General features: G+C 36.0%; 3 protein-coding genes and 1 non-coding gene across 5 annotated transcripts; 1 reads left to right on the top strand and 3 right to left on the bottom strand.

Moving 5' to 3' along the window:
- The first annotated feature begins 24,564 nt into the window (after positions 1-24,564).
- On the top strand, positions 24,565-28,974 carry LOC120081602 (rhodanese-like domain-containing protein 7). Of its 2 annotated transcripts, XR_005482888.1 has the most exons (6): positions 24,565-24,948; positions 26,504-26,755; positions 26,913-27,011; positions 27,286-27,558; positions 27,858-28,683; positions 28,810-28,974. XR_005482888.1 is itself a non-coding variant. In XM_039036630.1 (5 exons), the coding sequence occupies exons 1-5, from the start codon at positions 24,604-24,606 to the stop codon at positions 28,218-28,220; spliced, it is 1,332 nt and encodes a 443-aa protein (XP_038892558.1). In that variant the 5' UTR covers positions 24,565-24,603; the 3' UTR covers positions 28,221-28,974. The 2 variants fall into 2 exon arrangements, 1 of the variants encoding a protein (XP_038892558.1); XM_039036630.1 differs by having other exon boundaries at positions 27,858-28,974.
- LOC120081603 lies at positions 28,459-29,659 on the bottom strand. Its single transcript, XM_039036631.1, has one exon. It carries the CDS (start codon positions 29,464-29,466, stop codon positions 29,032-29,034), a length of 435 nt encoding a protein of 144 aa, XP_038892559.1. The 5' UTR covers positions 29,467-29,659; the 3' UTR covers positions 28,459-29,031.
- A 4,028-nt stretch (positions 29,660-33,687) lies between these two features.
- Positions 33,688-40,765, bottom strand: LOC120081760 (uncharacterized aarF domain-containing protein kinase At5g05200, chloroplastic). Its single transcript, XM_039036915.1, has 10 exons — positions 40,397-40,765; positions 39,733-39,875; positions 38,353-38,466; positions 37,921-38,109; positions 37,682-37,837; positions 36,900-37,165; positions 36,711-36,808; positions 35,137-35,315; positions 34,327-34,443; positions 33,688-34,256 (listed from the first exon to the last, which is right to left on the bottom strand). Exons 1-10 carry the CDS (start codon positions 40,578-40,580, stop codon positions 34,077-34,079), a joined length of 1,626 nt encoding a protein of 541 aa, XP_038892843.1. The 5' UTR covers positions 40,581-40,765; the 3' UTR covers positions 33,688-34,076.
- An 11,194-nt stretch (positions 40,766-51,959) lies between these two features.
- LOC120082261 lies at positions 51,960-52,066 on the bottom strand. Its single transcript, XR_005483099.1, has one exon. It is a non-coding gene; the product is annotated as a small nucleolar RNA R71 (small nucleolar RNA).
- Between the last annotated feature and the right edge of the window lie 20,023 nt (positions 52,067-72,089).

The following is a 72,089-nucleotide window of genomic DNA, read 5'->3' as shown; positions in this document are numbered from 1 at the left end:
CAATTAATCTCAAATCGTTGGAGCTCATGTCTGTAAGTCCATTAGGTCCCTCTACTAGCTCGTAAAAGGATTAAACTTTAGAATACCGTGTTGAGAGAATTTGAAATGTTCAAACTCAGTTTAGGGTTTGGATTATTATATTTGATATAATTGATGTTTAATTATCGAATTAAATGTTATGGTTTTAGAGAATTGACAATACTTAAATATGATTTAAATATTTAATGAGGTTTTATATATTAATTTAATTAAATTAGTTTAATTAATTTTTCAATTTAGTAATAATTATTTAATTTTGAATTTATGTAATTCAAAATTTATAAAATTAGATTAATTGATTTTTGGATTTATGAAATTCATATTTATAAAATTTATTTAGTTTAAATTAAATTGAATTTGAAAATCATCTTTTAAATAAGTTTTATATATTTTAAAAAATTCAATTTATTAAATTGAAAATTTTTAAAATTAATGAAAGTGAAATAATCCCACTTATTCTGCTTTCAATAACACCTCAAACCACTAAGATTTAATGAAATATGAAGTGGCCTTATCATGTTCAATCTGATTTGCATGTTAAGCTTCTATATATTGAGGTTATTGTTCAGATTTGAAGGTTATGCAAGTTGAAATTTGAGAAAAGAAAAAACTGTTTTTTCCTACTTCTTTAACTCACACCAAATCCTTCTCAATTTGAGTTCTACCACTCAATCTAAGGCCTGAGATTAGTAGAGAAGACACTTGTGGTGGTCTACTATAAAGATTGGAAAGAATTTCGTGGTGAATTTAGTCAATTTAGGAGAATGATCAAAGGTATTCACTTGAAACCCTAATATACTAAAACTATGAACATGCATGCTAATTAACTAAAATCGATATGGTTAGAGTGCTTAGATCATTAACTGCTTCCGTTTGTTGAATGTCAACTCCATTAATTGGTATCAGAGCATGTTTTAAGTACTCAATTTGCGATAATTTTAGTATAGTGGGTGTTTTTCATGAGTTGCATGAAATGGTTGTTGAAATGGATGAATTTTGGCTTTGGCATCTAAATTTCCCTTCAATTTGCAAGTAATTATTATAATTGGCTCTTTGTTTATGGGCCTTAATGTATGATTAAGAGTCTATAAATTTATTAGAGTCAATAGAGTTGCAATTAGGTTGTAATTGAAGAAAATCTGAAGCATGCTCAGCTACAAATTGAAGCTTCTGTTAGATAGTGTTGCAACGCTACCCTCACAGAGTTACAAGTTGTTCTTCAGCCAGCCCAGAAATGAAAGTGTTAGCCCATGGCATTGCAATGCTGCTCATCCCAGCCCAGTTCGCACGTGTGCAAAACATTCAGTGGTTCAATTGAACCGGTTTGACCGGTTCAGGTCTTAGAGGTGGGATTCAAGTGGTTCGGGTCCAGTTTGGGACTGTTCAAGCGGTCTATAGGCTTTTGGATTTTTTTTTTCAATTATTAATGTAATAATTAGTTTGTTTGCATTTTTAGGATGCCAAAAACAGTCCATTTCAGTTTGTGTTTAATTATTTATGCATTATAATGTATGTTTAATTAAATTAAATATTGTATGTGCATAAAGTATGCCATGTAGATTTAAAATCCTACCATAGGAAGCATGTATTATGCATTGAAAGTATGTTATAGTATGTTATAATATATAGTATGTATGATTTAGGGTTTCATATATTTAATATAATTGTTATATTAAAATGTGGAATGCTTGATGTATGTTATAGCATGTCTATAATTTTATAAAGTGTTATAAAATGAGTTAAACATTTAAAGACTATAACAAAGATAAGAAGCATGCTCACTTAGGGTTAACAAATAACAACTTTTTTTAATAGTTAAAATAGGTCGTTATCTTGTAAATCTTAGGTTACAAACTTAGTCGTTCTATAATCCTGTCTAAGGTTGGAGGTACTTAAGTTGATGGTTTACGGAACACCTGCAACCTAGGGATTATAGTCGAATATTTGAGCGTTGTTAATCTGGTTTTATGAGCATGCGTGGGCGGTGAGAGGTAATAAAATGGTTTTATCACTTAGACATCGTAGGTTAAAATCCAAATATAATCGTTATACTTGGATAAACCATCTAAACTTAGGATATTTTTTAGCTGGCATATACCTAAGTAAATAAATATAACCTATCCATTAGAACACTTCAGTGGGAGATTAACATTATATATGATATATTATTTTTAGCTCTCACGTCCCTAAGAGTTCACACCGTGAAATCTATGCTCGGCTTCGTGTCACTTTTACCATGACTACTCCATTCGGAAAGTGTTTGCATGAGTCAATAACAAGGTGAATGAGGGAAGTTGTTCATAGTAAGTGGGTGAAGGAAATGTATCAACATATCCTATGATCTCTCCCATTAGTTTGAACTATGAGATTCTTATGTTGCATCTGCTGTCGTTTTTAGGCGGCATTAGCTAGTCATTTTTTTACGGCTATCCCCTCGAAGGGTTGTAACATAAGATTTGGAACAACTCAAATTTCAGAAATGAATAAAGTTTCCTTAGCTCTGTCTTCAACATTGTCTTTCACTTCAGGGGCATGTTAATACCGTTCTATGAAAACTAAAATGGAGGGTCACACTTATAAAAGTTACTAAGTGTTAATAAGTTTTTGACCAAAAACGGTAACTAAATAACTATAGGAATAAGAGTTATTCTGGAATTAGTGTTTAGTCAAGAAATGTCTTGCTTCAGTGAAGGACTATTTGACTACCCATCAGTAGCATCTATTCTGATTCGCTAAAATATCGTTACAAATAAATAATGAAATTTGGGTACATTATTACTTTTTCTAAAATTTGGATTTAGATACAATTTTCTAATATATTTATGTTTCAGCATGTCGAGCTCAATTATCCAACTATTAGCTTCCGATAAATTCAATGGTGAAGGTTACTCGAACTGGAAATCAAATATTAATACAATACTAGTTGTAGATGATCTGAGGTTCGTTTTAACGGAGGAATTTCCTCCTCTTCCAAGTTCAAATGCAAATCGAAGTGTTCGGGATGCCTACGACAGATGGGACAGGGATAATGAAAATGCTCGAGCCTACATATTAGCAAGCATATCTTATGTGCTTACTAAAAAGCATGAAACCATGGTCACTGCTAAGGAGATCATGTAGTCGCTACAGGCGATGTTTGGATAGTCGTCCTCATCAATACGACATGATGCTATTAAATATGTTTACAATTTCTGTATGAAGGAAGAGACCTCTATTAGAGAAACATCCTAGATATAATGGTCCACTTCAATATAGTGGAAGCAAACGGTGTTGTCATAGACGAAAAGAGTCAAGTCAGTATGATCTTATAATCTCTTCCGAAGAGTTTTTTTTTAAATTTCTGCAAAAATGTTGTGATGAATAAGATTGAATACAATTTGAAAACTCTTTTAAATGAACTCCAAACTTACCATCATTGATGAAAAATAAAAATCAAGAAGGGGAAGCAAATGTTGTTCCCCAAAAGAAATTTCAGAAGGGTTCGATATCTGGTATGAAACCTTCTGAAAAGATGTCTGGTTCTTCAAAGGATAAAACTATCCAAATGAAAAAGAAGGGAAAAGAGAAGAATAAAGCTCCTACTAAGAAGACCAAGACAAAAGTTGCAAAAGGAAAGTATTTCAACTCCAACGAGGATGGACATTGGAAAAAGAATTATCCTAAATATCTTGCAGAAAAGAAGGTTGAAAAGGCAAACCAAGGTAAATTTGATTTACTTGTAATTGAAGCATGTTTAGTGGAATGTTCTCATTTAGCCTGAATACTGGATTCAGGCGCCACTAATTATATTTGCACTTTCATTCAGGAAACTAGTTCTTGGAGGCAGTTAATGGAGAACGAGATGACTTTTAAAGTGGGAACATGTGAAGTCATTTCGGCTCAAGCAGTGGGAGATCTTAAGTTATTTTTTGGAGATACTTACATTTTATTGGAAAATGTATATTATGTACCTAATATGAAAAGGAACTTAATTTCTATCTTCTGTTTATTAGAACATATGTACAAAGTTTATTTTGATATAAATAAAGTGTTCATTAGTTCAAGAGGTTTTCAAATATGTTCTACTAAATTTGAAAATAACTTATATGTGTTAAAACTAACTAAGGCAAAAGCCATTTTAAATATAGAGATGTTTAGAACAACTGAAACGAAAAATAAGAAACGAAAAATTTCTTCTAACGTCTTTCTTTGGCATTTAAGACCTGGACACATAAATCTCAATAAGATTGAGATATTAGTAAAGAATGAACTTCTAAACCAGTGAGAAGACAATTCTTTACCTCTATGTGAGTCATGTCTCGAGGGAAAAATGATCAAAAGATCTTTTACAAGAAATGGTCCTAGAGCCAAAGAACCTCTAGAGCTTGTACATTCAAATCTTTGTAGTCTGATAAATGTTAGAGCTCGAGGTGGATTTGAGTATTTTATTAGTTTTATTGATGACTATTCAAGATATGGCTATGTTTATCTGATGCATCATAAGTTCTAAACTCTTGAAAAGTTAAAAGAGTATAAGGCAGAGGTTGAGAACTTATTAGGTAAAAAGATGAAAACACTTCGATCAGATCGAGGTGGTGAGTATATAGATTTACAATTCCAAAGTATCTAGTAGAACATGGAATCAATCCCTACTTGCTGCACCTAGTATACCACAACAAAATGGTGTAGCAGAAAGAAGAAAAAATATCCTGTTAGACATGGTTCGTTCAATGATGAGTTATACCGAGTTACCTCAGTCTTTTTGAGGGTATGCAGTACAGACTGTGGTATGTATTTTAAACATGGTTCCCTTGAAAAGTGTTTCAGAAACATCGTACGAGTTATGAAGAGGACGTAAAGGTAGTTTATGTCACTTCAGAATCTGGGGATACCCAACACACGTGTTGATGCAAAACCCTAAGAAATTGGAACAACATTCTAAAGTATGTCTGTTTGTAGGCTACTTCAAAGAAACAAAAGGTGGTCTATTTTATGATCCTCAAGAAGACAAAGTGTTTATATCGACAAACGTTACATTCGTAGAGGAATACCACATAAGAAATCATCAACTTCATAGTAAACTAGTATTAAATGAAATGTATAAAGAATCTACAGATATATCAACAAAAGTTGTTGATCAGGTTGGTCCTCGACAAGAGTTGTTGATGAAACTGGTCCATCACATCCTTCTCATGAATTGAGAATACCTCAACGTAGTGGGAGGGTTATTCAATAGCCTGACCGATACGCGAGTTTAACAGAAACTCAGGTCATCATACCTGATGATGGTTTAGAGGATCCATTGACCTTTAAATAGGCAATGGAAGATGTCTACCAATGGATAAAAGCCATGGACCTTAAAATGGAGTCTATGTACTTCAATTATTTCTAAGAACTTGTAGATCAACTAGATGGGGTAAGATCTATTAGTTGTAAGTGGATCTACAAGAGAAAACGAGACCGAACTGATAAGGTACAGACTTACAAAGCTAGACAACTGACAAATGGTTTTACTCAAAGAGAGGGGGTAGACTGTGAAGAAATATCTCCTATTTCCATGATTAAGTCTATCATAATACTTTTATCCATTGCTACCTTTTATGATTATGAAATATGGAAAATGGATGTCAATACAACCTTTTTGAATGGTTATCTTGAAGAAAGTATTTATATGTCTCAACCAATAGGGTTCATTAAACAGGGTCAAGAGCAAAAAGTTTACAAGCTTAAAAGATTTATTTATGGGTTAAAACAAGCATCTCGGTCCTGGAATATAAAGTTTGACACTGCGATCAAATATTATGGCTTTGAAAAGAACGTTGACAAAGCTTATGTTTACAAGAAAAAAAAATAGTCAACAAGACTATAGCTTTTGTGGTACTATATGTTGATGATATCCTGCTCATTGAGAATGAAGTAGGATTCCTTGTTGACATAAAGAGATGGCTGGCATCGCAATTTCAAATGAAAGATTTAGGAGATGCACATATGTTCTTGGAATCCAAATAGTTCGGAATTGTAAAAACAAAATGCTAGCACTATCTTAAGCATATTATATTGTCAAGATGTTGTCAAAATATAAAATAAAAATTTTCAAAAGAGGTTTATTGTTGAGTTTTATGTCCTAAAACTCGTGGTTTGTAAACGATAAACTTATTCTGTTAATCAATAAAGATGTTATTGAAGTTTGATTCAATAAAGTAGTTACTGAATATATGAATGCTCATTTCGTTTAAAAAATAAATCCAATAAACTTAAAACCCATGGCTATTACATGAGTACTTGAACTTTATGTGGAGACATAAGAGTGGATCGGGTTCGAGTAAATAACCAAAATGATCTATAGTATACGAATAAGGCTGGGTACCTTATCCTGGTAACACTATCGGATGCGGCCCACTTTGTAGTTGTTACAATCGTGATAAAGTGCTACAAACGAAGTGATCCTAATTCGTTCATGTGGAGACATGAGGAGTAGTGGCGTCCTATGCAATGAGTTTCCATAAAATCAGACCAAGAAATAAGCCACCCTTACTTTATAACATTTTTTACTATTTAAGGCTTACTATTTCAAAACGATGACCTAGGTAACTTAACCTTAACCCTGAACTAACTATAAACTACTTTTTATTCGGGATTATCCTTAGATTTGCATGGGTAAGGGTTGGCTCAACAATGCTGGCCCAATAAGCCTCCCATTTCAAGAGTAAGATCGGGCAGATAGCTGGAGACATATGGTGCAAGATGAAATCTACTCCTACTCACTTTTAGGGATAGTAGAAAGATTGTTTCCTTAAGTACTGACTCTGGGTCTTGAACAAGGGGCCCCACTCTTTCATTTGCCCGAGAGGGACACAGTTTGTTGATTGGATCTCAAACCAATTGTTCATTAGAGCATCAGTGGAACTTAAGAAACAAGAGGTAATCTCGGGGGTAAAACAACTATTGACTCAGTCGTTAATACGAACAACATGTGAAGGGTTAACTTACTAATTATGGTTATATCGAGTGGACACAGTATATCTACTGTAAGGAGAGTGCAACTACTAGGCTTTAGTGGAGTGACCCGGTAGATAACGAATGGTGGTTAATTAGGTTAAAGAGTTTAGCCGGTTAATCTTGGATCGTTGGAGCCTATGATTTATAGGTCTATTAGGTCCCCCTACTAGTTCACAAACAGAATAAACCTTAGAATAACGTGATGAGTGAATTTGAATTAAGAGAATTAGTAATTATATGCGATACAGTTACGCGTTTCATTCTCGAATTAAATGAAATTGGAGAATCAAATAATATTTAAATTTGATTTAAATATTAATTTCATGAATAATGATTCATGTTTGTGACATTGGTATTTAATTAATTTAATATTTGATATTAAATTAATTAAATTGTTTAATTAATTACTAATTTTATCAGAAAAATAATTATTGAATTAATTTTGTAAAATTAATAGAATTTCAGTTTAGTTAAAAGAAATTAAAATCGAAATTGTTTTAATTTTGGAACAAATTTCAAAATTAAAAGAAATTAAGTATTTTTGGAAAAAACCGACTAAATGTGGGATTTTCCCACTTTGCATAACACCTCCAATTTGATGAAGTAGAAGTTGTTAGCTTGTGCAATATAATTGCATGAGTCTTCAACTTAAAACACACATGATTGAGCTGGGAATTATCCATGCAAAAGCTGAATTTTCTGGTTTGAGAGCTTGAAGAAGGGTTCTTCAATGTTGTAGAAAAACCAGCTTTCTTCTCCTAAAAAATTCTCTTGATTTAACTTATTTTGAGTCCCACAACTCAATCTAAGGTTCCTAGAGAATAGTAAGGAAGATTTTGTGGTGGTTCACATCCAGTTGCTGAGGAGATTGGAGTAAATTTCGTGGATTGAAGAAAGCCTTTAAGGTATGTTGCTGAAACTCTCTTTTCATTTGATGAACATGCTTGGTTTAATGCTAAAATTAATGAATTAGAGTACTGAATGATCCTGAATTCTTCTGCTGCATGCTTGCCTAAACCAACATTTGTTACCTTTTAGGCATGTAATTCATTTGTCTAAGGAACATTGTCCTAAGACACCTCAAGAAGTTGAGGATATGAAAAGAATTTCTTATGCATCAGCAGTCGGAAGCTTGATGTGCACTATGTTGTGCACACGCCCAGACATATGCTTTGCAGTCAGAATAGTCAGCATGTTCCAGTCCAACCCTAGATATATTCATCGGATTGTCGTTAAGAACATCCTCAAGTATCTTCAGAGAATGAGGGACTATATGCTCATGTGTGGGGTTAACGATTTGATCTTTACTAGATACGCTGATTTTGATTTTCAGACTGATGTAGATTCTAGGAAATCTATTTCAGGGTCAGTATTTACTCTTAACGGAGGAGCTATAATAGAGTTGTATTGCTGACTCTACCATGGAAGGTTAATATGTAGTTACATGCGATGAAGCCAAAGAAGCAGTATGACTTAGAAAGATAACAGATTTGGAAGTAGTTCTAAATATGCATCTGCCAATCCTCTTATATTGTGATAACAGTGAAGCAATTGCCAACTCAAAAGAACCAAGAAGTCATAAATGAGGAAACCACATCAAACATAAGTACCATCTCATCAGGGAGATATTACATAGAGAGGATATGATCGTCACGCATATAGCCAAGGAGACAATTTAGTTGATCCATTTACTAAAGCCCACATAGCTAAAGTATTCAAGGGTCACCTAGTGGGACTAGGACTACGAGCTTCATAAATCTAGGGCAAGTGGGAGAATTAGTTATTCATGGGTATATAGATGCCCTAGTTTATTGTATTTATTCTCTCATACTCAACATTGTACAATTGTTTATATTTAAAATCCATTGGAGTCTTAGTCCATGAATGTCCTAAAACTCGCAGTATGTAAACTTTAAACATATACTATTCACAATAAAGATACTATTGAGATTTCTTTTAATAAAGATATTATTGAAGACGTCATTGAATTACATTCATTACTAAATCCAATAAACTAACCCATGACTATAACGTGAATACTTAAACTTTATGTAGAGACATAAAAGAGGATCAGGTTTTAGTATATAGCCAAAAGGTCTATAAGCATATGGATAAAACCATGTGTTTCGTGAATAGGTTAGATCCCGCAGTGGAAGCGTTTTGAATGTCTTGCATCTCGCAAATCAATTTTTACATAAACAAAAACAGTAAGCTAAAATAGAATATATGTAGAATAAACATGTAAAATAGCATGCTTTAAGGAAATGATAGAATATTCTCACCTTTATAGATTCCCATGCTCCTAGAATGATCCTCTCGATGTTCCAACGAACAACTCCTCCAATGATCTTGAACACGAACATTTCCTCGATCAATCTAGAACACAACCACGAGAGTAACCTTGTTATTCTCAAGGATTTCAATAGAAGGATAGGTGGTATCCAACTATTAGAAGAGAGTGATGAGGAAAAAACTTTGTGAGAGTAGAGAAGATTTCTTTTTGTGGTTCAGGGAAAAAACGCACAATGAATACTTGCAATTCTATTGTGTCCTCTGTGTGTGTCCCCAAAAGGGCCATATGGAAGACTTTATATAGAGAAGAGTCAACCCCTTTCTTCAAGTCTTTTTCTGTGAAACCCGGATTTCTATTTTCCTTACTTAAGTAAGTGATAAAAAGGAATTAACTAAGTGAAAGTTAAATCCTAAGTTAAGGGGAAGGAAATTTCTAAGTGTTAAGTAGATTTTCCTTGGGCTTTAATTGTTAAAATTGTAATGAAATTTGTATAATAAATTGGTTGTTGAAAATAGTTAGTGTGATTGGTGAAAGAAGGAATGGAGATTTGAAAGAAGAAAATAATATTGGAAAAGTTGGGGAAAAATATTAAGTGGGAATAAATATAGAAATTAAGTATGTGGAATTAATGTGGAATAATATGAAGATTGAGTTTGGAAAATTCGGGGAAGAATACGGCTAAGTATGAAAAATTAGGTGAAGTACGGAGTAAGGAATTAAGGAAAAATATAGAAAATATTATTTTGGAATTATCCTGGAAGATCCATGTAAAAGTATCACAAAGTGGTGAGCAAACGTGTATGGAGAACAATGTTCGCAGTAGCTAAGAGCGAGATCGTTGAGAGTGAGATCAGCAAGATCGTTGAAAGCGAGATCATTGAGATTGAGACCAGCGAGATTGGAGAGGAAATGAGAGAAAGCGAGATTGGATAGAAGATGGGAGAAAGCGAGACCAGCGAGAAAGCTGGAGAGAGCGAGACCAACGAGAAAGCTGGAGAGAGCGAGAGTGGAGAGAAAAGTTGGAGAGAATGCTGGAGAGAGCGAGAGAGAGAGCTGACCAGCGAGATTGCTGAAGAGAGCGAGACCAGCAAGAAAGTGGAGAGAGCGACACTGCCGAGAGTGGAGTGAGTGACACTGTCGAGAGCAGAAAGAGCGAGAGTGCCTATGCGTTAGCCTTGCTTTGTCCGATTCGAACGTCACGCCCACGCCTCGCCTATGCATTGAACGCCGAGCAAGCTTCTGGGCGATGTATTTGGACGTGTTGGGGTGGATTATGCATTTAAAAACCCTAATTTGAATACAAACAAAGCTTGAAGACGTAAGGGCAAACGTCAATTAAAATCTAGGTGTCCGATTAAGAGAAATTCTTAAACCCTAAGAAATTGTGTTGGATGCATTTGGAAAGAACACATTGAATCAAGGTGAAGTCAGCTTACGTTGATAAAGGGAGGATTAAACATTTGGTCATGCAGCCAAGTAGTTGCTGTCAATCCAACGAGCAATTTGAACGCCTATAAATAGGGAGTTGGGATTTCATTTTCAAATCACACAAAAATCATAAATTTCGTGGAGAAAGTAGAGGGCAGTGAGGGTTCAGAAGAATGTGTCAAATTTGGACGAGGAGATCTTCCAATCTACTCGTGCGTTTGGAGTGATTCCAAATCCATCTGAAATCTCTGGAAGTCTAGTTTTCAGAGTAGGGCTGCCAGAGGAAAAGGCTTAAAGGAACTGGGCTGGAGGTTGAGAAGAAGGTAGAAGGGTCAGGCTGTCGGATCAGTCTAGGCCAGTATTGAAGATTTTGAGATTCCAGCCAAACCACGAGGAATTCTGAGCTGAAAGTTTAGGGTAAGATTTCTAAGACATTTTAGAATAAGTTTGTAGAAGGAAGTATTTCCAAATAAGGTTCGGAACTATAAGTAATCTAAGTTGTAAGTTGAATCTAGATTCTAGGGGTGAAAAAGAGACCCGAGGTACTACTAGAGTGAAAAGCTCCTAAGAGTTCGAGGTGAGTGGCTAAAATTTTTTCGAACTAAAACGTTTTTAAACTGTTTTGTTTACAAATGTTTTACAGAAAGCATGTTTGCGAAAATAATTCTCATGCCTATTAGTTTTCTAAAGTGGTTTCCAAGCAAGTTTGAATTGTGATTTAAACGCATGCATATTGTTGAAATACTATTTACATATGTATATGTATTGATTTTATCCAGCATGCGTTACCATCTTTAAAGCCATGTTGTATATGTGTTATATTGTACATGCTTTAAAGAGAAAATTTGTTTATAAATAGTTTTGGTAAAATGTGATGCCGAAGTACAAGGGGAAGGCATCCACCCAACTAGATACTTAAGTACAAGGAGAAGGTATCTATTGGTACTGAAGTACGTTTGAGAAGGTACCAAGCTAAGGGGATACTGAAGTACGTTGGAGAAGGTATCCTAGTAGCTCGATACTGAAGTACAAGGAGAAGGTATCTGAGCAGTAGTACCTAAAAGGTATCTGAGCAGAAGTACCTAATGTGTCAAGGTACTTAGTGTGGCCATAGGTGAATAAAGTCAGAGATTGAGCAAAAAGGTTCTCTCTGGACTAGTAGTTGGTGTTGGGATTATTTTACCAGATATACAGTACTTTGACTTGAGAAATGATTTTACTGTTTTATGTTTAAAACAGTTTTATATACATTACGCTTGGAAAATATTTATGCTACAAAAGTTTATATTTCAGATAAAACTGTTTTCTGAAATTATGCATGAGAATTTACTATGTTTTCTCGGTCACTTACTGGGCGTAAGCTCACCCCATTTTCAAATGTTTTTGTTTTTTCCCCCCACGGGTAGCGGTCAAATCCTCTGAAGACAGCTAAGTATCTGCTTTGCCACTAAAGGACCAAAAGACTTGTAACCGTTTGCTAGGTGGTTACTGTTAATATTGTACATATGTTACTATTGTTCATATAGGGACTAGGGTTTGTGGGTTTTGGGACTTGTAAATCTAATGTTGTAAATACTCTAAACATATTAAGTTTCTAAGTTAATAAATTGTGGGCCTAAAGACGTCCCGTTGCATATGAATTATAATTGGTATCAGAGTTATTCCGCAAGAGTTTTTAGGTAGTAAGTGTCAGCCTAAGGGTTAATAACTGCTGCAGTCACGCCCTTCTCTAGGCTAAGAGGGTGATCTGGGGCGGGGTGTGACATTTTCCAATTTTCCCTTGAGCATAATTAATTAAATAACTATTTATACATTAAATCCAATTTAACGTATATATATTTAATTACCATTATATGTCTATATGCAGCACCTTTCAATTTATTGATTCTTTGTGAATCTAGTTCATTGGATTTAATTATTTGGATCTCATTCAAATTTTTATTTCTACCTTAACTTGAATTATAAATCATATCTATAATCAGTTACATATTAATCATATTAACATACAATTTTCTAAAATTGATTTGAACAATTCAAATTATTCCTCTTTAATATCCTTTATTGAGCTAACAATGGGACTTGGGATCAGAAGTACCAACGACCTGAGATTAATTGGCTAAACTCATTAACCAAGTTAAACAATATTTATTAACTGTGGGTACACTCCAATAACGACCCACAACTACACTCTTCTCACTACAAATACATTTTTGTGTCCACGGATATAGACTAATAATAGCAAGTTAGTTCTTCATGAGTGTTCGTAACTCCAACTGGGTTAAATTACCATTTTACCCTTGGGTTACCTCTGACTCCTTAAGTACCAGTGCTCATCTAGTGAACAACCTATTTATAGTCCAACCAATAAACAGAAACCCTTCTCATGTTGGGGTTGATGCCCTAAAGTCTCATGTCTGGTAGTTTGTAAACAGTTTGTACGAACGCTTGTGATGTATAATATATGATATTTACTTCACTTCTTGATTTTGCTCAGTTGGATGTTTTATTTGCTTTATCACAAACCAATAAACTAAAATCCCCGGTTGTCTTTATGTAACTTAAGTATGTATGTGGTGACATACAAGTTGATCATGTCTTAAGTGATAACCAAAATAGTCTGTAGTATATGGATATAGGAGGGAAACCTTATCCTGGTAATACTACGAATGCGGCCCGCTTTGTGGAATAGTTACAAAAATGTTGTGAACTTATCACAGATGGTCAGATCCTAATCATTCGTGTAGGGGACATGTGAGCGGTGGCGTCCTATACAAAGATCTTATATAAGACCTTACAACGAAGTGTCAACGTCTCGTTATATAACACTATTCATGATAGAGACTTCACTTCACTAGGATGACCATAGGTAACATGACCCAATCCTTGAGTAAGTTGCGAACTCTGCCATTGAGGGCGGTCCTTTGATTGTATGGCTGCGAGTGGCCAGGTCGCTGACTCAAACCTACCACTTTTGGGATTCATCTGATTTGGGAGCTGGAAACTCAGCTACACAAGATGGAATTCACTCCTTCCCCGAAGCAGGGGCAGTAGATTAGATAGCTCCCTTAAGGGTTAATTCCAGGGCTTGAACGATGTGGCACCACACACCTTCTCATGGCCCGAGAGGTGTTCACACATAGTTGGACTATGTTGTATTGTTCATTAGAGGGATCAGTGGTACTTAAGGAGTGAGATGTAACTACAGGGACAAAACGGTAAATTGGCCCAGATGTACTTACAAGCATCTGTGAAAGGTTATCATACTCATGATTGATTATATCTGATGGACATGGAAATAGATTTATGGTAAGAAGAGTTCAGCTGTCGGTCTTTAGTGGAATGCCTGACAGTTAACGGATGGTGGATCTCGTGGCTAAAGAGTTTAGTTAACTATTCACGTACCGTTGGAGCTTCAAGCCATAGATCGATAAGGTCCCTTTGGTAGCTTGGATACAGGTTGAAAATAAGTTTTTGGGTCAATATGATATAATTAGACTGGTTAATTATATATGATATGATTGACTAAATGTATGAAATACATTATTTTGGAGGAAATTGGATATAAATATGATTTATATCAAGTAGAGGAGAAAACACTATAGTTGATATATGATATCAAACTATAGGTTAAGAATATAGTATGATTATATTCATTATTTTATTAATTAGGCGGTTATGAGATAATTGGCCGAAGTTTTCTCTAAATTCGTGTAATAGTGGGAAGTTCAATTCAGTTCTAGTAACTGAAGAATAAAATGAAAATAGTTTTCATTTTGCACGAGGCACGCTAAATTTCTCACAGTGTGAAAGTCTTGTATCGCTTAGTGTTGAGAGCCTATACGATAGCTCCCGCCTACTAAACGATCACACACCCGTATTTCCTAAACGATCGCCCTTGATTTCTTAAACTATCTCTTACCTTTACTAGACGATCGCTTAGCACCTGAGCCTAACTAAATGATCGCTTACCTGCTCATAGACAATCACTTAGCATTTACTGCACAATCGTGTACCCCAACCTAGACGATCAAGCACCTGACTATACGATAGTCTTCCCTTTCTCCCACTTGCTTGTTCGTAGTACACAATAGCTTTTACTGCACAATCGTGTACTGCACAATTTACCGTTTTGCCCCTACAGTTACATCTCACTTCTTAAGTACCACTGATCCCTCTAATGAACAATACAACATAGTTCAACTATGTGTGAACACTTCTCGGGCCATGAGAAAGTATGTGGCGCCACATCGTTCAAGTCCTGGAATCAGCCTTGAAGGGAGCTATCTATCTATTTGCCCCTGCTTCGGGGAAGGAGTGAATTCCATCTTGTGTAGCTGAGTTCCCAGCTCCCAAATCAGACGAATCCTCAAAGTGGTAGGTTTGAGTCGGCAGCCTGGCCACTCACACCCATGAAAATCAAAGGACCGCCCTCAATGGCAGGAGTTCCCAACTCACTTAGAATTGAGGTCATGTTACCTATGGTCATCCTAGTGAAGTGAAGTGTCTATCATGAATAGTGTTATATAACGAGACGTTAACACTTCGTAGTCAGGTCTTATACAAACTCTTTGATAGGACGCCCCCGCTCGCATGTCCCCTACATGAATGATCAGGATCAGACCATCTATGACAAGTCATAACACTTGTGACCATTCCACAAAGTGGGCCGCATCCGTAGCGTTACTAGGATAAGGTTTCCCTCCTATATCCATATACTACAGACCATTTTGGTTATCACTTAAGACATGATCCACTTGTATGTCACCACATACATACAGAAAACCAGGGATTTTAGGTTTATTGGTATGTGGTAAAGCAAATAAAACATTCAACTGAGCAAAATCAAGAAGTGAAGTAAAATATCATATATTATACATCACAAGCGTTCGTACAAACGTTTTACAAACTATAGGACATGAGACTTTAGGGCATCAACCCCAACAATCTCCCACTTATCCTAAAGATGAAGCAACATTTTCCTCAGCCTTCTTCCTCTCCTTACTTTTCGATAAAGATTGGTAGGTCTGCAACTCGTTGAAGAGAGTTGTAAGGGTGTATTTCACTTTGTTAAGAATCATATTATTAACAAAGTGCATGAAGCTCTCCGGCAATGAGTGCAGAATTATGCTAACTTGGCTGCCCTCATCGATAGTAGACCCATTCAACTCCGTCACATTGAAGTGGACCATCATGTTAAGCACATGTTAACAAACATAGGTGCCTTCTTCCATTTTGGAGTTAAATATATACTTAAGAGCCTCGTGCTTCAGCTGTTCAGATGGTTGTCCAAACATCCCTGTAGAGACTCCATGATCTCACGTGCTGAAACCATGGGCTCATGCTTCTTGGCCAAGATGTCATTAAGACTTGCCAAGATATAGTCACGGGCCTTCTTATTTACCCGTGTCCATCGCTCGTATGCCTCCCGAACATTTCGAGCGGCATTCGGAGCTGGAATAAGAGGATAGGCCTCATCCTCGATGATTAAAATTGTCGTGATCATGTGTTTCCATGTTGAAAAATTATCGCTAGTTAGTTTCTCAGTGCTAAGCAAAGCTATTGTGGTTGTGGCCATTTTTAAAAACTTGTTGCTGGAAAACGAACAAAACTTTTATTAGATTTTTCTAAACTACATTTTAACCAATTAATTTTGCAAAACAGTTCCCAAGTACCCTTAGTGTTAAACTTCAATTTTGCAATGATACCCCAGCGAGGCAGGATAAATGTCACTGGTGGGGTGATCAGATACCCCTTCACTGGGATGAGACCTTCTCAACCATTAGGCAGAACCAACTCCTGGAACTGAACCTAACAACCACCATTTATTTGGTCCAGAACTGTTAACCTTTAACAATTTTGTGTAAATGTGACCCCCCGCTTTCGGTGCCAGAGTCCCGCCCTAATGAGCCCATCGTAGGAAAGAAGCAGATTAGGACAAGAGATTAAGTAACCTTATCCTCTTTCTGGAGATCAAATAAAGAAACGTGCAAAACTGTCATCCTATAGGGGGACATGCACAAGGTGCCTCGAGGCGATGCTCAGAAACTTTATTCAATCTAACGAGGGAGACCGAGGGATATGCTATCGCACTTCCCACCCCCACTTACTATGAACACTCTCTCCATCCACCTTGATATTGACCTACCCAAACACCATCCTTTAGGAAGCACAAAAGGCTGTCTCTTATACACATCTAGATGTGTATAAGAGACAGGATATTGACCTACTCAAACACCATCCTTTAGGAAGGACACTCCCAAGGTGCCACGAGGTCGAGGGTAGATCTCACGGTGTGGACTATATAGGAGAAACATGAAAGATTTAAATGAAGCATCATATGCCCCAAGTACCTCCCACTGAATGTTCTACCTAGGGGTTCTTTAACCTAGACAATCCGACTACTGATTTTAGTCTAAGTCATCTTTTTAAGTCAGCTCATAAACAAATTTTGTCTATGAAATATGAACAAGTTCAAGTAGTCACATTTAAACACTTTAATGGACTACCCTTAACTTGCATGCATGCATCAAATCTATCTAATTCACCTTTCCAGGTAGGTTCCCAGGTAGGGGTGTTACGTTTTCATCAACTTAAATACCCCAGCCTAGCTAGAACCGCCTTAGACAAAAGGTCTCTTATAGATAGATTTACTACACTTTAACCTTTTCTTAGTTAATTTAATCCTATTAAACTGAGTAAAAGATTAAAGCCTAAAGGTTGCTAATTATATTAGAACTGTGATCTTAGGTCTATGTCATCCAAGTTTTAAACATTAAAACCATGAATTAAACCTAAGTGAGCATGCATGTCTTTCTTATTGCTTTTAGTTTTAATTTCTCTTTAACCTTTAAAAAGAAACAACTAAAACACATTGTGCATAACTAGGTGTTTATAACACTTATAAAGAAACCTATGTGTCATGCTTCATGCAATGTCCGGTCATTACTATACATAACTTTTATATACACGTAATAACCAAGCAAACATGCTTTCCATACACCCTTATACTATAACAATTATAATATAAAGATGATGCATGTCAATGCTTTTTATGCATGTATGAATATAATTCTTATATTATATGATGCATGAGCATGCCCTTACATAATTAAATTATGCTTCTCTAAATTATAACATTTACAAAAGAGATGATGCATGACCGATGCATAACCTAAAGTGGGATTTACTATATGTGCATACTATATGACATATAAATAACCATACATCTCATGTAACAAACCAAATATTAATGGATCAGGATGAACCTTTACAAAATCGAAATGAAATAATTCTATCTATTACATTTTCATCGAGCAAAGTTCACAGGCGAACGGAGTCTTGAACCACCAGGAAAAACTCCATCATTTAGTAAACACTGCAGGTAAACAATCGCTTAGCGCATACTAGACGATAGCGCGAAAAAGCTAAACGATCGCTTAGATGACAACGAGGCTGCGAAACCTGATCGTCTAGGCAATTGTTTAACGTGCGAAGAGGTAAACGATTTACTGTGCGTTATTCCACAATCGTTTAGTCAGTACTAAGCGATGAAGCTTGCTGAGCTAAACGATCATCTAGTGCGTGTGTTCGTTAAACGACACCCGAGCATCTGATACTCAGCGATCGCCTACACCATCATCTACACGACCCGATCAACTCTTGATCGTCTTCTTCCTCGAACAGCAGCAACCCTTGCTTCGAACTTCTTCACGAACGACTAAAAACTTAAACTAACTTTGAATTATAAACTCGATAACATTAATTATGCCCAAAAACGCAAGAGCCTTTACAATTAACCGAAAATGCAAAAGAATTAATCGAACCAAGGTTTTATCCCAGAAAAATCCATTAATCTGCAAATCCACAAACAATTTAACCATTAAATAGAGAGTAGAGATGTTGCACCTGTTGGGGTTGATGCCCTAAAGTCTCGTGTCCTGTAGTTTGTAAACAGATTGTACGAACGCTTGTGTTGTATAATATATGATATTTACTTCACATATTGTATTTTGCTCAGTTGCTCTTTTTATTTGCTTTACCACAAACAAATAAACATAAAATCCCTGGTTATGTATATGTAACTCAAGCATGTATGTGGTGACATACAACTGAATCATGTCTTGAATGATAACCAAAATGGTCTGTAGTATATGGATATAGGAGGGAAACCTTATCCTGGTAACGATGTGGCCCGCTTTGTGGAATGGTCACAAGTGTTGTGACTTGTCACAGATTATCTGATCCTGATCATTCGTGTAGAGAACATGCGAGCAAGGGCGTCCTATACAAAGAGTTTGTATAAGACCTGACTACAAAGTGTTAACGTCTTGTTATATAACACTATTCATGATAGAGACTTCACTTCACTAGGATGACCATAGGTAACATGACCTCAATCCTGAGTGAGTTGGGAACTCCTGCCATTGAGGGCGGTTCTTTGATTTTCATGGATGCGAGTGGCCAGGCCACCGACTCAAACCTACCACTTTGGGGATTCATCTGATTTGGGAGTTGGAAACTCAGCTACACAAGATGAAATTCACTCCTTCCCTGAAGCAGGGGCAAATAGATAGATAGCTCCCTTTAGGGCTGATTACAGGGCTTAAACGATGTGGCGCCACACACCTTCTCTTGGCCCGAGAGGTGTTCACACATAGTTGGACTATGTTGTATTGTTCATTAGAGGAATCAGTGGTACTTAAGGAGTGAGATGTAACTACAGGGGCAAAATGATAATTTAGCCCAGCGGTACTTAGAAGCATCTGTGAAGGGTCATCGTACTCATGATTGGTTATATCCGATGGACACAGAAATATATTTGTGGTAAGAATAGTTCAGTTGTTGGTCTTTAGTGGAATGCCTGACAGTTAACGGATGGTGGATCTCGTGGCTAAAAAGTTGTCATCTATTCACGGACTGTTGAAGCTTCAAGCCACAGGTCCATTAGGTCTCCTGGGTAGCTTGGATAAAGTCAAGAATCAGTGTTTGGGTTTATTTGAAATGTTCAAATTGACAAGAGGAAGTTCGATTATATATGATATAATTGGATTGGTTAATTATATATGATATAATTGGCTAAATGTATGAGATACATTATTTTGGAGGAAATTAGATATAAATATGATTTATATCAAGTAGAGGAGAAATTACTATAGTAGATATGTGATATCAAACTATAGGTTAAAAATATAATATGATTATATTTATTAATATTTTAGGTGGTTAATTATATGATAATTAACCCAAAAATCACGTTCGGACGTGCGTAAGTGGGAATGTGTCAGTTATTGTAACCGATGAATTAAAAATGAAATTGGTTTCATTTTGGATCGTTCATTCAGTAGTCCGGAAAAAGATAGACGCGCGCATTGGTGAAATCGTAAACGATCGCTTAAAAGAATCGAGAACCTATATGATAGTCGCTTTGTGTCTAAATGATCGTCTACCTCGCGCCTAAACGATCACACACTAGTTTCTACACGATCGGATAGCTTACGTAAACGATCGTATTATGTGTCGAGTTTTCTAAACGAATACTATTTCCTAAATGATCGTTCAGTAAAACCTACACGATTATGTAGTTTCTCTTAAACGATAAGCATCGTGCTATACGATAGTGCCTTTTTTCCCTCACACTTGCTTATTGCCCACACGATCTGGTCTTTCTCCTTCCTCCACCAAATTCACCAAAGACCACACTTTGGGTTCTCACTCCGAAAATACCTGGGGCTCTTTTCTAGTGGTGTCGTCCTTACAGCATTCGTGTTCGTGCGGTTGTTCAGATGTTGATTGATCAGGTAGAGGTTTCAGTTGCATTGAGTTTTGAAGTTTGAAGAACGTATTCAACAAGTATGGAAACTCTCTCCCTCATTTATTTCTTGTTCAAAACATGTCGTTAATTATGTTTTGTTTGCATAACTGTACGTTTAAATGTATATTGTTGTATTTCGACCACTATGAAATTGGAGCGATCCGAACGCGCTCATGGAACTCTTCGGTAAAAGATCCTTCAACACCCTCCATGAATGTATATGCAATTCTTTTCATCAATGAAATTGGAATATCAGCAACTTGACTCTTATACCAATTGAAGGAACTCTTAAACAAGAGAAGCCATGAGCGAAAGTGGATCTTTTCGATTTCATTATGACAGAATTACCACACATACATTCTAACATTCAGATATGCATTGTACATTAATTACTGGCATGCTTTAACAAATAATATACAAAAGACTGAGAGAAACATACCAATTGAAGACTTTCTTCAATCAAACTCAGTCCAACGGAAGCATCTCTTTTACGCTCCTTATCACGCAGCACACAGTCGCCTAACAGCACCACAGTCGTCTACACGATCGATAGTACACGAACCAAAGCAACCGGGGATGACACCACCACTCAAAGTCCTCGATATTCTCAGAGTGAGAATCCAAAGGGTGGACTTTGATGGAATTGGTAGAGGAAGGAGGAAAAGACGGTCGTGTTGAACGAACAAGCAAGTGGGAGATAGTAGAAGACTATTATATAGTCAAGTGCTTGTCATTTAGAAAAGGTACACGATCGTGTAGGTTTAGCTAAGTGATCGTCTATCAAATGGTAAACGGTCGTTTAGGTCTGCTCGGGGCGCTAAGCGATCATTTAGTCGCAGGTACACGAGTGTGCGATCGTTTAGGAAGATGAGCACTATTATATAGGCTCTCAACACTATGCAATCAAATAGGAACATACCATGAGCGATTTTTTTGTGTCTCTTACAAAATGAAAACAATTTTCATTTTATTCTCTAGTTACAAGAACTGAATTCGGTCTTCCCACTTTTGCATGATTCCAGAGAAAGTGGGCCACATCTGTAGCGTTACCAAGATAAGGTTTCCCTCCTATATCCATATACTACAGACCATTTTGATTATCACTTAAGACATGATCCACTTATATGTCACCACATACATGCTTAAGAACATGCAGACAACCAGGGATTTTAGGTTTATTGGTTTGTGGTAAAGCAAATAAAACATTCAACTGAGTAAAATCAAGAAGTGAAGTAAAATATCATATATTATACATCACAAGCGTCCATACAAACTGTTTACAAACTACAGGACACGAGACTTTAGGACATCAACCCCAACAGGTTAGTCATTAGAAAGGGTTGAGCTTGAGAGAAGATGCCTGGATAAAAGACTCCTAGATCTATAATTTGCATGAATCAATTTAAGGTCAAAGTAATTAATTTGGTTAATCTGTTTAACGAAATCATACCCTAAAATGTGTCTTTGTCTAGACTCACCCCAATTTTATCTTTTCTTGCTATTTAGGATTAGATTAGTTAGGTTCTCATCACAGTTCGGTCCCCTAAATAAAATTAGAAGAATCTCTGAATAGCTAAAAGAGTTAAACCAATTCCTCAGAGGACGATACTCGGTCTCTTGATCGTTTTACTATATTATAATTTGAGGTGTGCACTTGCGCTACCATCATTACGCATCTCTCGCCATGTCACTTTTTAGAAGTTTCTCTAATCTCTCATCCTTTGATTCTTCTCTCTCAAGTTCTCGCCCTTTCTGAATGATGTTTCTATTGATCTTTTTCCTTCGTCTGAGTCCATTCATGATACTAAGCTTGAGCGATCTAGACCAGTCTCTATTAATCCCAATCAGCCTTCTGGCTCAACTATGGAATCTAAACTTGTTCACGATCTTGCTTCTCTTATTCGACACTCCATTCAAGTAAGGGCACCTCCTACTCATCTTCGAGATTTTCCTTATTTTTCCACTATCGTTTCCTTGGTTGAACCTACCTCTTCTTATGAGGCAAGTACTAACCCTCTGTGGTAGCAAGCAAAGAATGAAGGACTCTAGGTTTTAGAAAAGATGCACATACGAGACTATATGTTGATCTGCCCCTGGTAAAAGGCCCATTGATTGCAAGTGGGTCTACAAGATCAAAACTCATTCTTATGGTTCTATCGAACGATATAAGGCTCGACTTGTGACAAAATAATATTTTGATCAAGAGTATGCGTTGATTATGAAGAGACGTTTGTTCTTGTGGCATGGATGATATTTGTTCGGAGTCTCTTAGCAGTTGTTGCTGCCAAACAGTGGCATCTCCTTCAGATGGATATCAAGAATATCTTTCTTGATGGGGCTTTATCTGAGGAAGTATACATGCAACCACCACCAAGTATTTATACATGCAACCACCACCAAGTATTTCTCATCCATCCCAAAAAGTGTCTCCTTCGTCGTGCATTGTATGGTTTGAAGTAGGCTCTGCTAGCTTGGTTTACAACTTTCAATTTACCATCATTCAACTTGGATATACTTCCAGTCCACATGACACGATATTTTTAATGCGTCAGACGTCTCATGGTATTGTTCTCTTCTCCTGTATTTTAACGATATGATTATTAGTGGGGATGACCCTCAAGCTATTTCTGATCTATAACGTTATCTTTGAAAACACTTTGAGGTGACAAATTTGGGTTCACTGAGTTACTTTCTTAGTCATAAGTTGTCAATAAGCTTTGTTGGTTATTTATTGTCTCAAATAAAATGTCTCTGATCTATTGGCACACTCAAGCATCACTGATTCTGCCACAACACCGACACCATTCAATCCCAATGTTCACTTGACTCCGTTTGTTGGGGTTCCGCTTGAAGATGCCAGTCTCCATCATTAACTTTTTGGCAGCCTTATTTATCTAAAAGTAATTCATCCAGACATTGCATATGTTATTCATATTATTAGTTAGTTCATGGCTGCTCCACAAATCTTCATTTTACTAATGTCCTCCGTATTCTTTGCTGTGTCAAAGGTACTCTAGGGCATGGTCTTCAGTTTTCTTTGCAGTCATCCCTGGTATTATCCAATTACTTTGATGTTGATTGGGTTGGTGATACTACTGATGGGCACTCTACCTCGGGGTACTGTTTCTACCTAGGTGACTCTCTCATTTCTTGGCAGAGTAAGAAGCAGAGTGTTGTCTCTCGTTCTAGTACTAAATCTAAATACCACGCTCTGGCTGATGCTACATCAGAGTTATTATGGCTCCGCTAATTTCTTGCTGATATCGGAGTCCCTCAGCAGTCCTCGACTACCCTTCACTGTGACAATTGTAGTGCCATCTAGATTGCTCACAATGATGTCTTTCATGAATGTTGGTACATATTGAGAATGACTACCATTTTGTCCGTTATCATCTCCTAAATAAAACTCATCTTTTACAATCTATTTCCACCACTGAGCAACCAACTGATATTTTCATCAAAACGTTATCCAGATACTTCCACCAGTTGCTTAACATACTCAAGTTGGTTCGTACTTTGCAACCTTGAGTTTGGAGGGTGTGAATGTATATTGTGTAAATTAAGTTGTTAGAGAGAGATTTTAGTAGAGATTTTTTTATCATATTTTAGTCTGTATTCTTTGTATTTAAACTCCCTATACTCTTTTGTACAAATTACACTTCTGACTAATACATGTTAACATGTACGATTGTTAGTTTTCAAATCCATTATAAAATTAGTATCTCCAACCAAATATATTGGTAAATATTGGTTTTAAAATTCGTTGCAGATTCCATGACATACATAGTATAGGGAGTAAAAGTGGAAAATACATCATTATTGTTGGCCCCACCTCCTCCACCAATAGACATTTTTTCATTGAAATTAGAAAGACATTTTTCAAAAGTTGCCCACAGTTTTAGTCATATAGTACAATTTCTCATAATTTTGTCACTTTTTTGGGCTTGAGCCGGGCTGAAGTATTATGGGCTTTTTATTTGCAATGTAAAGCCCAACATTAAAATAAAGCGAAAAAAGAACGAAGAAGGCGAACGACTCGTCGTCTACAGCCTCCATGCTCAGATATAGAGCTTCTCCATTGCTAGCCCTGGGAATGGTATCGCCATTGCCCTCTTCTTCTCCCTCCTCCTTTTCTTCAAACCCTAATTTCATCCCATTCAACCCCTCTTTCCCTATTCCAAAACCCTCCTCTTCTCTCCCTTTGTTTCTCTCCTCTTTCCTTCAGAAGCCCACCCGGAGCATGACTCATTCCGGATGCTTCTCTGGACCTTCCCCCACCCCATGTGAAGTGGAGGAGATGGATTCAGCATCACTTGTTGTTGTTTCTTTCTATAAATTTGCTGATCTTCCCGACCATGCGGAATTTCGCTCGCCCTTGAAGAACCTATGTGAGGAACTGGTATTTGTTCTTGTCTTTACCCTTGTCTTGTTTTGTGTGTTTATTTTATATGTTTCTTAAGTGGTTTCTTGTTGTGAAATTATAGATGTTGAATTTGGGGTGAATTTTTTTGTTCTGTGATTTAATGGAAGTTGGTGTTGGAATGTAAGTTCACCAAAATTTAATGGAAGTTGGTGTTGGAATGCAAGCCTTATGAAGATAGTTACTAATGTTTTTATTACACTGATTGCTTCTTAGAAGAGTAAAAGTCTCCCATTTTCACCATAATGTGCTGTGCATGTAGTTGCTCTTTCCATTTCTTTGAAACAAAGGCACTTCAACGAATTGGAAAGAAATTTTGTCTGTTACATAAATTTTCCTCTCCTGCAAACTCGATGCAAAAGAGCCACCACTATGATTGGTTGTTTTCCTGATGAGGAACCTACGTTATTCTGAAGGAGCTCCAAAAGCTTGAACACTTGCATTAAATATGGTTGAGATCCTCCAATTCATATTTACACAGCAAAAGGTACCAACACGATGATAGCTCAAGCAGGAAGAGCTATAATGATGCGCAATGATGTTCATTCTTGATTCCTCCCTAAAGAATCAAGCCAAGAGAAGACTCTGCTTTGGGATATTAATTTTCCATAGAACTGGATGGAAAATGGAGATGAGAAAGGAAAGAGAAAATCTCAAGTAGCAGAAGCGAAAAGCTTAATTAAATAATACTTACAAGAAATACTCGAGAAGGATTAAGAGACTGACAGTGATTATGTTAACCCCAGACAATAACTTACGGTTCAAATCAATGATATAAGGGAAATCATATTCTCCATCTCTTATTGAAAACGAAGGACTTTTTTTTTTTTTGGTAAAGACCCAAGCTTTCTTTGAGAGAGAGAATGATAGAATATGATAGAGGGGCACTAGCCACTAAACAAACAAACAAGCTCACGAATAATAGGAAGACCCTCCAAAGGGACTCGAGGAAAGCGCTCCCTTTAGAAATAAAATAGATGATGATGTGCTTTCTGAATGGATCGCTTCAGATTTCTAGAAATACAATAGATGATAAACCTTCAAAGCAGGAAAAGACTCAGGCTATAGATACTCCCTAGTCCCTTGACAACGACTGAGACTGGGAATACCAAACAATAGGGATCACCATCAATCCAGTCTTGTCCCAAACTTCAATTGATTTGTTTTCCATTGTTTAGGGAAGTAGATAATCAACTATTTCTTATCGAAAAAAGATGGAACATTTTAAGTTGATTTGATCGTCATTCTTTAGCAAGGACATATAGAGTAGGTATTAGCTGGATATATTTAACATAGCTAGTAAGAACTCAAAGTGATTTGACAACATCGAGCACTCTTTTTATTTCATGAAGTTGAAATATGACCTTGAGTTTTTCCCCCAGTATAAAGAATGGAGTGAATGCAAGTTATCTGCTAATAGAAAATGGATATCGAAACATCTTCCGCCCAGTTTCTAGACTTCATCTCTTATTATAAATTTATACCGCTTTTTGCTGCCATATTTGAATTACGTTACTAAGCTAATCTAGCTCAGCGTGTTTCAGGAGGTATCATTCTCGCACCTGAAGGAATTAATGGGAGCATTTGTGGAACGCGAGAATCTGTCCAAAAGGTTCTTGGATTCATTGAAAGTGATGAACGGCTAAAAGGACTAAGGCAGGTGGAAACACCTGTTAGTCCTGAAGAAGAAGCCATCCATCACGGACATACTAGCAGTTCCCCTCTTGCAGCAGGGGAAGATGCACCCTTTCGTTGGGATCATGTCAGGGTCAAATTAAAGAAAGAGGTACTCAAATCTTAATTTATTTTCTTTATTTTCTTAAGGATGTGGGAATTGGAATGGAAGTAGATGTAGAATATAAGGGCACGGATTGGTTTTATTATTTGTTGATGTTTATTCATATATTGATGCTTTCGTCCCAATGCTGTGTTTGTTTTTGCAGATTGTCACTCTTGGAATGCCTGTTATATCACCTGTTGAAAGGGTTGGACAATATGTGAAACCAAGGGATTGGAATGCACTGATAAGTGACCCAGATATTGTGAGTATTTTACTTGTCTTAATTTTAATTATATTGTTCAAGTTGCCATTGGCTTCTGTTGGATTCGTGTTTCTGCACATATTTTGATCATTGAATTGTTATTAAACTCGCATCTTATTTTTTTGAAAAAACTGTTATTGAACTCACATGTATTGCCACTATAGGAACTGCATTTGGTTTGTTAGACGTGCATGTATATTGTGATCGTGTCTGGTGAGCATTCCCGTTGAAGGGAATAAGGTGATCATGCTAAATAATCAAAATGTTAATGTAGGTGGTCATTGATGTGCGAAATCACTATGAAACAAGGATTGGGAAGTTCAAAACAGCAGTTGATCCTTGTACTACAGCATTTCGAGATTTTCCAGCTTGGGTGGAGGATAAATTCCAACTTCCTAAATCAGATTGTGAGCATTCAAATCAAGGAGTTGAAGAAGAAACAGTAAACCCTGAAGAGGACTCGCCTCCACGTGTTGCCATGTACTGCACTGGAGGAATCCGTTGTGAGAAAGCTTCAAGTTATCTCCTCAGCAAAGGCTTTAAAGAGGTGAACTTGTTGATTTCAAAATAACATGATTTGCTTTTGGTTTGACTTTGGACTTGACACCTATATGATTGCCATACTTCATAAAAGCACTCTAAAAGAACTCCTTGGATAATTGCTGTCTTGAAAAATCACAAGCTATTCAGAAGAGAAGTTCCTAGGTCGATGATCAATGTATGCACTTAAATCTGGAAGATGTTAGATCGAACCATCTTTCCATGCCACCCGAACTGCATTCTCATGGACTTTTCTGGCTTAGACACTATTAATCTGATGCATCTTCTTATATGAATCTTTTTAAGGTTTATCATTTGGAGGGTGGAATTCTGAAATATCTGGAGGAAGTTCCAAAGTCAGAGAGCCTATGGGTAGGAGAATGCTTTGTATTCGACAAGCGTGTCTCAGTTGAGCATGGTCTGGAGCAGGGCACATTCAAGCTTTGTTATGGGTGCAAGCAACCAGTGAGTGATGCTGACATGGAATCTCCCGAATGGGAGTATGGAGTTTCCTGTCCTTACTGTTACTTCACGAAATCTGAAGAAGAGAAGGAGAGAGCAAGAGCTCGGCAAAGGCAATTTGAGACTTGGGGCATCATTGGCGGTCCGGACAAAGGACGGCGACCAACACAAAGTGATAACAATGATGATCCTCCAAATTCAAATTGATCCTTTGCTGCTTAAGGATCTTTTTTCATTTTTGTATTAGGAAATTATGCAAGGGCAGATCAAAATACCCATCTCATCCTTTGTTGTACAATATACCGTTTTTGTTGATTATGACAACATTGAGAATTTTTGGAACCTAGTCTTTTATTAAATTAAATGACTTCGATTAATAGATCCGGTGACTCTTTTTCTGTCTCTCTGTTTTCATGACACGCGAGCAACAAAGAAAGCCGTAAAGTGACGAAAACAAACAAAGATTTATTTCACTAAATTCGGTACAACTATGGCTCCTCCTGAGCTAAGACACAGAAACAATCAAAAAAAAAAAAAAATGTTGACAGGTGAAAAGGGTTTGTTGAAGTTCTTCAGTCCAAAGCTCCGGAATCTCCTACATCCCATCAACATTGAAGCTGCTGTGTTATGGAGTGTTGCAGGCACAGCCACTGCTCTTTGGCTTATACAGGTATTGGTCTTAAACTTCACTAACTCCTTTCATCTACCACCATGTTTCTGTTTTGTTCATCTAATGCTATTTGTGAAAAGATCATAACTACTTTTCTTCTCTTCTTGAAACTGGAAAACATGGCAGCCATTTGACTGGTTGAAGAAGAAGGTTTGGGAGGTGGAGGAGAAAGTAGAAAGCGAGGTGCAAAATAATGAATAAGATAGCAAGTGTAAAATAATCCACTGTCTGAAGAACTCTAATATCAAATAAGTTGGAAACTCTGAATAAAGATTTGATATGATATGAACATGTTCACCCTTCTTCTTCTCTTTTCCCTCTCTGTTTCTTCAGATTTATCTAGTGAATTCAAGAATGGTGAGGCGGAGGAGGAGGAGGAGGAGCAGCAGCATCAGAATGTTGTTTGAGAGCTTGAAACACTTTAGAACTGGTACTGAAAATCTTAGCCCTTCTATTATAATCTGTAGGGTCTTTACCTTCATCTTCCCCCATAATGGCTTCTTTTTCCAAACATTCAAGTAGCTCCACTACTCCTTTTCCTCCGCCGCCGCACTTCTCCTCCAGCTTCCCTGACTTCAGCCACTCCTCTATGTCCAGCTCCGCCACAGAGCCCCCCCACCCACCTTGACTAACACATCTTGGCTCTACCGCCCCAGCTCGATGGCGGAGCCATGGTGAGGAAATGGGTGGTGTTGGCCTGAACTTGGGGAAGACGGCGGTGGAGGGGCGGTGGAAGGAGGGTGGTGGTGGCGGTGGTATTATGAGAGATGCAGAGACTTGCATATTGTTGGTTTGGTGGGGTTTTTATTTTTTTTTGGATAGAAATTTTAGTCTTTTGAGATTTAGGAGAGAGGGAGTTTGTATTATAGGAAATTTTTTTAGAGAGATAGAGGAGAGAGAGGCACCGCCACTGGCCACCGTTTGGAAGTTGAACGTGGCAATCCCCGCAATGGCACGCGGTCACGTGCTCTCTTATTCATCATTTTTTTAAAATTATATATAAAATTAAGATAATGTTATAAAATTAAGACAATGTTCAAAATTATCTTTGGGAGTACTTTATATAAAAAAATGACATTTTTCAGGATAAGGAATGTAGATATTAAATTTTTATAGTATTTAGAAAAAATCATAGTATTTAAGAACCCTTCAATTATAAGTAAACATAGCCATATTTAAACATATTGATAATATAATAATTTAATTATCACTTGAGAGTTATTTTTTTTTAAAGCGTGATTAGTATAGACGTTAAAATATTGATGAGATTTTGTGCGGATGATCCATTCTTATCCTTCTTGACAATTAATGACATATCCCAATGAAAGTAAACCTTTTTTTTACGTCAAAGCATACTTATCGCATTTTATGTAGCTCGCATTAGAAACCTCTCTCTCCTAAGTCAAAGTTGTTGAAGCCCCAACTTGATTAGTTGGATTATCACAATTTTCATCATGTTAAGTAACTTTTTGCTTGCATCAAAACACACATGCTACATTTTATGTAGTATTGTGTTAGAGACGTCTCTCCCAGTCCTAAGTTGTTGAAGTCTGACCCAATTAATTGAATTATTGTGATTTTCATTTTTTCACGTGTGAAATGGTTTCCATGAGGTTGAATGGCAAAAGTGTGAGAAAAGTAAAAATCGTGATAGTCTAACTAATCAGTTTAGGACTTCAACAACTTCGGACCGTGAGATATGTCCCTAAAGCGATGCCACAAAATGTAGCAAGTGCACTTTCACATAAGCAGAAGGTAAGTTTTCATTTGTTTTTGGACAGGTCATTAATCATTTTGGGGGTTGGAGCTAGATCATCCATACAAAAATCTTAAATATAGATTGTCATTTGTTTGAAATTTTCTAAAATCAAATACCATACTAGAAAATATAAAATAAAGGTTAAAACTACTTTGGTCCTTGTATTTTTACTTCAGCATATTGTTAAAATATTATTTTGGCCTTTGTATTTTGAATTTGTACCATCTTAATTCTTGTAATTTCAAATGTTCAATTTTAGTCTATGAATTTTCAATAAATTTTAAAATTAGTCCTTGTAGTTAGTTAGTTTGTTTATTTTTTTATATATAAAAATATTATTCTATTAGTATTCTATTTATAAGTTGAGAAAATACTTTACACGATGTCTTATCTTGCATGAAAGTTAACATTTATTTATTTTGATAAAAATATACTTTAAATGACTAAATTTAAGATTGATGGTAATTATAAAGACTAAAATTGGACAATTGAGAATACAAATAAGGTAAGTTTTTCATAACAAAGAGTCACAATTAGTATATCTAAAACCAATACTTTTCCAATGGAAAAGTAAAAGGTTAGGTGAAAAGTTGTGTGATAGAGGACTCCTATCTAAGTTGATGATAGAGATTTTGGTTGGTTGTATTCTTTTCTTCATTAAAAGACTTGTTCTTTGTTGTACTAGTACATTATTGATGATGTTGATAGAGATTCTAAATAAATTATTTTGAGGGTTTTTGTTGGTACTAGACTTTGATGTGTAAGTTGCTTAAGATTTGATGATTTTTCTTCGGTTAAACCAATAAGAAAGCAAATGTGGTCCAAATTAGCAACTTGTAATGTAATTCCAAAGCTTAAGTATGTGGTTCAAAGTGAATTTGATGAGACATCAATTATTATCTCAAAAGTCAATGAGATTGTTCGATCCTTCACCTCCACCATTGTTGAACTCAAAAAAAAGAAAGAAAAAAAGATAAATTACAATTTTATTGTCTAAAGATTGGAATTTATGTCAAATTAGTCCCCTAAGTTCTAAAATTTAACAATCAAGTTTTCAACCTTTAAAAAAGGTTCGATTTTGGTCTTTGGAAAATCAAGTCCTGAATCTAAACTAATAAATAATAATAAGTGGCAGAGGATGAAGATGAAGTGAGAAAGATTGGTGGAGGGAGGGGAGGAGAGAAAGGGGAGAGGATGAGAAGTAAGAGAATATTTTTTTATTTTCTAATTTAAATATGTGTTTAAAATATTTTAAAAAATACTTATTTATAATTTATAAAGTGGTATAATTGAAAACTTAGTTAACCAAGGAATATATTAATGATCAAAATATAAATATTTTTTTAAAAAAAATTGTTTACCTTCTAATAAATAAAAATGTGTTCTCATATATATGTAATAAATAAGTTATGAACTATCATCTATGTTGATAGGATGTTGTTTGAGGGAGATGTTACATGTTGAATTGGTGCATCCTTCTACCTTTCTTTTTTGCTCAAACATTTTTAATAAATTTCTGTTTTGTCCTTGACAAGATGTGACTTGAATAGGTGCAATTTTTGTTGATGGGATGTGACTATTTGAATGCTTTCTTTCACGAAAGTATGCATGTAGGTACATTCGATGCATCCATTCATTTTTTTTTCCTTACAAATTCACTTTTTTGTCCTTACAATTTTAGTAAATTCCTTTTTTTTTAATTGTTGACGAGACACTCAGGTGGGTGCAATTTACTCTAAATGAATATAACTATGTAGATGGAGATGGTTACACATTAAATTAGTGTATCCTTTCATATTATTCGTTTTTCCTTCATTTTCAATAAACTTTTATTTTCTCATTTGTCCACGAGACGCTACTCAAAGAAGTGTAAATTATGCCAACAACATGCAACTGTTTGGGTGAAGGTGACTACTCATTGTCGTTACAATTGTTTTGGGGTCAAAGTGGTTAAACATGAAGTGGTGTATTCTTTCATGTTCTGATATGATCTAGACAATAGATATGAAATATCACAATCTAATGATGGAAATATATTTTAACAAATAGTAAACCTTTGCCTTATTATAATCATTTGGGTCGAAGTAGTATAACCTTTCGTGTATAAGTATGATCTAGACTATAGATACAAAACATTCACTCAAAAACATCTGTTTTATGCACAAATTCTCTCCCATCTAGACGTGCAAGCTAATTTGAAAATTTGTCAAGTCATAATATAACATTTTAGTGGTACTTTCAAATGTTCAAATTTAGCTTTAATAATCTTAACAATTTAAAATTAGCCAATATTACTAGTGAAAAATATCAATTTGTACTTTTGAATTTTAGAGGTTGTATCAATTTAAACCCTAAGCTTTTATAAAGATATTGATTTACACCCTCCATTACGATTCGTTTGAAACAAAAAAAATTATGTGAAACTTATAGTTGTATCAATTAAACTTGTAAACTTTCATAAATGAATCAATTTAGACTCTTAGACAAAATTTTGTTAAAAAATTGTCCATACATTTACTCTAATTGTCTATTTTGTAAAATTATCATTTGAAGAAGTCTACACATTTGAAAACTAATGCATGGATGATTTTCAAAGGAAGTTATATTGAATGATCTAAATTGATTGGTTTATGAAAATTTAAAAATTTAATTGATTCAAATGATAAATTTTACACTATTGGTCGGATGAAATTTGGATGAAATTGTAAATTGATACATTTGCAAAAGTTCATGATTTAAATTGATACAATTATTAGTTCAGAACTTTAATTGATACCACCTCAAAATTTAAGTGAATAAATCAATATTTGTTCTAATTTTTATTAAACTTCATAAAACATTTTTATTAGCTTGAGAAAGGGAGAGAAGTAGAGAGTGCTGGAAAAAAAAAATTCAGTAGGTGAGATTACAAATTAAATTAAAAGAAGATATCAATATATATCCCAAAACCTTTGGAGATGTATCAAAATTTAGTATTCATTTCCATCTTCTACTCAAACTGCATTGAGCATTCATCTATATAAACCAATGCCATTTTTATGGCATACCAAGCTCTCAACTTCGTTGGAGGGTGAAGGCGGAGGTGAAGAACGTCGAGGTTTCTTGGCGAGGAGCAAGAAGAAAAAGAGAGAAAAAATTCCATTCACTCAAAAATAGTATTACTTCAATATATATTTGCTAAAGAAACTGATTTTAAAATCTATTAAAAGTACAAAGACTGAAAATAGAACGAAAACAAATCCAAAACCCAAAATCTACGGTCGTGGTTCTAGACAATTCAAAGTGCTTACAATTTGATAAGTTTTTGAAAGCAATAGAAAAGAAAATGTTGTCCAAACTTGTAATGCAACTCCACAAACTTAATGCGTGGTTGGAGAATATTAGTATATTCTTCTTTCCTCTAAGTCTTATTATTTCATTTTAGGCCTCAAATGAAAAATTACAAAGCACAAGTTGCAAGGAAGGGCCATTTTCTACTTGATCATTATTCAAAAGTATAGACCACTTTACAATAGAAACTGTATGGTTGTATTTTGTAATATATGCACTAAAGACTGATGTATTCTATGTTAAACATACCTGTATTGTGTAGAAGAAGTTTATAAACTTTGTATGCTCTCTGAACACATCATATTCATCTGAAACTGTCTTTGTATTTGTTTCTTCTGTTCGAAACGATGGAAATCCTCTGATCTTGAAGCATGTTCATATTTGGGGCTAGTAACCGGGTGTAACGGTCGAAATACAAGAGTTGCTTCATGAGAAGCGCAAACTCTCGAGGAAATCTTAACCCGTATGATTCACTAACTTGGAGCTGTAAATGTATGGAGAAGATTATCACTGGGGTTGAAAAGACATGACAAGACAATGCTAGTAACACTTACCACATCAAGGAAAAGTTTGTTCATTTGCCTCTCGTCTACGAGTATATTTGCGGCAACAGCGGTTGAGCCACTCCTTCCTTCCCTGGCTGTTGCTATCACAATTTCTGTATCCAAATCCTGCATTGATAGAATGAGAACAATATGATTCAGGATATTTATGTTTAATTCTATCTATAAACGATAACAAAGCTAGCGAGATCCTTGTTTAGTGCCCTTCCAGACAAAAGAAAAGATGCTACTACCGTGTAGTGCCGTTCCAGACAACTAAATTGTTTTCTAAAGAGAAAAAAAATACATAAGAATTTCATCAATACAAGTACATATATAATTAAAGCCTACTCCAAAAAAAAAGCTACCAATTGGTGAGATAGACCACTTAAAAGAATTTACAATTTTCAATTGATGCTTTTCTTGAACTCCATGAGGGTGAAACGCCCAAAGAGTTAGAGTTGGGAGGAGTGGAGTTGTTAATTCAAGCTCCTTGTTTGGCCAGAGGGTTTGTGGGATCCAAAACTATAAAAAATATCAATTTCATATTTTATAAATCCTCACGCTATGGATCCTATGACTAAATAACTCTTCAGACTTAATAACTCCATTCCTTAATCCAAACACCTCTAAGAGATGTTTGACCAAAGAGGTGGAATTGGGAAAGTAGAGTTGTAACTCCACTCATTGTTTGGTTTAGGGAGTTCATGAGCTCCACAATTAAAAAAAATCGATTGTAACTCAACACTACAAGTCCCACGAATAAACAACTCCCGGACTTCAACAACTTAACTTGTTTCCCCAAACTATCTAAACACTTACCTTTATTGAGGAAAATATATTTTCTAGATCTCTGGCAAAAGCCACAGCATTGACGTCATTGTTAGTGGCACCCATTTGGATGAGGGCAGATGCCATTGATTCATAATCTTCAGTTGCAATTGATGCCAAAAATACATCCATCGCAGCCCATGTTTCTGGAGATATACGTCCAACAATTCCTGAAAATATTTTATTTTGTTTTGCCATGTCAGTAACGTCATTTATTTCGAACAAGGTATGTGGCTGACGCACAAACACATGGAAATTGCAGTTTGTAAAAATAGCCGTCTCAGAAAAGAATTTTGGAATTTTGAACTTCTCAAAAGAAAAGCTTGAATCTCATGAAAAGTAATTAAAGGCTTGGCCAACATCATTAAATAATTGAATTCCTGCAAGACATAACAAATAGCATTTCATCAAATGCATTGAGAAATAATACATGTTCAAAACAATGGACATCTATAACTCCAAATAACTGAAATTCAAATTCCACACTGAAGAGAGGGAAGAGTAGAGTTCAGACAAAAAAAATTGTGACAGCGGCAACCTTGCTAATTAGAAATTACACCCACATCAATCCAAAACCCTTTGAAGTCTTTGTTAAATCACTGGTGAATGTAATTTTAATATTATATCATCTAACTCTCGACAATCGTACAATAGATACCCTAAAGGCTACAACCATTTAATTAGGGAAGGACATGGGATTGAGCCAGGTAGAAAGCCAAAATAACCATGCGACTGGAACCAGGAATGTCAAATGAATTGAAGAACTCATACTCTGGTGGGAAGAACGGTTGACAATTTTCCCTGAGGGCTCCCTCTCCCCCAAGAAATAATTCCAAAATCTATCTAATCCACCTCCTTCCTATGTGTAACCTCCTGCCCATATCAAACTCTTTCTTAGAGCTAGCATGGCCAACAAACTTCTCTCTCATTTTAAAAACTCTAATTGACCCACTCTTCTAGTTAAATCTATCAGCTAACTAATATAACTACCCTAGATGCCTAACACCACCTGCGTCCCGAATATCAATAATTCAATATTCCACGACTTAAAATGGCCATCTTGTTACTTTGGAGTAGCTCCCGAAGTGGTCTCACAATGTCTTAGCAGTTTCATTTTTCATGGTCAGCCAAAACATAAATGTCTAATAGACTATTCTTCAGTCATAATCTTAATTAAAGCAGATGTGTTTATTGTGTGTGAGAGGCACCGAAGTGGGGAAATTTTCCTTTTTGAGATGAATTCTGGTTCTAAATAACCTTATAAACATGCTGATTAAGGATAGAGCTGCTATCTGCACTTAAAAAAAACATATAGAAGTATGGCTAAATCGTAAAGATCCAAATTTAATCTATCCTCCCCCAGATTAGTATAACTGATTTGGAAACGATGTAGCATAAAAAACTAATCATTGTCAGTGTCATAGAGAGATCCAATCGTCCAATAAATGTAATATGCCAATAACTATTATACACGACCTGACAATCCTCCACATTTGCAAGTTCCATCAACCACTTCAAAAGCTACACAATACATAAACTCAATACTAGATGTTGAGTGCACATACCAAAATCAAGGAAACCAATACGGCCATCACGTAATAACCACAAGTTTCCTGCATGAACATCTGCATGGAAGGTTTCACACGCAAGCAAACTACCAAACCTGCAGTGGTGTTTTATATCAATTATATAATGCATCACACATAATAAATAAAATTTGTCCAAAAGCAAGGGGAAAAAACAGTGTATCCTACCAGACATTAAGCGCAGTAATGAGACTGGCTTCTGGGTTGGGAACAAGTGAACTTATAGACTCTAGGTCTGTGAGAGGAACACCATAGAGCCTTTGCATGGTTAAAACTCGTCTAGTACTGCAGTGGTGATATACCTTCGGAGCTGTAGCCTGCCTTGTGAGTCCCATGTCTTCCAAATATCTCCTGAAGGACTCAATATTATTAGCCTCCTTGTAAAAGTCAACCTCTTCAAGCATTGATTCTCTTATGTCATTCACGATAGATACCTGATGAAAATACAAATTCAACTTCTTTGAGTATCATTTCTAGTGAATCCTCCAATTAGGAACCTACTGAAAAGTAAAAACCAATATCTTGCAAACTTTTATACTTCACCTACCTATGGAAAAATAAGCTTCTCCAAGCATTCATATTTTTATGTCATTCACAACAGAACTTAAAAAGGAAAGCAGTCATATAGGCATTTAAAACTGAGCACTCCAATGAGATTTTGTATCTAAAAAATGGTGTGGGGGGGGATCAAGCATTACTCCCTAAACTTGCCAAGTTGTATCAGTTTTCACCCTAAACTTTCAATTTCATCAAATCCAGGAAATTGGACTCTAAACTTAAGACTTAATGTTGTGTTATTCTTTAAAATTTGATTGCAAAAAAATGATATCTTTTGTGGTGAAGGATAAATAAGCAAAATGACAAGAAAACCTAAATTGCACTTTCTCGCTCTCTTTTTTTAAATAAACCTTTCAAACTTCCAACTACAAGAAATTACTTTGATAGCGTACCAGAGATGCACGGCTGAGTTCGGGATTCAAGAACTCCAATATGCGAGCAACAATATATACAAAATTTAGATCTGCTACCAATATGTCCTCTATCCCTGGTTTTAGAACCTTAATAACCACATCATCTTGGAAGCCCCTAAGCCTTGCACCATGAACCTAGACATTAACTACAATACTCAATAAGTATAAGCATTAAGAAAATTTATTTAACAAATCAAGATAGTATGATATCCCTTTACCTGAGCTATTGAGGCTGAAGCAATCGGGATGGGGTCAACATATTCATAGACACTATCAATCGATCTCCCCAGATCATCTTGTATGATTTTCTTGATCTCTTCAAAGGGAATCGGAGGAGCTTGGTCAAAACACTTTTGGAATTCCTCCACGTATTCTGGCGGAAAAAGTGTGGGAGCTGATGCTATGAACTTCAAAATATAGGACCAAACATGATCAATGAGGAAATACATAAAGAAGGTTAAACAAAAAAAAAATGGATTGCATTAATTGAGATGTAACAAAGTTGATACATGCAAATAACAAATGTCGTCTTCATCAAGGATTTGTTGAAGATGAAAGGAAAAAAATGCTGAAGCGGTAATACAGAATAGGCAATTTCACATTAGAAGTTTTACTTTGGTACACTTGAATGGGCAATGAGCAATATTTACCTGACCTAATTTGATGTATGTTGCCCCCATGCGTTCAAACAGCCTCCTCAAATAAGTTGGGGAAAGTAATCCTAGCTGCAACTCTGTTGGCAATCCAGCTGATGAATTTGCTGACTACAAGGATTGAGAGGGATGTCAGTGGTTGTATACAAATAAAAGGATGCATATAGTGGTGTAGCATATTTAAGAGATTATCTCGATGAAATGGGAGGACTAGCTATCCCAAAATAACATTGTATTCCTAAGAATACAAAGAAAGATATCTCCTGTCAGATGTTTTGACGAACAACAATGTTACCCAAAATTTTCAGACACTGAAACTCAAAAAATAAAGTACAAAAAGAATTTAAATGTTATCCCTCGAGTCTTCATCAGAACTTAACATATATTTATTTCTCAAAATACCTATGGAGCAAATATGAGATCTGGATTTAGCAGCCAATACCAATGACAATGAACTTATGTAAATATAATTTACAATCATAAAAGGGATGCAGAAATCATTCAGAACTACGTGAAAGAGTGCAATCAACTTAGAATGGAAGCAAGGAAGATACAGGTGGCACAGTTGAAATAAATTCAAGCCTCAACTCTTCAGGCAATTTTTCCATGAAATCATTATCCTGATATTTGAAAGCCTCTTTGCCTATGGAAAAAGAAGTTTTTATATCCTTGTGGAAGTCTAAAAGCACCAAGACAATAAATATTCTAGTGTGGATTATGTTCGATGGTCATCTCAACACCTTTGATGTTATGCAGAAGAAAACTCCCACCAAAAGCATCATGTCTTCTGTTCGTTTACTATGTCTAGGAAGCAGATAGTCTTTAAACCATATCTTCTCTGAATGTCCTTATGCTAGTCACCAGTGGATTTTGTTTCTTTTTGTTTTTTGTTTTTTGTTTTGCGATTTTCAATCTTTATTGGGTCATTGCCAACGTCTTAGAAGCAATATTTCTCAGCTGCTCTCGGTTCTTATTCTCAGCTCCAAGGCTGGGTTGCTTTAGATTAATAGAGTTAAAGCCATTTTATTCAAAATTGTGGTTCTTTCATGATAAACTTCTTCCTTGGATTGATTGTTTTGAATTAGTTCAGTTGAAGGCTTCATCTTGGTGCTCATTAGCCAAGCCTTTTGCACGGTTCTCATGGCAAGATATTTGCCAAAATTGAAATGCATTCATATATCCTTCCAAGATTTATAATGTATGAGTTTAGTGAATTTCCTTCATATGAAATCATCTTAACTGTGAAGAAATGATTTAAGATTCATTTGAAAGACGATTACTGTTTAAATGACCGATTTCTGTTCAAATGACCATGTAAAGAAACATGATCACAAACACAAAGGTTAAGTTGCTGACGAAAAGTGAAAGAATCGATACCTTCGTCACATCTGCAAGCCACTCTCTACCAACTCCAATAAATGCTTGAATACCTTGAGCTAGCCTTATGGGACCACGTGGACCTGTGTTTATGGAGGTCTGCACGATGTCCTCCAACAGTTTAGGCAGATTTTCTATGCTAGCTGAGAATTGCAAGTTATACATGAGCATTTGGTTAGATTTTGATGAGGATGCAGTCAAACAAATGAAACCACACAAAAAAACATTTATCCAAATCAAAACTAGACGTTTATAACAATGCCTATGCACTTCCCAACATACATTGCTAAGTAATTTTTGCTTCGAGTCAATATTTTCTTTCCTTTTCTTTTCCTTTCACTCGAATATTTCAATTAGACAAATATAATTTCTCATTCTGAAACACCTGATATACATACGGCGCCTCAATTAGTTATTTCAAAGGAGGATAAGTAAAGAGTTTCTTCTCCTTCTTCCCTAACATACACAGTCCCTATGCTTATTTTCATCCCAATTGTTCAGGACTCTAACCGAAAGATGCGATGAAATATTCAACAAAACACAATCAATCGCTTCCGAATCAGAAGAAGAAGTACGAAAATACAAATAAACAAACAATCAATTTCCAAAGTCTTTCAGAACAGACAAGCTCGAATAAAGAAGAAGAAGAAGAAGGCAAGTGTACTTTGAAAGCGCGAAGAGAAGAGGTCCTGAGCTGGAGAGTAACGAGCAAGGAGACGAAAACCGTTTGACCTGGAGCCATGGTTGGAATGCCGCGTAGCTATGGCGGGAAATTGAAGGCGATGATGAGGCGATTGAGGATTGAAGAAAGGCAATCGAACGCCTCTAAGAGCTGAAACCGAAGTCATTTCGCAACCACTTTCGTTGATTTTCGTTCCGAAATTGAACGAAATCGTTGGCTCGAACAAAGAAATTGAGATTCAGAGTGTGTGTGTCGAATCATGTGGTGGTTGGTGGTAATTGGGGAACAGAGATGAGGTCTTCAATTAATGCACGAACCTCCGCTCTTACACCAACATCTCTTTCACGTTACAGAGATATTAACCAAAGGCATTTTCCCCATTCTCAAAACATGACTCTTTTTTTTTTTTTTTTTTTTTTTTTTTTTTTTTTAACTATTAACTTTAAATCATTTTTATATTTATTTTAGGTCATTTATAACAAGCTTTTTAACTACGGTTTTAAACTTATCTGGTAACTATCTCGTAATAATTTCATAACTATCTTTCAACCTCCAAACTTGAAAGACCTAACTTCAAATCATTTTTATACTTATTTTAGGTGACATAGAGTAGGTTCTATGTGTTTTAACAAGTTTTTTTTAGTTACTTTTTCTTTTATTTTGTATCTATCTTGCAATTATCTGGCAACATCTTGAAACTATCTTTTAACTTTCAAACTTAAAACGCTCTACTCCAAATTATTTTTATACTTGTTTTAGGTCATTTAGGATGAGTAGGAATATATTTTAGCAAGTTTTTTAGCTACTATTTTTTTTTTAACTTACAATTATCTTCTAACTTTCAAACTTGAAACTCCTTTACTTCAAATCATTTTTATACTTGTTTTAGGTCATTTATGGTGGATTTACATATGTTTTAGCAAGGTTTTAGCAACTACTTCTTTTTATCTAGCAATTATCTTCCAACTTCCAAACTTGAAATGTCTAATTCTAAATCATTTTTGTTCGTGTTTTAGGTCATTCAATGTGGGTTTACACATGTTTTATCCAAAATTTATTTTAGGTGTTGGTTTTGTTTAATTTTTTTTAATACTTTTTTGCTAGAATTAAAGAGTAACTCCAAATAATTTAAAGATGACCCATTTTTGGATTTTAGTTCATTATAGTGGTGTATAGGATGAATTTTTTCCGATTAAGAAGGAATCGAGAGAGTACTAAATCCCTTTATCGAAGGAAAGAGGAAAAGGTCAACCAAAATAGATCAAACAAGTTTTTTTTTTCTTTTTTTCTTTCATCGATATGTGATAATTTGTAGAAATACAAGTTATTGTTCTCTCAAAGTTTGAATAATTAGGATTATAAGTGATGTAAACACACTCATGATAAAGGAAAACACATGAAATTGTATGTATGTGATAAACTCATGCAAAAGTATCTTCTTAAGTGAAAAACTGCATCACTAACACACTTTAATGTAGGAATCAGAAAAATTCACTAAGTGTTGTAGATAAGGCCAATGCAAAGGGTATGCATCTAGATTATCCGATGCATGAAAGATACATTTGGCTCGTGCAATCCACGTCAAATCACAACTTGTAGGCATGACATCTGACTAGTGGCGTCTGATCGAAGCAGAATGGCAGTCGGCTGTCTCAAGGCATAAAATTTAATGTAATCACATCACCAAGTGGCTGAACTGATTGCTTATATAAGGAGGAACTGCTTGTAAATGAAAGAGTTAGCAAGTTAGCAAATTAGCCAGTTAGTTAGTTAGAGAGTTAGTCATTTTTTGCCTTTGTTGTCTACAAGCAAGAAGTATGAGGGACGATAGTCATTCTCCACCGTTGGTAACGAGGTGCTGCCAAAGAGAAACTCGAGAGAGACGTCTCCGTCAACCCCTCCACCGAGTTGGCAACAACAAGCATAAAAACAAGCCAAAGGGAACAAGAGATTAAACCCTACAGCTTGACTTCTTTCTTTTGCCTTGCATTCTCATTCACCATTCCACTTGACTGAACTAAGATTATCTGTTTCAAAACTTATATCTTTAATTCAATCTCATTTTCGACCATTCTTCACATCTCCATTTGTTAATATTCTAAGTTGTTTATGTATGTGAATCTTCTGGCTTAAGAAGTGTATAAAATTTGTTGCTTGAATTCACCTGATTAGTTGATTGAAGTGAAAAAGCAATTAGTCACTCGAGAGAGTAGTTCATTGTTGAATGCATCAAGCTAAGGCTTGAAGTAATTCTAGAGATAAAATTATTCATGTCATTTGTTTGTTCATTTTAACTAACGCATGCACTCTAGAGATAGGATAAGTGTGGCGTCCACATCGAGAGATATTAAGCATGAATTAAAGAACATATCTCCAATGCATCACACATACACTTAGATTTTAGCAGACATCTGTATCATTTCCATTTCATAGTCATTGTGCTTATATAGGTTTGTTGTTCCCACTAAGAAATCAACACAAACCATCTACGCTTGAGCCAACCATCCACGAACCCTTTTCCTTTTTTCTACATTCTTATTTCCCTCTTGCATGCGTGTCAGTAGTTTAGTGTACATAATCAATGCATATCAAACAATTAGGAGATCTCTACAATAGATCCAAAGACCAAACCTATGTTGGTGTATTCTAAAGTCCTTACGTTGGACCATGGGCTTACCAGGATACTTAAGTTAGATTTATACTTGGGTCCAACTTAAGAGAACTTGTATGCACTAGCAAGGTGTACATGCACATAAATCTATCGTTAGTGCAATGCATAGCTTCATCTTCATACCAAGAGATAGATTAAACATATTTTCCATTATCATGAACATAATTGAAATCCGCAACAATATGTGAATTGACAAGTTTGCCATTTTTTTAATTCAAGATCAACTAACATAAGGGACTTTTTGCAACATTTAATAAACTATAAGGAGCTAATTAATCAAATTAAAAGTTTAAGAGTGTAATGGTAACAAATCTCATATTTGGGGGCAGTTTGTGCAATTTTCACAAAAGGAAAGTGGGTGGGACCCACTTGTTTACCAAATCTCTTCTTCTCCCTCTTTCCTTCCACGGTTTCTTCTTCTTTAACCATGGAAATTTGTAGTGGTCACCAAAGGTCGAACTGCTCGTGAGCTTGCTAGAATGAGGTTGTCAGAGCTTCATCATCGATTGTGAGTGGGTGTCAGAGATGGATTCTCGACATCGAGGCCATTTGTGGGAGTTGCTTGCAAGTGTCTTCACCGATCTGATTCATGGGAGTTGCTTATGCCGCTATCAGAGTTGGACTGTTGTGTGTGAGGTTCGCCAAAGCTGTTGCAAAATGCTGGTGGATGGGGGTTTCACGAAATGAAGTGAGTGGTGGATATAGAGGAAGGTGATGGTGAAGAGAAAGAAAATAGTGGATCGAAGTAGAGAGAATGTGGAGCTTTTTTAGAAAGTGAAAGATGGGTTTTGAAGAAGTTAAAAAGTAATCTTCAACTTTCCTTCAATTCTCCCATTCTCTTTTTTCTTTGTATTCCTCCAGTTGTTCTCTTTTGAATCAATGAAATGTCCAATTTATAGAAAAAAATTTGAAGAAAAATACAGGGAAAAAAGGAAGGAAATTTCAAGTTAGTGAATAATGGGTGAGAAATTTGGGGAATGAGAAGTGTCGAAACATTGGGATGATCAGGAAGATATTTTTCTAAAATATTTTTCTTTTGATTTTCTTTGGATTGTATCCTGGCTCGATGATGACGAGCCTTGATTACTTCCTTTCGATATGTATTCTTGGCTAGTTATATTTTAGTTTAAGAATTTTGGATGGACCCATTGTAATATTGCGAGGATTCTAAACTTAATGCATATTAGCATGTGTGAATGGTTAGGAAGGATAAACCAAACTATTTATGTATGCTAATTGCTAGAAACTTAACATGTAATTCGTCATTAGTATGTGTTGGTTGCCAAAATAGCAAGAATCATCTCATGGGTGTTTGGCATGCATGGTGTTACTAGGGTCACTGATAACATTGAAAACATGCTATCTTTCTCCACTTAATTCAAGATCGTTCTTTGGTTTAACGTGTTTATTTAAGTTATTTTTATAGGTATCGAATGTAATTTAGGTAGATCCAGCCCTTAACACTAATTCCAAGGTAAAGCATGCTTCATTGGAGGTCTAGAGCATCAATTGGAACAAAAGACATCAAATTTGGGGGAGCTAAGTTGGCGTCACGACGCCATAAGGCAATAGTTACCTTTTTCGTGCAAATGGGAGAACGCTGCACAGTGCTAGTCCAAATTTTCCTTTTAAAACCCTAGTCGCCCACATGATAGAGGCATCATCTTAGTCTGATTCTCTCAACACAAAAACACTCTTTTCACATATTCTGTAGATTCGAGTTGATCTTAGGCAAATTTTCATTTCTAATCTTGATCCAAGGATGACTCTCAGCTAAACATGTAATTTCTAACTTAGATCTTAGGAATTTTTTCTCATCTATGTGACTTGTGAGTGTTGGGGCTGATGTCCTAAATCTCGTAGGGTCCTATAATTTGTAAACCTTGTATGAACAAACTTGTATGTGATTAATAATATATGATATTTTTATTCACTTTGTCTATGAGATATGTGATATTTTAGTTTCATTAACCACAAACCAATAAACTAACATCCAAGGTTATCGTTGTAACTTAAACATGTATGTGGAGACATACAGGTGGATCATGTTTAAGTAATAACTTAAATGGTCTATAGTATATGGATAAGGTTGGGTATCTTATCCTAGTGACACCTGTCTCTTATACACATCTAGATGTGTATAAGAGACAGATTCTATACAAAGGAGTTTGTATATGACCTGTCTCTTATACACATCTAGATGTGTATAAGAGACAGAATCCTGAGTGAGTTGTGAACTCCTGCCTATGAAGGCGGTCCTTTGATTTGTATGGGTAAGAGTGGTCAGATCGTCGACTCAACAAGCCTATCATTTTGGGGATTCGTCTGATTGAGGAGTTGGGAACTCAACTACACAAGATGGAATTCACTCCTTCCCCAGAGCAGGGGTAAGTAGATAAATTACTCCCTTAAGGGCTGATTTCGGGTCTTGAACAATGTGACGCCATACCCTCTCTTGGCCCGAGAAGGGTTAGTCCTGTCTCTTATACACATCTAGATGTGTATAAGAGACAGGGGTAAGAGTGGTCAGATCGTCGGCTCAACAAGCCTATCATTTTGGGGATTCGTCTGATTGAGGAGTTGGGAACTCAACTACACAAGATGGAATTCACTCCTTCCCCAGAGCAGGGGTAAGTAGATAAATTACTCCCTTAAGGGCTGATTTCGGGTCTTGAACAATGTGACGCCATACCCTCTCTTGGCCCAAGAAGGGTTTAGTCATAGTGGAACTATGATCTATTGTTCATTAGAGGGATTGGTGGTACTTAAGAAGTTGGATGTAACTACAAGGGCAAAATGGTAATTTGATGCAACTGTACTTATGAGTAATTTGTGAAGGGTCATCGTATTGTTGATTGGTTATATCCAATGGACACAGAAATATATCTGTAGTGCGAAGAGTGCAACTGTCGGTCTTTAGTGGAGTGCCCGACAGTTAACGAATGGTGGATAATGTAATTAAAGAGTTTAATTAATTATTCACATACCGTTAGAGCTTCAAGCTATAGGTCCATAAGGTCCCCTGATAGCTCAAAAGAATTTAGTTGAGAATCAATTTTTTGGTTAATTTGAAATGTTCAAATTAATAAGAGGGAATCTAATTATATCATATATAATTAAATTGATTTAATTATATATGATATAATTGATATAATGTATTTGATACATTATAGTTTAATTGGAGGAAATAAAACTTGAATGAGATTCATAGTTGTTAAATTTAATATAAATATGATTAAATTCCATAAAATAGAGAAAATGAACTATAGTTTATATTGTATATGATGCAATATTAAAACTATAGGTTATAAATATAATATGATAAGTTGATTATCGTATTTATTTATATTATTAATTATTTTAGATAATTAATCCCTTTTTCTCTCTAACCACCTTAATGGGTGGTTAAGAGGTTTTTGTGGCAAATGGGATAAAAAAAATTATTTTTTCCATATCAAATCTACACGAAAATAGAGAGCCTATACGATAGGAGTCTTTACACTACACAATCGAAGAAAAAGCTATACGACGGTTCTTCCTCAATCATTTTCCTTATCCAAACTCTCAAACTTCCTCCTAACCAAAATAGTCAGAGCCACCACTCCTGGGTTCTCACCCTGAAAATACCAAGGATACCAAGTGGTAGTGTCTTCACACTTTTAGTTCAAGTTTTGTTGCTATTCAAGGAGTTCGTGACTGTTCAAGGAGTTTGTGATAGTTCGAGGGATTTACGCGACGAAGTGTTCTTCAAAGGTATAATCTCTTAACTTTTTTTCTAAGTTTCTTGGGATTTACGCGATAGTTCGTGATAGTTCGTGATAGTTAGAGTTTTGTGGCAATTAGTGAGGTTAACTTATAAGTTTCTTGGGCATCAATTAACAACTATTGATTAACCTACTAAGCAGAAGAGTGCAATTGAGCTTCTAATTATGCTTTCTATTAGATGTTCAACTTAGTTTTACTTTGAATGTAATGCGATTGTTCTAGTTGAATTGCATGCATCTCATCTGTTCATTCTTGGATAATTAGTTAATTGTGGATAATTAATTAGCATATCTAATTAATTAGACTAAGCTTGAAGTACAAATTGAATCGATTAATGAGTTTAATTATCAATTTTTATAGAGAAGAAATTTTGATATGACCTAACCTAGGAGCCCTCATTCATAAGGAAACTATTTCAACATTATTTTACAATTCTCTCATTTGATTTGATTGAAATTTTTAGTTTGTGCAATTTATCTTTTGTTTACAAACAACCAACAAACCCCCTTCCCCTTCAGTTACCTTGAAATGTTAAGGATTTGATTGGAGAAACTTGACAGTTCCTTGAGGTTCGACTCATACTACCGCTATCACAAGCTTAGTAGGAACATATAATTATTTGGCAATCAAGGCCTTCGACAAGTCTTAGCTATCAAATTGGCATCGTTGTCGAGGAACCTTGACGTTTCTCTTTTTGAAAGACATTGTTTCCTTTTTACCCTTTTGCATTCTCTTTGTTGTATGACCCATTCATCAAGGACTCTAGATTGCTGTATTTTACAGATATAAAAAGAGAATAAAGGAGAATTCGAAGAGAAACAATAGCGCAAATAACACAGAATGATCAAAACAGTACCAAAGACACAAACATCTGAAGAGAAATTTGTAGAAGTTGTAGAAGAAAGTGAGATGGCTGAGTAACCTAAATGAACCTTCAGAGACTTGGCAGTAAGGTTGGCAAAAAAACCCGACGGGGAAGGTCCCCGCGAGGACCCGCCCCGTTCGGGTCGGGGATTCCCCGGTTTGACCGGGGATGAGGTCAAACCGGGAAATTTAATCGGGGCCCCATCTCCGACACCAACCACGATTAATCCCCGACCCCAAATTTATATATATAGAAATTTTATAAACTTATATATAAAAAGACCAAAAATTTAAAAGCCCAAAACTCAAAAGCCTTTCCCTAAATCCCTAAAATTAATTTCCTCCCCTCCCCTCTCTGTCGAGTCGACTGTCTCTCAGTCTCTGTGTGAACTTGAAGTGTCTCTACAACTACACACCATGGCACCACCTACTCTACTGCCTTGCCTCAGCCTCACAGCGTTCACGTTCAGAACTTCAGTATCCCTTCCATGCCGACCCTCTCGAGCCTCGCTCTCTACCTACCGGTGCGGGCTGCCGAGTCCTCTCTCACCCAAATCCCTCCCCTCTCAGTCTTGCCCAAAATCAAATCCCTCCGCCCTCCTCGCAATCTCGCCTATGCCTCCTCTTCTTGCTCATAACTTCATCCCTCCCAACCTCCACTCTCGCTCTCGCTCATAGTTTTGTCCATCCACTCTCACTCTCGCTCGTCCATCCACTCTCGCTCTTACTCATAGTCTCTGCAACCCTCTCGCTCTCGCTTGTCCATCCGCTCTCGCTTCGCTCGTCCCTCCACTCTTATTCTCGATCATCTCTCTACTCTTGCTCTCGCTCTCGCTCATCCCACTCCACAGTCCACTCCATAAAACAGACCCTCTCCACTCTATCCTCCGTTGAAGTCTGACTCAGTTAGAAGTCTGTCCGGCGACGTTTCAGGTGAAGATCTAACTTCTGTGTTTGGCCGTTTGATAACGAGTCTTTGTTTTTAATACCTATTTGATTGTTCTGAGAAATATGTTTGTGTATGTTTGATATTTGAATGTTTTGAATTTTAGGCTTGAATATGTTTGGAAAATATGTTTGTGTATGTTTGAAATTTGAATGTTGTTTTATGGTAGGTTGAAAATTTAAATTAAATTTTTGGTAGGTTGAAAAAATGTCGTCATCACCTTCTACAAATAAAGATTCTTCAAATTCAATTCCAAATCCAATCCCAGATCCAACCCAAGATTCAACCCTAAATTTAACTCATGCTCATCGATGATGATAATTTGAATTTTGATAATTGTGTTGTTTCTTGATGAGGATATTGAAAGAAAGGAACTTTAAAGAGGAGATTGACATCGATTGTTTGGAACCATTTTAAGAAACAAAAAATAGATGGAGTAGACACGACGATTTGTAACTACTGCAAACGAAAATTAGGGGGTGAAAGTAAAAATGGAACCAAACATTTGCATGATCATATTAAGATATGCCCATATAAAGGACAAAAGAACATACGACAATCCCTATTGAATCCTAATAGAGAGAAGAACAATACATTGAGCTTATATAACTTCGATCAGGAAGCTGCAAAAAAAGCACTAGCTAGGATGATAATAAGACATGAATATCCTCTCTCAATAGTTGAGCATGAAGGTTTTAGGGAATTTTGTAATGTCATCCAACCATTATTTAAGATAATGTCAAGAAACACAATAAAGAAGGAGATTTTGAAAATTTATGAGACTGAAAAGTTGAAAACCATGACATTGTTGAATGAGATCAAAGGAAAGATTGCCCTGACAATGGACATGTGAACTTCCAACCACCAAACAAAAGGTTATATGGCCGTCACTGCTCATTTTGTTGATGATAGTTAGGTTTTGCAAAACAAAATAATCAGATTTATATATGTTCCTTCTCCACACACTTCTGAGATGCTTCATGAAGAAATATTGGAATGTCTGTTAGATTGGAATATTGATCGAAAATTGTCATCAGTAATTGTAGATAATTATAGTACCAATGACTTTATGGTTAATATGCTTGTTGATAGTTTGGGTGGAAACTTAATATTGGATGGGAGTTTATTTCATATGCGGTGTTGTGCTCATATTCTGAACTTGATTGTGAAAGATGGGTTGGCAGTGATAGGAGATGGGATCGAAAGAGTACGAAGTATTGTGTCTTTTTGGGTGCATACACAAAAAAAGAAAGAGAAATTTGAGGAAACTGCTCGACAGTTGAATGTTTATGATGGTCAGATATTGAGTCTTGATTGTTATACTAGGTAGAATTCTATCTATTTTATGTTAGCCACTGCATTAAAGTACAAAGTGATTTTTTATCGATTATAACAACGAGAACCAAGGTACAAATATTTGCCTTTGGATCAAGATTGGGTATTAGCAAAAGAGATGTGAGAAACTGAAAATATTTCATCATGTGACCGAAATATTTTCTGGATCTAAATATCCTACTGCTAATCTTTTTTTCCCAAAAATTTGTAAATTGAAATTGGCTATTTCTGAGTGGACTAATTCTGGCATTCAAGAGATCAAAGACATGGCTTCAAATATGAAGGTGAAAGTGATGATTATGCTAGAAATTTATATGGAACCTCACAGAATATCGAATTTGATGATTTTAATGATTATGACTTGTTTGTATCAAATTCCAATAGTATGAATCAGAAGCAATAGTTTGATGCATATTTGGATGAACCTGTCTTACCTCGAACATCCGATTTTGACATTTTGAGTTGGTGGAAATTGAATGGTGTCAAGTATCCAATTTTCCAAGAAATTGCAAGAGACATATGAGCCATCCCGTTATCAAGTGTTGTATCAGAGTTTGCTTTTAGTACTTGTGGTAGGATTGTAAGCCCACATTGTAACAAACTTCATCCAAAGACGATAGAGGCTTTGATGTGCGCTCAAAATTGGATTGCAACTGAAGTTTTGACAGGTTAGTTTGTTTATTTTATTTTACATCTTTCTATCATTTAATATATTAATAAATATTTTCTTTTATTACAAATATTTGACAATGTAAGGTACAAGCACGGGAAAAGAAATGGTCACACATTTAGCAAATGTTCTAGAAGATGCAGGCGATTCTGATGAAGATGGCGTGGTGACTAAGGTATATATTCAAGGATTAACATTATTTTGTGGTCTAGTTTTTATTTTTTATTTTTTGTGACATTATTTGTTTATTACATTTTGATTTTTAAATGTAGGAATGAATACAACTAAGGATGGGATGATGCCAAGAAAAGTCAGGGTGAAAGATTTGATTGTGAAGTCGTTGAAGAGAGAAGGACGAGTTTTATTGAAAGATTTGATGGTGAAATACTTATTTGAACGTATTGCCTTTAATTGACTTCCTTATTCAAACTTTATTGAATTTTAAGTTGCAAAGTTATCTAATGGATTTGTTAGCTTTTAACTTGTCAATTGATTGTCAATTGTGTTTATTTCATAGAATAGTCTATTGTTTTTTGTTCATTTGTTGTGTATTAGTCAAATTTCAAATAAAATCACTTGAATTAAAAAAAAATAAGAATTTGATAAACTTTTTTAATGAATTTTTTGTGGACTAATAAAATTTTAACTAAAAAATGGGGAATCCCCGCAGGGAATCCCCACAAAGAATCCCCGAGGGGAATCCCCACCAAGAATCCCCATAGGGTCCACACAGAGAATCCCCATGGAAAAACGAGAAATGGGGCCCCGCGGGGACCCCGTTTTCCTGACGGGAAATCCCCGCCCTCGTCCTCGCCTTCAAATGGCGGGTACGGGGGCGGGGATGGGGGAAATTTCCCCCATGGGGTCGGGGACGGGGGACACCCCCCCACCCCGCCCCGACCCTGTTGCCGGGGATGGGGGACGCCCCCCGAACCTATTGCTAACCCTACTTGGCGGCACCTGATATGGCTCAACAACCATTATGCATTATTTATCCTAAAACTACAAGTCCATTTGAACTAAAAACCAGGCTAATTCATTTACTTTCTGCTTGTCATGGTCTTTTAGGTGAAGATCCACATAAGCACCTCAAAGAATTTTAGGTCGTGTGTGATGGGATGCACTCTCATAGAGTGACGCAAGAACAAATAAACCTTCGAGCTTTCCCTTTTTCATTAAAGGGTGCAGCCAAAGATTGGCTCTATGATTTTCCATCTGGGAGTGTTGTAACGTGGACAACAATCAAAAATTTGTTTCTTGAAAAATTCTTCCCAACTTTAAGAGCTGCTCTGCTAGCATAAAGAAGGAGATCTATGGAATCACACAGATTTCTAGGGAAACACTTTTTGAATATTAGGAGATGTTTAAGTGTATTTTTACTAATTTTCCCCATCTTCAAATTTCTGACTCCTTATTAATTCAATATTTCTATAAAGGTCTATTAAACTTCTTTTTCTCAATAACCACCCTTAGTGGGTAGTTATTTTAGTTTATGACAAATTGAGATAAATGAAATTGTTTTAATTATTCCAAAGACAAGTGAACGAGTGACAAGGCATTAGCAATCGAGTTACTATACGATCACTTGAGAGACTAAACGATCGAGTAATATTGTCTATGCGATAGACTTCATTGTCTACACGACTGTGTTGTTGTATACTCGATCGTCTTCCTCCTCCACACAAAACTTCCCTTCTAACCAAAATTAGCCAGAGCCCACCATTCCTAGATTCTCACACCGAGGGTACCTAGGTATTCAAGTGGTTGTGTCTTATTTAATTCGAGGATCGAGTTTCTGTTTGTTGCTTGTTCGAGGGAGTTTGAGACTTGTTCGTTGGGTTTGTGAACGAGTACTATTGAGGATTTACTTGAAGAACGGTTCTTCAAAGGTATAGTCTCTTGATCCTTTATTTTTATTTAGAAAGCATATTGTAATTTAAGATCTATGCATAATCTGTTCTTCTATGACTGTAAACTTATGCGTTCATTCACTTTTGGATTTGAACGATGCACTTCCGCCCAAAGGTTCTCTGTAAACGGAATTCCTTCATTAACATGGTATCAAAGCATGGTGACGAATCCCTAGCCGTTGTCGGCGAAAACCAACTGATGCAAGATAAAATTAGGTCTTCACCACCGCCACTGATGGAACCTCCAACCGTAGCCACCACCGTTGTCGCCATCGCCATTACTGTCCAAGCCGCCATTGACCGGTATCTTCAATCTTTGCACATACGTCCATCACAACATCTGATTGGAAACCCTAATGTGCCCACTTGCTTCCCCAATGCTGTCGTTGTTGATTTTAGTCCTCTCGTTGGTAGCCGCTTCATCCAGCTGTCAGAATCTAAAATCGGTGTTGTTGAGTCTTCTGCCTACCATATAGGCAAGTCATTGGCCGCGTATGATGTGCCGACTATGAGCTACGGTCCAACTTCTATACAGCCGCCAGCCGCATACCTATCGCCACCAATATTTTCTTCTCCTACACTAGTATAAACACCAAGGATCGATGGTCTATCTCCGAAAATGGTTCAATAAAAATTGGCTAATCTTCAAGTGAGTTTTCAACAACAAATCGCTGCTCTTGGGGTAGCCCTAAGTGTTTCCACAAACTTAAATTCAAGTTTATTGAATTCAAATATTCCTTTTGTTGGGTTTGATACCCTAAATCTCGTAGGGTCCTATAGTTTGTAAATGTTATCTACAAACTCATTGTTTATTTAATAAAATATATGATATTCTATTCCAATTTTTTGTTGCATTAATCACAAACTAATAAACTAAGTTCCATGGTTATCTCATATCTTAAACATGTATGTAGAGACATACGAATGGATCATGCTTTAAGTGATAACCTAAATGGTTTGTAGTAGATGGATAAGGTTGGATACTTTATCCTAGTAACACTACAAGTCTGACCCGCTTTGTAGATATTAAAATTGTTGTAAAGTGCTATAAGTGATCTGATCCTGATCATTCATATGGAGAATGTGAGCGGAGACATTCTATACAAAGGAGTTTGTATAAGACCGGACTACGAAATGAGTAGTCTCATTATATAACACTGTTCTTAATATAGACTTCCATTTCATCAAGATGACCATAGGTAACACGACTTGAATCCTGGGTGAGTTGTGAACTTCTGCCTATGAAGGCGGTCCTTTGATTTGTATGAGTGAGAGTAGCCAAATCGCCGACTCAACATGCCTACCATTTTGGGGATTCGTCTAATTAGGGAGCTGGGAACACAACTACACGAGACGGAATTTACTCCTTCCCCAATGTTGGGGAAAGTAAATAAATTACTCCCTTAAGGGTTGATTCCAGGGCTTGAACATTGTGGTGCCACACCCTCTCTTGGCTCGAGAAGGGTTAGTCATAGTGAGACTATGATTTATTGTTCATTAGAGGAATCAGTGGTACTTAAGGAGATAGATGTAACAAGGGCAAAATGGTAATTTGACCTAGCTGTACTTACGAGAAATTTGTGAAGAGTCGTCGCATTGTGGATTTGTTATATCCAATGGACACGGGAATATATTTGTAGTGCGAAGAGTACAGTTGTTGGTCTTTAATGGAGTGCTCGACAGTTAACGGATGGTGCATAATTTAATTAAAGAGTTTAATTAATTATTTACGAACCAGTGGAGCTTCAAGCTACAGGTCCATGAGGTCCCGTCAGTAGCTCATAAGATTTTATGAGAATCAAGTTTTGGATTAATTTGAATTGTTCAAATTAATTAAGGAAATTAATTATATATGATATAATTAAGTTTATATAATTATATCAATTACTATAATATATTTGATACATTATAATATAAAGAATTTATAAGAGGAATTAAATGTTTGAATATGATTCAAATGCTAATTATATGAATTAGATTCATATAATTAAAATTTAATGTGTTCTTATTTGTTGAAGAGGTGTCTGTGAGGATAGCGAGAGGAAATACGTGAAGATCGAGATTTGACAAAGGTGAAATCCTTTTTCCCTTTACTTCTTTAATAGCATGCTTAAATTTGATATTTATCCTCTATTTTTGTGTAGATTTTTTACTATTTTTTATTTACTCTAAAACCAACTTTGAAATTGCACTGCGATCACACATTTTCGCAGGATTCAATTGGAGGAAATCTAACATGAGGATTTTCATGAGCAGTGGAAGGATCATTCCAAATTCTATTCCAAATTGAACACTAACAATTACAGTACAAGAATGGAAACTAACAGGTCATGCACAAAACGAAATTACAGCATGTTGAACGATAGAATCAAGGGATAGAGTATGTATACCTTTGAAGAACTATTCTTCAAACTCCCTTGAACAATCTACAAGCGTCAATAGCACAACAACACGAACGCAACGACCGGTACACAACACCAAGACAACGAACACGACAAACACAATGATCGAACCCAATGAATGGCCTCCCTGAACCAATCGAGTCACACTTGGGTTATGAAGTGAGTGAGGACACCACCACAATGGTTACCTTGGTATTCTCAGTGTGAGCATCCAGGAGTTGTGGACTCTGTATGATCTTGGCTCGAGGAAGAGACTGTAGGACACAATCGTGTAGACGATTGAGCAAGTGGGAGATAGGAAGTTGTCTATCGTATAGACGATATGCTCAATCGTGTAGTAAATGGCAGTCTATTGTATAGACAAAGCCACTCGATCATTTAGCTACGATCAGTTGAACGACTATCATATAGTCAATGCTCCACGATCATTTAGTCTCTGTTAGCTATCACTTAGTGAAACACTTTCACTTGATAGCTTTCTCCATGAGTTCTTTCCACAAGTGGCAACCCTCTAATTTTAGGAAAATATTTTTCTTTTTATCTAACAGTTACTATAAAATCATCAATAACCTCCCACTCAATCGGTTATTAGAGAAAAAGATTTAATTATCAAATAAATATTATTATAATAAATATGATAACCAACTTACCATATTATATTTATAACCTATAGTTTTACTATTTCATCTCATGAAACGTACAAACCATAGTTCTTTTTCTATTTTATGGTATTTAATGTAAATCATATTTATATTAATCCTCCACTTGATGTATCTCATACATTACACCAATTATATGTTATATAATTGAATTTCCTCTTGTCAATTTGAACATTTCAAATCAACCCCAACAACTGATTCTAAACTTGAATTCATTGAGCTACCAAGAGGACTTTATGGACTTGTAGCTTGAAGCTCCAACGATACGTGAATAACTGACTAAACTCTTTAGTCTCAGGATCTACCATCCGTTAACTGCCTGACACTCCACTAAAGACCAACAACTACACTCTCCTCACTAAAGATATATTTTTGTGTCCATATCAACCAATCAACAGTGCGATAACCCTTCACAGATCGCTCGTAAGTACAGCTGGGCCAATTTACCGTTTTGCCCCTATAGTTACATCTAACTCCTTAAGTACCACTGATTCCTCTAATGAACAATAAGTCATAGTTCTACTATGACTTAGTCCTCTCTTCCAAAGAAAGGATGTGGCCATTATGTTTAAGACCGGAATCAGCCCTTAAGGGAGCAATCTATCTACTTACCCCTACTTTGGGGAAGGAGTGAATTCCGTTTTGTGTAACTAAGTTTCCAGCTCCTCAATCAAACAAATCCCCAAAAAGGTAGGCTTGTGAGTTGGCAATCTGGCCATTCTCACCCATACTAATCAAAGGACCACCCTCAAAGGCAGGGGTTCCCAAAACACTCAGGATTAAGATCATGTCACCTATGGTCGTTTAAGTGAGATGTAAGTCTCAAGTATCAACGACATGATATAAAGAGACTAATCATCTCATGGTCCGGTCTTATACAAACTCTTTGTATAGGACACCCCTGCTCGCATGTCTCTACATTAATGGCCAGGATCAGACCATCTGTAGTAGTTCACAACACTTATAAACCTCTACAAAGCGGGTTGTATCCGTAGTGTCACAAGGATAAGGTATCCCTCCTTTATGCTTATACTACAGACTTTTTAGGTTATTACTTAAGGCATGATTCATTTGTATATCTCATATACATGTTTAAGTTTACATACAATAACCATAGATCTTTATTTATTAGATATGAGTAAATGCAAATAAAAATAACTCTTATTTTATTAATAACAATGTGTACAATGTGTACAATGTTTACAAACTATGAGACTCCGGGAGAATTAAGACTGCCCAACATCGATTCCCTTAAAAAATAATTGTTTGATCTTGATGCAATGAGTTGCTATTTAAATATGCGATAGAAGTTTGTGATGAAAATAATATTTATTATCTAACAGAATACTTACGCTACTAGTGAAATGAATGATGATAATGATGCGATAGTAATTTCGAGTGCTAAATAAAGTCGTTCAAGTTAAGGATGGATAAAATATCAATGACTAGATAGGGTTGAGAAAGGTCCACTAACATTTTCCTAAGCGATGCATAAGTCATGCATTCATGTAATAAACTCTTAAATTAATAACTTCACCTCTCAATGTTTTGAGCCACAGTGTCTTATCTCTAGGATGCATGGGATGAGCTTTGGTTGTGATAGGTTAACTTTATCTCTAAAGTTACTTCTGTCCTTGTTTAACGAGTTCCACAATCTCTTACTCTCTCAAGTAGTAGATGTTTCCTACTCAGATCAATCTCTCGATTTGATCTCAGTAAACTTTTTTATACACGTTAAACAAGATGAACACCTATTTATGCACAATTTAGTAAAAATGTTAGTTTATCTTTCTCAGCCCATGAGGAATTTAATTACCCATGCTTGTGGAAATAGACATGGATGGATAGAATATGGAAGTAATTTCATTCATATTAAGAAAGGTAGAACTTTTCAATCTCTAAAAACTTAATACAAATGAAGATGACAAGAAAAATGTAAAGAGAATTAAAATAAAAAGTGTCAAGCCGTCGGTCACAATCTTTTGCTCCCTTTGGCTCCAGTGATGGCTGCTTTACTTAGGTTGCAATGGTGTAAAGGTCTCTCTCCTTTTTCAGAGAAGAACTCTACGCTCTCACTTATAATCCTTCAAAGAAAAACTCGAAGAAGTGGTAGTTATAGTGGAAATTTAGCAGAGTTTCGAACTCTTTCGATGGTGGAAATCTCTACCTCTTGATTGATTATTCAAAGGGCTATTTATAGGCATCGACAAGAAGGTTTCTCACCTCTATCCAATGATGGTCTAACACCTCACATTAATTTCCATGCCTTGTTGCACCGTCTACCTCATGTCAAAGATCAATTGGCTATGCTATGAATGTTTCATATCAACTACCAACTTCTTCCGTTGATTTGACTTTCCCTGCCCACACGTTTTTCGTTTCTTATTTATCATGTTTCATCTCATCACATGGTGCTATGCGTTGTAAAGTTGGTCACCAGTTAATTTCTTCTATGCGATCACGATTAGAAAGTCGTTCTTTTGACCAGTTTTTCTCCTCATTTTATCTAAGTCCTGCTCCAAAAGTGACACATTTTACACTTTTTAAGGATTATTAGTTTTGTAAGCATATGATCACAAGATATGATTATTTGCATGAATTCCTTGTCAAGCTAATGCGTTTTTCTTTTAATTTTCCTAATTTTTCTCAATAAAAAAGCAAAATAACTTGTATTTCTACAAGTTATCATACCCCCAAATTTAAAACAGTGTTTTTCCTCAAGTATATATCTAAAGTCTTAGTATATACCTCAACTCACTTCGATGCATTAGCTAGACCTCTCAAAATGCTTCCTAATTCAAGATTTATTTGGCTTGTATCCTTTTTCAAGCTTTATTTCTTTCCTATGAAAGTATTTACAGATTTTATGCAGCAAGCTTATTCTTCAAAATTCCCTTACTCGTTTTCAAAGCTTTCTTATATTTCTTTTAAAAAATGGGCTTATGGTTCAAAGTCTTACCAAAATTTCTCTATTACTCCTTGTATTATTAAGTAGTTATGCGTTTATCCAAGCATCTTGCCTTCATTTTGGCTTGCCCCCATCAGTGTCATATGGACATCTAGCTACGAGCAAGAGCCCTTTTCAAACTCAACTCTTCCCTTGAAAATTTTTCAATTCAGGCAGTGGAGTTGTGATTATTTTTTTCTGCGTTGATCATGATTCTCACCTTCATTTTGGCTTGCCTCCATGGGTGTCATGCGAATATCCAACTACGTGTGGGTTCCAATCTCAACGACTTTTTTTTTTAAAAAAATGATAGAATATGAACGGAAAAAAAATTAATGAGCAAGGTGATTTTCGAAAACTTTGAACGCATTTAGCTCAAACCTCTCCCACCACTAAATTTAGAAGGCAGTAAGGTCCTCATTGCTAAAATCGAATTATGCGATGATCATGGACAAAAATTGCAAATGAGGTTTGAGGTAAAACTTACACGCATACTAATTTCAAGAAATGGTTCCTAAGGCAAAGTACTAAGGTTTAAGTGCTAGAGACTTATCATAAAAAATCTAGGTATTGATTAGCACAAGTATCATCATTGAGGTCATACGACAAAATGCATAAAAGCAGAGAGAAATACTAAGAAAGTAGTAAATATAAACAAGAAACTAGCGCAAGAAAAAGACACAAGGAAAATGGATTGAACTAAAAATTCATTCAATGTGGTTAATTAACATGAAATGATTAATGCGTACAAAACATTGAATGAAATACAAAAATTGAAAACACCCTCAAATTTAATTTTCACCCACATTATTGTTGTCATTTGGCGAGGGAGGGAAAACCTCTTCTTCTGAAAACTATGGGATTGTTAGGGATGCAACGGAGTAACATGTTCTGTAAGGAGCTGAGCAAGAACTTCTTGAATGTATTGAAGTGTGAAGCGAAATTTCTCATGACACCTTTGCATCTGATGCCAAATAAAGTTCCTTGTCAAGGTCTGCTGGCACTGAACTTGTTGAAATTGGCATTGAACAAACTCTCGCAGCTTGACTTGTTGCTACACGAAATCTCATTGTTGCCACAAAAGTATGTCTTGTTTGCGCGACAATCGTCAAGACTCCCCGAGATTGGTTCCCAGAGGTCTTCATGCAAGAACTTGCACAAGTCATCAAAGTCCACATCAGTTGATTCATCTTCGAGTGTAGAAGGAATGTTGCATTGAGTTCTTCTTCGATGCGTGATGGATGCTTACCAACCTCATCAATACCTGATCCTTCCCCCATTTGAAAAGTAGTGGTTGGAATGAGGCTTGGGTCATCAGCATTAGGCAGTGGCATAAGGAAGCTTGTGATCACTAGCTCCTCAGAAATTGGAGTTTTACCTTTGTTTTCTTCTGGCAGTGATGGTGGAGTTTTCTCCCTTGGTTCAAGCGATAAGGGAGGGAGTAAGAATTCATCTGGAAGGGTTGGAGCGTGTTCATTCAAATCAACAGGCAACCTTGGAAACTCCCTTATCAATTACTCTCGAGGCAGAGAAATGATCTCAACCTTAGGTTCAGTGCGGCGCAGTGAAGGAGTCTGCCACCTAGGTTGTGGCAGGGGAGATTTCTCTTCTTCATTTTCTTTTTCAGTCAAGTCGAGGCAGATGGAGGGCAATCTTTCTTTTTCATAAGCTCGAGGTGGTGCAATCAAGTTCCTTTCTTCAACAGACGAAGAAGGCACGCTGAGTAATTCTTCTACTTCAGTGTTTAGCATAGTTTGTTCAGATAACTTTTCCACCAACCTTCTTCTCTTGGGCTGAGGAGGTTGTGTTAGAGGTGTTGTTTGCGATTGGGAAGGATGATTCTTAGTCTTTTCTTGCTTAACCGCCTTAGGTTGAAGTGATGAGTCCTTCAACATTCATTGGGGAGTATGGTTTGTGATGACTTTCTTAACAGGCACCTCTTTTTCATCTTCAAAATCCTCTTGGGCAGTGCACATCCTTGTTACAAGAAAGAGGAAGAATAGTTACCCCCTAGGCTTGAAAAATATAGCCCATATTTGGGCTACAATGATGCATCTGACATCCATAAGGATGCATCGTAGGATGAAATATATCACCATTACTTAATCCTTTAATATGGAGCTGTCGTGCATGGTTGGGAGCAACTTCTTCTTGATAAAATAAAGCCACACAATTTCCTAAAGAGTTAAGCTATGTAGTGATAGTGTTTTGATCCCCTTGGTGAAGGTGATCCATTTCAATCTTGGCTTGGCCAACACACTTAATGCATCTTTCATCTTCTCACGTGTTGGCTTTTTGATTATTCTGTTCCCTTCAGCTTCAGGGTCATTTTGCAAGTTGAACAGTGCATTTATCCTCTTGGTGCTAAAACCAACTTTCTCATAGCCTATCTGAGCGATGTATTTGTTGAGATAAGGGGTCACTTCATAGAATGCATGGACCATATTTGGTTTGAGATTTTGAGGTCCCTCATAGAAGTCTTGTTACCTCATGATGCTGATAACATTGGTTATGAATGCAAATAGTGGTGTTACCTCAGGGAAAAACCCCCATTTCCAACAGTAGTGGTGATTGTCTATTGGGCCCTTTCTCCGCCCCAACCTCCATTTTGTCTTTTCCCTTTTCTTTTCTCTTTTCTTCAGGACCAACAAAAGCCTTACTCTCTACTCCTTTTTTTTCTCTCTTTCTCCGCACAGCCTTTCTGCTCGTCACATGACTTTCACTATTCTTTGGCTGCTTTTTCTTTTTTGAAGCCTCTTTTTTCTTTTCCTCCTTTACTATCATCTTTCTCTTCTCCTTCCTGATTTCTTTAATATTTTTAGCAATGCGTTGAGCCTTTTCCTTTTTCCTTTTTTTTTCCACATCACTTTCTCCTCTCGTCTCCTTATCAAATTTCACTGCGGCTCTATCTGCGCTATCAATTTCTACAAACTCAATGGGCCTATTCCTTTATGCTTCACCAGCTTATTCAATCTTCTCATTGCGGACTTCTCTTTGAAACTTGATCGCTTTCATTGAAACTTTGTGCTTCCTTCCTTAAATCCTGGAAGCTTTCTTTTGTTTTCCTTGATTTCTTGGCCAATTGGGTTGCTAACTACTCCACAAAGGATGTGGGGAAAGTCATTTCTTCTTCGCTCTTGAGGTGTGCCCCACCTCCCTTATTTTTATGCTCTTTCGACGTAAGGGCACCACCTCTTCTTCCTCTTCTATTTCCTTAAGGTCAGCTTTAGATTCGGTTGCCTTTTCTTTTCTCTCTTCTTCTTCCAAATTATTTTGTTCAGGCCTTTCAGCCACTTTCTTTTTCTCCACATTTTTCTGCTTTGCCGCCTTTTTCTTTTTTAACCTAGTGAACAACTTCATTACAGGCCCATCTTTAGCACTAACAGGGCTTGGCATGTGAGATGCCAATGCTTTAGGGCCACTCGTCGCATGGACAGACCCATGCAGTGCAACTTCCTTTCTTTGCCCAACTGTTTCCTTGCTTGGCTGGTTAACCCTTCCCTCATCATCTAAGCTTTCCAATGGTCACATTGTTTCTAAAATTTCTCCAAACACTTCTATTCATCCATTCTCCTCGACTCGTTGGTGCCACTAGGTCACTAGTGCATGATTGCATTGGACACACTCCCAACTCACGGCTGTTGGGACGGACCTTCTTCTCGCGTGGTCCTGCGATGGTTTTTCTAACTTGGGTTTTCCCTTCCTACGGTGAGGATGATCTTGAGAGGATCGATTCTTAAGGGAAAACTATGACCAATGGAATTAAAAAGGCAGGGTCAAGAAGATTTGGCCTTAAGGTAGGGGGAGGGGTGAATTTGGAAAACGAATGGGTGCTAGACAAGGGTATAGGGAGGCGGATGGTTAGAATTTCTACCGATCGGAGTACATTTGTTCGAATAACCACCTCGTATTGTCGATGATGGGGCTAGAGAATGGATGAAGAAGCTGCGGGTTTTAAAGATGAGGGTGCGGTGACAACCTTGGAAGTGCTCTTACGGTTGTTCATGAGTAGGGTTTTGAAGAACAAATGTAAGAACGACAATGGAAGAGGGTTTGATAGGTCACCAGAGCTTTCATCAAATTTTTTGCAAAGAGGGAATTTAGTGTTTCAACGAATTCGAAATGGGAAAAAAAAGAGAAATGAGGGGAAATGATTTTATAGGTGTTAGTGAGCGTGTAGGTTAAGGCGTGACATCAACATTAAGGATGTTCATGGACAATACGAGGTGGGTTGTAAATTTTTTCAACCCAAATGACCCTTGTTAAAAAATGAACCCAATCCATGAAATATTTGGGTTGGGTTGATTTGGGTTAATCGGGTCATTTATTTAAAATTTTGTTCTAAAAAGAAGCAAAATATAAATACGTAAAAATCTAATTTAATTGTTTTCATATATTGAATTAAGATTAACAACTCAATTTCAATTTATATAGTGAAAATTTTCTCTCTAAAGTAAAAAAAAACTACTTTTAAGAGTTGTTTAAAAATAAAATATTAAAAAAATATTAGAATTAAATAAAATTAAAATCAATATATGTATAAATAATTGTGTATAAGTAATAAAAAATATATTTTTCAAAGTTAATAATAAATTCGAGTTGGTTTGGGTTATATTAGGTGAACACATGAACCAACGCAACTCATACAATTTTCATTTATTTGAACCCAATCCAACCCAAATGGGTTGATAACCCAACCCAAACCGCATGAGTTGGGTTGGATTGATTGGTTTTTTCGGGTCATCGGGTTTTTTGAACACCCCTAATCAACATAATGATGGTGCATTAAATGAATGGAAGACATGACGTCATGTCAGACAGCACACGTAATTGACGTCCTTTCAAATCCAAATAACGGTAAAAAAAAAAAACCTTCTAGGTACCCTCCCCTGCGATGAGTTGTCACCTCTCTACATCCTACACTCATCGCAACTCTCATTCGTTTTTTCCATAAATTCATAGTTCAATCAAATCCTTCACAAATCATCACAACTACTTTCAAATAGCCAATTTCCACAAAATTCAAGCACTTCAAATAAAAGAAAAACATAAAATTGAGAAAGCAAGTAATAAAGTAAAGATAAAAGAGTTAGGATGCGTCCTTGGTGAGATATCATCATTTTAGCCATAGGGACTATCCATCCATTCTTTACTCAGGCTTTCCAAGATCAATGGAGACTTTGTTGTGATTAACTTCACCTCCATAGTATGGTTTGATTCTTTGCCCATTAACCTTAAATACATTTATTCCTTCTTCGTCTGTCAGCTTCACTACTCCATGCAGGAAGATTTCTTTGATTATGAAGGGTCTTGACCATTATGACTGTAATTTTCCCAGGAACAAATGCAATCATGAGTTAAATAAAAGAACTTTTTATCCAACAAAGAAGGTTTTCTTACATATGCATTGATCATGCTAAGGCTTAGTCCTTTCTTCATATATCTTTGCATTTTGTAAGCTTTGAGTATCCATTTGTGCAGTTCGTTTAATTGTAATTTTCTCACTTCTCTAGCTGCATGCAAGTCCAGGTTCAATTTTTTGGTGGCCCAATGGGCCTTATGTTCCAGCTCCAAAGGCAAATGACATGTTTTCCCAAATACCAACATATAGAGGGAGATACTTATAGGTGTCTTATATGCGATTCAATAGGCTCAAACTGCTTCATCAAGCTTCTGTGCCCAGTCCTTCCGAATGTTATTGTCAACTTTTTCCAAAAATAGACTTGATCTCGCGATTATAAATTTCTGCTTGCCCATTTGTCTGTGGATGGTATGTCATTGCTATCCTATAGTGCACACCATATTTAATTATTAATTTGCTAATGATGTGATTTATGAAATGAATACCGTCCGTTGATGATCGCCCATGGGTGCCAAAGCATGTGAAGATATGCTTTTGAAGAAATTTGGATACTTGTCTTCGCATCATTTGTGGTACAGGAAATAGCCTCAACCCATATGGATACATAATCGACTGCCACCAAAATGTAACTGTGGCTGTTTAAGGGTGGGAATGGTCCCACGAAACCTATTCCTCATACATCAAACAACTCAACTTCTAAAATTGCAGTAGAGGCATCTCGTTTCTCTTTGAAATATTACCTATTTGCAGGCAACTATTGCATCTCACCACAAAATCTCTGGCATCTCCGAATAAGGTGGGATAGTAATACCACACTAGAGGACTTTAGCTATCGTTCGATCTCTATTGAAGTGACCACCAAAAGGTGATTCATGACATTGAGATAGTATGTGTTAGTATATAGTTTTAGAAATGCATTGCTTTAAGATGTGATCAAGTCCGCATCTATATAGGTTGGGCTCTTCCTAGTAGTAAAACTTACATTCATACATTAATTTCTTTTTCTGTTGCGTGTTTATTCTTTAGGGAATTGCTTGCATACTAAAAATTTGACAATGTTTGCATACCATGGCTCAAAATTATCAATCTTCAGCACAACTTCATCAAGAAAGCATGTGTTGACTTCAGGCTACATATGATCAACTTCTGAGTTCTCAAGGTGCATAGGTGATCAACCACTTTATTCTCAGTTCCCTAACTATCAAAAGTTTATGTATTGAATTATTGCAACAACAAAATCCATCTAATTAACCATTACGTCTTTCTTGGTCATCAAGTATCTAATCGCAGAATGGTCAATATGGATGATGACTTTCAACCCCGATAGGTAGGCTCTGAATTTTTCTACAACAAATACCACGACCAATAGTTCCTTTTCAGTGGTTGTATAATTGAATTGTGCTTCATTGAGCATTTTGCTAGCGGATGCAAAATTCTTTCTTTGCATTGAACCAAAGAGGCTCTCATCACATAGTCAATAGCATCGTACATCAACTCGAAGGGAAGCGACCAATCTGGTGCAATCAATACAGGTGTCGTAACCAATGCTTGCATCAACTTTTCAAATGCTTGAAACAATTTTCATAAAAAAATAAAATATCTGTGTACCTGAAGCAACATACTTAGCAGCCGCAGAATCTTCGGGAAATCCTTAACAAATTTACGGTAAAAACAAGCATGGCCAAGGAAACTTCTCATGGTTTTTACATTCGTCGGGGGAGGTAATCTTTCAATAGCTTCGATCTTAGCTTTATCCACATCTAAGCCAAATTTAGGTACCTTGTGCCCTAACACAATCCTTTTATTTACCATGAAATGGTATTTTTTTCTAGTTCAACATTAGATTGGTATCTTCACATCTTTACAAGACTTGCTCGAGGTTAGTTGAGCATGATTCATAGAATTTTTCGAATACAGAGAAATTGTCCATAAAAATCTCCATTGATTCATTCAAAAAATCAGAAAAGATTTCCATCATGCACCGTTGGAAGGTGCTCGATGCATTACATAACCCGAAAGGCATGCGTTGAAAAGCGAATGTTCTGTAAGGACATGTAAACGTAGTCTTTTCTTAATCTTAGGGTACGATCATTATCTGGTTGTATCTGGAATATTCATCGAAGAGGTGAAAGAAATCATTTCCAGCTAGTCGGTCAAGCATCTAGGTCAATGAATGGTAGTGGGAAATGGTCCTTCTTGGTTGCTGCATTTAACTTCCTATAATCCATACAAATTATCCACCTAGTGGCAATCTGGATGGGTATCATCTCGTTGTTCTGATTTGAGATTACTGTGGTACCTCCTTTCTTTGGAACGCATTGGATAGGGCCCACCCATTTACTATCATAAATGGGGTAGATTATGCCTGCATCCAGCCACTTGATTATTTCCTTCTTTACCATCTCCTTCATCGTAGGGTTAAGCTTGCGTTGAGGTTCAATCGAGCCTTCTTTTCCTTTTTTAAGTCAGATTTTGTACATGCAATATGAGGGACCGATCCCTCTTATGTTCGCAATTGTCCACCCAATGGCCCGAACATACTTCTTCAAAACTTTTAATAGTGCTTCTTCATTTTTTGGAGTCAAAGTGGCTGAGATAATAACAGGTAATGTTCCTTTTTCCCCTAGGAAGGCATATTTTATGGGGAGAAGCTTCATTTTTAATGCAAGAGGTTGTTCCAATGAAGGTTTGACTTTGCTTTCTCGATCACCAATGCTCAAAGGTTCAAAGTTCCTATGAATTACGTTCGTCGCATAATAAGAGTACGAGAGTTGTTAATCCATTTTTCATTCTTTATCTTCATTATCATTGTCAAGGTCCATTTCATAGGGCTCGTCATTTTCTATGTCAACTGCATGACATACATCCACTTCATCTAGGAACTCTAATGCCTTGAGGACTTTGAATTTTATATCCTGTCCGTTCACCCTTATTATAATTTCTCCTTTATGTACGTCAATCTGTGTGCGTCAAGTGGATAGGAATGGCCTACCCAAAATGATAGGCACATCTCGATCCACTTCATAATCCAAGATTATGAAGTCTGTAGTGTTGGGAATGTCCTAGAACTCGCAGTTCGTAAATTTTTGTGTTAAACATTCTATTTATCAATAAAATATTATTGAGTATCTTATTTAATAAAGTTGTTGATTTTGCATTCTATTATGAAAATACAATATACATATCCATGGCTATAGTATGAATACTTTAACTTTATGTGGTGACATAAACAAGATCAAGTTAATAGCATATAACCTAAATGGTCTATAAGTATATAGATGAAATTGGGTATCTCATCCTGGTAACACTATTGGATGCGACCCATTTTGTATAGGTAATACAAATGATGTGATCTACAGATCATTCATGTAGTGACATGTGAGTGGGAGCATCCTATGCAATGAGTTTGCATATAGATCGGACCACGAAATAGTCAATTTTCTTTATAACGACCGTTTACTGTTAAAACTGATTATTTCATACTAAAGTAACCTAGGATAACTCGATCTTAATCCTAAACTAACTATGAACTTCTGTTTATTCGAGACTATCCTTTGATCTGCATGGGTGAGAGTAGTCAAATAACGCTACTCAATAAGCCTTCCATTTTGGGGATAAGACCGGATGGATAGCTAGGGACATAGCCCTGCAAGATGAAATTCATTCCTACCTGTTTTAAGGTTAGCAGATAGGTTGTTCTCTTAAGTGCTGATTCCAGGTCTTGAACAATCAGGGTCCTGCCTTCTCATAATAGAGAGGGACATGATTCATAAGTAGTATTATGAATCAAATTGTTCATTAGAGGGTCAATGGGAACTTAAGGAACAAGATGTATTTACAAGAATAAAACAATAATTTTGACCTAGCTGTAATTACGAACGATCTGTGAAGGATCGAATTACTGATTATGGCTTATATAGACAAAAATATATCTACAATAAGGAGAGTGCAACTATCGAGCTATAGTGATGTGCCTTGATAGTTAACAAATAATAACTAATTCCATTAAAAATTTTAATGAATTAATTACAGATCGTCGGAGCTCATGATCTGTAGGTCCATTAGATCCCTCTACTAGCTCTTAAATTGGAATAACAAATTGAGTATTGGTGTATGAAATTAGGGTTATGAATTTGAAATGTCCAAATTCAATTTTAGGGTTTTCAATTGATTGTATATGTTACAATTAAAAACGTTTAATTTAATTGAAATTAAATAAAATTGAAAAATCAATTAATATTTAAATTATGATTTAAATGTGAAATTGATTTATATTGGTGAAATTGATATTTTATTGATTTAATATTAAGATATTAAATTATCATTATTTTAATTAAAATTAATTAAAATTAGTTTTTATTTAAATTAGTTATTTTTTAATTAATTTTATAAAACTAATTTAAAAAATAAAATAAAAATGATTTTTGAAATAATTTTTAAGTTAGTGGATTTTTCCAAATTTTGGGAAAACTCCACCAACTACTTTTGATGGATTATCACAAAAATCCAATTGAATTATGTGACGATCACCTAGTAGGTGGTGCCCTCCATACAGCCTATTGGTTTTGCATGATTTCTATCTATATATAGAAGCTTCATACAGAAAGATTATCAAGGAATCTGGTATTACTTGTTGAAGTAAAAATTCTTACAACCCTACTCAACCTTCATAGGTTCATCCTCAATTCGGCTTGATTTGAGTGTTTCCACCACACATTCCTTCTTGAGCATAGTGGAGAAGATCTTGGTGATGGTCTTCTTGAAAATTCAAGCTCAATCTTAGTGAAATTCTATTGAATTCGTGGAAGAGATCTTCAAAGGTAATATGTGTTTTAAATCCTCTTATGAGTGTCATATGAACAACATGTTTAAAACTCAAATTAAATGTAGTTTAAGTGCCTATTGATTTTGAAGTCTTTCGTTGCATGTTATATTACTCCTTCAATTGGTATGAGGACATGATTTAAGCGTTTAACTATGGATATTTTGAGTTCGGTAGGTGTTCTTCATGAACTGTATGAAAATAGTGTACTGATATGGTTTTTCAGTGTTTTGGCATTTGAATCTTTTCAATTATGTTGTTTCTCTAGTAATTAGCTCTTGTTTGATGGGTCTTAATGTGTGTTTAAGAGTCTGCAATTCATATGGAGTCATTAAAAGTTGAAATTAGGATGTAATTGAAGAAAGAAATGAAGAAGGGTGAGCTGCAGTTTTCCAGTTCGTTTAAATTTCAAACGAGATTGGACCAAGTTCGAGCGAGATTTCGAGTTCAAGCGAGATTTTGAATTGAGTTTGAGCAAGATTTCTAGTTAGGATCGAGATTCTGATGAAATTCCCAGCGAGATTTCAAGTTTAAGCGAGATTTTGAATCAAGTTTGAGCGAGATTTTGAATCAAGTTTGAGCGAGATTTCAAGCGAGGAGTGAGATTCTGATGGTTTGAGTGAGATTTCAACAAGCCAGTGAGAGATCAAGTTTGAGCGAGATTTCAACTAGCAGCGAGAGATCGAGTTTGAGCGAGATTTCAACATGGAGCGAGATTTTGTTCAAACCGAGCGAGATCTTGGTCTAGCAGTGAGATCTGGCTTATCCAAGCAAGATTCTTGAACCGGTTTGTCAAGGATTGACTGGTTTGACCATTCTTGATCTGGTTTTCTTCAAACTTGACTCGGTTTCACTTTCAAAAGTGTTTTTATTGGTCCGATTCAGGTGGTTCACATTCGGTTCTAGCCATTTGGGTCTGATTTGGAGCTGTTCGAGCGGTCCGGAAGTGATTTGGAGCTATTTCTTGTTGTTTTTGTAATACTTAGGCTTTTGTCTACTTAAAAATGCCAAAACTAAAACCATATCAATATATATTTAATTATTTATGCATGTGATGTATGTTATAATTAAATAAATCTTATATGTGCATACAGTATGCCATGTAGATTTAAAATCCCACCGTAGGAAGCATGTTACATGCATTAAAAGTATGTTATAAATTGTTATAATATATAGTATGTATGTATAGGATTTCTTTTAATATAAATGTTATATTGAATGATGAATGCCTTTAATGTATGTTGTGGATGTTTAACATGTCTAAATTTTTATAAGTTGTTATAAAATGAAATTAGACTTTAAAATCCATAACAAAGATACACAACATGCTCACTTAGGTTAACAACTAGTTTTAACTATTAAAATAGATTATTACCTTATAAAATTTGGTTACAAATTCAAATCGATTCATAAACCTATCTAAGGCTGGGGGTACTTAAGTTGATGGTTTACGTAACACCTCCTACATGGGGATTATGTCCAAAGTCTTGAGCGTTGTTAATTGATTTTATGAGCTTGCATGAGTGGTGTGAGGTTTAGAACTGGTTTAAACACTTAGACATCATAGGGTTATATCCAAATATAAATGTTATACTTGGATGAAAATGATATAAACTTAGGTTGTTTAAAAGTTAGCCGTTTTTAACCTAAGTAAATTGATACCCAAACATTTAGAACACTTCAGTGGGAGGTTAACAATATATTTGATATATAGTTATTAGCTCTCACGTCTTCAAGAGTTCACATCGTGAGATCCATGCTCGGCTTCGTGTCACTTTTACCATGACTACTCCATTCGGAAAGTGTTTGCATGGGTCAATAACAAGATGAATGGGGGAAGTAGTTTATAGTAAGTGGGTGAAGGAAATGTGTCAACATTATCCTACGGTCTTCTTCATTAGTTTGAACTGTGAGATTCTTCTATTGCGTCTGCTGTCGTTTTTAGGCAACACTAGCTAGTCATTAACCATGGCGATCCCCATGGAGAGTTGTAACATAGGATTCAGAACAACCCAAGATTCAGTAATGAATAGGGTCTTATAGTTCCGTCTTGGATATTGTCTTCCTTCTCAAGATCATATTCATACCGTTCTATAAAATCTGAAAATGACGGGTCACACTTACAAGAATTACTAATCATTAGTAAAGATTTTGATCGAAAACGATAACTAAAAGAACTATAGAAATAAGAGTTATTCTGATATAGTATTTAGTCAAGAATTGTCTTGCTTCAGTAAAGGAATTGTTGACTACCCTATGGTAGCAATTGTTCTAAATCACTAAAGTATCGTTGCAAATAACAAAGATTTTTTGGGTACTTTATTATGTTTGCTAAATTTGGATTTAGATACATAGAGTTTAATAGAATTTGTTTAAATTTTTTCAGTAATGTCGAATTCAATTATACAACTGCTAGCTTCCGATAAGTTTAACGGTGAAGGATATTCAAACTAGAAATCCAACATTAATACGATATTAGTTGTGGATAATTTAAGGTTTGTGTTGGCGGAGGAATGTCCTCCGGTTCCCAGTACAACAGTAAACAGAAATGTTCGAGACATCTATGATCGGTGGGTTAGGGTAACGAAAAAGCCCGAGCTTATATCTTAGCAAGTATCTCTGATGTACTTAATAAGAAACATGAAGTAATGCTCACCGCCCGTGAAATAATGGCGTCACTCTGGGAGATGTTCGGGCAATCGTCATCCCCTATTCGATATGAAGCCATTAAGTATGTTTAAGTACTCACATGAAAGATGGCACCAACGGTAGAGAACATGTTCTCGATATGATGGTCCATTTTAATATTGCTGAGGCTCATGGGGCGATGATAGATGAAATGAGTCAAGTCAGTATGATATTGGAATCTCTCATGGAGAATTATCTGCCTTTCAGAACCAATGCTGTTATGAACAAAATTACTTATAACTTGACTACGCTGTTGAACGAACTACAAACATATCAGTTTATGATGAAACTTAAAGAGAGTGAAGTAAACGTTATTTCACGGTCTAAAAAATTTGTAAAGGGGTCGACGTTTGGAACAAAACCCATTGATAAAAAGAAGTATGTTCCCTCTTCTTCAAAAAATAAGTCTGTATAAATGAAGAAGAAGGGTAAAGGGAATAAGAAAACCACTACTAAGAAAAACAAAAACAAAAACAAGACTCCCAAAGGAAAGTGTTTCCATTGCAGAGAGGATGGATACTAGAAGCATAACTGCCTAAAATATTTGGCGAAAAAGGCGAAACAAGATAAATCAAATTTACTAATAGTTGAGACATGTCTAGTGGAAAATTCTCACCAAACCTGGATATTAGAT

Source organism: Benincasa hispida, chromosome 7, assembly GCF_009727055.1.
Source record: "Benincasa hispida cultivar B227 chromosome 7, ASM972705v1, whole genome shotgun sequence".
Taxonomy (NCBI): Eukaryota; Viridiplantae; Streptophyta; class Magnoliopsida; order Cucurbitales; family Cucurbitaceae; genus Benincasa; species Benincasa hispida.
The sequence above is the reverse complement of the archived record's forward strand: the minus strand, read 5'-3'. Positions and strand labels throughout refer to the sequence as shown.

What these genes read in the sequence shown, in the direction of transcription:
- LOC120081602 (XM_039036630.1), top strand. Translation starts at nt 24,604, where the DNA reads ATGCTCAGATATAGAGCTTCTCCATTGCTAGCCCTGGGAATGGTATCG. An exon ending in GGGTCAAATTAAAGAAAGAG is followed by an intron (nt 26,756 to 26,912) that starts GTACTCAAATCT and finishes TTGTTTTTGCAG; the next exon opens with ATTGTCACTCTTGGAATGCC. An exon ending in TGATAAGTGACCCAGATATT is followed by an intron (nt 27,012 to 27,285) that starts GTGAGTATTTTA and finishes ATGTTAATGTAG; the next exon opens with GTGGTCATTGATGTGCGAAA.
- LOC120081603 (XM_039036631.1), bottom strand. Translation starts at nt 29,466, where the DNA reads ATGCAAGTCTCTGCATCTCTCATAATACCACCGCCACCACCACCCTCC.
- LOC120081760 (XM_039036915.1), bottom strand. Translation starts at nt 40,580, where the DNA reads ATGACTTCGGTTTCAGCTCTTAGAGGCGTTCGATTGCCTTTCTTCAAT. An exon ending in TATTGGTTTCCTTGATTTTG is followed by an intron (nt 35,316 to 36,710) that starts GTATGTGCACTC and finishes AAATATTTTCAG; the next exon opens with GAATTGTTGGACGTATATCT. An exon ending in ACAAACTTTTCCTTGATGTG is followed by an intron (nt 34,257 to 34,326) that starts GTAAGTGTTACT and finishes ATACATTTACAG; the next exon opens with CTCCAAGTTAGTGAATCATA.